This window comes from Terrapene carolina, unplaced genomic scaffold, assembly GCF_002925995.2.
Source record: "Terrapene carolina triunguis isolate 2854851 unplaced genomic scaffold, T_m_triunguis-2.0 Scaffold58, whole genome shotgun sequence".
Classification (NCBI taxonomy): domain Eukaryota; kingdom Metazoa; phylum Chordata; order Testudines; family Emydidae; genus Terrapene; species Terrapene triunguis.
Window position 1 is genome coordinate 33,844,153 of NW_020664409.1, and position 72,089 is coordinate 33,916,241.

At 42.2% G+C, this 72,089-nt stretch overlaps 2 protein-coding genes across 2 annotated transcripts in view; one reads left to right on the forward strand and one right to left on the reverse strand.

The window, feature by feature from the left end:
• The first annotated feature begins 7,945 nt into the window (after window positions 1–7,945).
• Window positions 7,946–40,516, forward strand: THOC1 (THO complex 1). Its single transcript, XM_026661501.1, has 21 exons — window positions 7,946–8,038; window positions 8,920–8,993; window positions 9,093–9,153; window positions 10,499–10,565; window positions 12,283–12,401; window positions 13,949–13,997; window positions 14,592–14,687; window positions 14,999–15,081; window positions 16,284–16,357; window positions 22,093–22,201; window positions 24,007–24,138; window positions 25,185–25,285; window positions 26,923–26,989; window positions 27,489–27,539; window positions 28,044–28,114; window positions 31,006–31,101; window positions 32,148–32,213; window positions 35,942–36,025; window positions 36,623–36,770; window positions 37,777–37,855; window positions 40,105–40,516. Exons 1-21 carry the CDS (start codon window positions 7,991–7,993, stop codon window positions 40,398–40,400), a joined length of 1,971 nt encoding a protein of 656 aa, XP_026517286.1. The 5' UTR covers window positions 7,946–7,990; the 3' UTR covers window positions 40,401–40,516.
• Window positions 40,517–62,855: 22,339 nt separating this feature from the next.
• The window catches only part of USP14 (ubiquitin specific peptidase 14), a 30,561-nt gene continuing 21,327 nt past the window's right edge, over window positions 62,856–72,089 (reverse strand). Inside the window, exons 11-16 of the mRNA XM_024210762.3 lie at window positions 71,833–71,898; window positions 71,397–71,489; window positions 66,944–67,072; window positions 65,469–65,529; window positions 63,428–63,535; window positions 62,856–63,246 (exon numbers count right to left, since the gene is read on the reverse strand). Coding sequence (XP_024066530.1) covers window positions 63,095–63,246; window positions 63,428–63,535; window positions 65,469–65,529; window positions 66,944–67,072; window positions 71,397–71,489; window positions 71,833–71,898 — 609 coding nt within the window. The 3' untranslated portion in view covers window positions 62,856–63,094. The remainder of the gene's footprint in view (window positions 63,247–63,427; window positions 63,536–65,468; window positions 65,530–66,943; window positions 67,073–71,396; window positions 71,490–71,832; window positions 71,899–72,089) is intronic.

Sequence of the window (72,089 nt, forward strand, 5' to 3'; positions counted from 1 at the left end):
AATTTTCAGTAACTAGGTTTCTTAGCCTGTCATAAAATATGTCTGGTAGTTAGGGAAACCACATCAGGGCTAAACCACTGGGTTTGTTTAGGCCCTTTGAGCTAAAACACAAGGCAAGTCCATATGACTGTTTATTACCATATACAAGCAAGAAAAGGAAAACACATCAAGGGTAGAATTCATCCCAAATGACCAGTATGACCACCAGAAAGTAATGCCAGAAGGCTCTTCCTGACTCAGACTCTTTATTCAAAGAAACTGTCTTGGCTGCTGAGCTCTTCTACTGTTGGAAATACAAGAGTGGTGTGGTGAGTATTCAGCAGCATTACAAGGACCCAGTCCTGCAATGTGCTGAGCACCCTCGTTTCTTGAATTCTGTCTAGACTAGGTTAAAAGATGTTTTGTTTTGTTTTTTAAACTTACCAACAAATACATTTTAACTAACATGTTTTAAAACTCTGATGTAGACAGGGCCAGTTGTATTTTAACACATCACATTAACTCTAGGCTTCCCACTGAGGCCTTTTCCGTGCTGGCGGCAGCATGTAGGGTACGTGTAGCTATATGCCGTGGTGAAAAGTAGGCTGCATCCACATTGCAGTGTGTAGCTACATGTGGCAGTGAAAGGCTCCAGCAGGGGGAAGGCAGCAGGGAAAGTCTCGGGCAACAGGGAGCTGCCGGAGCCTTTCCCTGCTGCCTCCCCTTGACAGAGCCTTTCCCCAAAGCCAGAGTCTTCCTCTGAGGCAGAGGAAGGCTTCAACAACTCCCTGTGGCAGAGAAAGTGTCTGGCAGCGGAGAGAAAACAGGACTCTACAGTACTTTGCTAAAAATAGCAGTCTAGCTAGGGGAGACACTGCTTGCATGTGTGGAGAGCCATGTAGGGTACATACTCTAAGGTTCTGGCATGTCTCTACTCACCTAAACAGTGCCTTACCATCCACACATTATTTATACCTAAGGTTGCCAACCCTCCCAGATTGGCTGGGAGTCTCCTGGAATCAGCCTCAATCTCCCAGTTGCTACTGAAAGCAATCAGGGAGATTTTAATAGGCCAAAAGTCCAGTTGGTGGTACAGCAGGGCTAAGGCAGGCTCCCTATCTTCCCTGGCTCTGTGCAGCTCCCGGAAGCAACCAGCATGTCCCCGCAGCCCCTAAGCGCAGGGGCAATCAGGGAGGCTCCACATGCTGCCCCCGCCCTGAGCACCAGCTCCGCAGCTCCCATTGGTTGGGAACTGTGGCCAATGGGAGCTGCAGGGGCAGTGCCTGCAGGCAGGGGCAGTGTGCAGAGCCGCCTGGCCGCCCCAAGCCTAGGAGCCGCAGGGACATGCCAGTCGCTTCTGGGAACCGCCTGAGTTAAGCACCGCCCAGCCGGAGCCCTCACCCCCTTCCGCACCCCAACTGCCAACCCCAGCCTGAGTCCCCTCCCACACCCAAACTCCCTCCCATAGCCCACACTCCCTCCTGCCACAACTCCCTGCCCCAGGCTCAGCCCGGAGCCCCCTCCCACACTCCAAATCCCTCAGTCCCATCCCCCAGCCTAGAGCCCACACCCCCTCCCGCACCCCAACCCCCTGCCAGTGAGTGAGAGTGGGGGAGAGCAAGCAATGGAGGGAGGGAGGATGGAGTGAGAAGGGGTGGGGCGGGGAAGGGGCGAGGACTTGGGGAAGGGGCTGGGCAGGGGGCATGGCAAGGGTGTTTGGGTTTGTGCAATAAGACAGTTGGCAACCCTATTATACCTGTGCTGGCCAAAATAATATTACTAGCTCTTAGTGGCATTATTGGGTTTAAAACCACTGGAAAACCTTCCATTTAGGATTCAAAGATTTAGACTGTGGCTGATGCAATTTTCTTTCAACATTGAACACGTAGCAGAGAAAGCACACACCGCAGCAGACACTGTATCAAGAGCTCCAATTAAATAGCCACCTATGGAAGAAGAAAAGGCTTTAGAGAAAGATGTTAAAGTCTACAATGACCTTGTTCTTACAGCAATTCCAGCCAATTTCAGAAAATTAGTATTAAAACCTGCATGGCTGGAACCTGGGAGGTTCTGGGCTGCTGATGCCTCCACGATGCCACAGATGGCTTAGGCTGGGCTCCCACGGGAGGACCCTGTGAGACTGGTCTTGGCAGGAAGTACCATCCAGAGGACCTGAGTGGCAGTCCTACACAGTCCCCTGATTGGCCAATACCAGTACTTAAACCGGGAAGCCATGAAGGGGAGCTGTTTGAGGAACAATACAGACTGCTTGCCTGTCTCTGCTCCAGACCTTTTTAAACAACTGTCCCTGTCTAAACTAAGGTCATGTTTAAATGTTAGTTAAAATGTGTTAGTTAATTCAGTAGCCTCAGGTAATGCTACATGGTTGTGTGTCAGGTCACTAGACTGAGAGACAGAAGCCCAGAGTTCTATTTTGAGTATTTTTAACTGAAATACAGATGTAGTTTGGTTCAGCCCTCCTAAAATAAGAGTGATCATAGAAAACTGGGGCTTGTGTAGAGACCATAGGAGGCTACATTAGAGGAATGTTTATCCCAGATCCCCTGCTTCTTAGACTTCTGATTTAATGATCTGACCAGATTGCTCCGTAGGGGGAAATTCCAATCACAAGAATAGGAAGGGTTGTACTAAATGGGGATACACCAAGACTGCCTCAGTTATGTAAGGTTGGGAAGATCTAGCACTGGAGGAGGGTAAAACAAATGCTCTAAAATACACAACGCTTCACTGCCAAACTGAAATTAACCAAGTTTACTATCAACTTATTTAACAAGATATATATATATTTACTAAAAGAGAATGAATGCTAAAAGGAGACAAAGAAAATCAATTCACCCCACTGCACAGATTGATTCAGATACTTTAAAAAGTTCATGAACAGCCAAAGACTGAATCTCTCTCCCAAGGAAAAGCAATCATTTGTAATTCAGCCAAAAAATTTTCCCATTCCACAGAGAATTGGTGTGCTTCTTCGTTAATGTCAAGCTAACATACTGTTACTGGTTTCAGAGTTGTAGGAGATGTGGAGAAAATACGCTTGTTATGGAACTGAGGCCTTTGCCATCCTCAACAGTGCATGAACAAATTACAATGTCAATAGAAATAAGAAACATTTCATCCAGCCTTCTCAGTAGACCGTAAAAGCAATCAGGAAGAAATAGCTCTTTTAGTTAACAACTGGGCTTAGCATGGGACTTATCCAGTAAAACTATGGAAGTGGACTTACTTGTAGCTGAATCAGTGCTGTCTCAGACTCAATTGGCAGTATGAGCAGAGGAGGGAGCTAAGGAAATAAAAACATCTACAGGACTAGTCAGTGGTTCCTGCAAGAAAACCATTTATTATCTATCTTTTCTTAGGTATTTTGTGTAGCACTGAACACTGTAGCATCTATGCAATGTGACAGCTCACAGCAAGAAAAGCATTTGTCATCTCGTTTCTGTATGTCTCAGATGTTCTGCATTGCATTGTAATTAAACATATAGCTTAGAGTGTAAGCTAGAGGAGGTCTTTAATATTGCTTTTGATGAAAAGTGGATGACTGAATGGAACAGAAATCGTCACAGAAAATTTTCATTTCATTTACACCAGCTAAACCAGCATCTTCCACAATGATGTCCTAGCCCATGACTGGAGCTCCTACGTGCTAGGGGTTATGATGATAATAATAAATAAAAATGTTCCTTTCATTTTGAATCTGAAAATTTTATTTAATTTTTAAGGGAAGAGAAATAAAAGGGAGACAAAGTGGGAAAAATATTAAAATATAGACACCCCCAAAAGCTGAACCAAAACAAAATTTTCCAATTTGAAACGAACCAAAATTTTTCTTTGTTTCATTTTGACAAAAAAAAAGTGAAATATTTCAAACACAATTAAATCTGATTTTTGATTTTACAAAAAATACAATTTTTTTCACCAGTCCTATTGTAAGCCCCTCACATTTGGAAGGTGTGTTTGTGCAGTGCCCAGTGCAATGGGGTGGATTGGGGCCTTTGGACACTACCGCAATAGAAATATTTAGGTCCATATTCTAATACCATAGGACTTGTCTGCATTGGGATATGGCATTGTGTTATAACAAGTGTTATCTAACACAATGTCAAAATTGTGGTAACAGTCTGTGCAGACAAGGTTTCTCATCTTTAAATTATATCAGCTGGTTGTGATTAACCCTAGGATCTAAGAACAATTTTCTATCCATCTGTCATGCTGTTTGGAGTGGTGCACAATAGCGAATGCCTGCCTCGGGGAAGACAGTCAAAAACAGGGCAGACACCCCCAGCTGATGATATGTTCTATAATTTAGATTTTGCCATGCCAGAAACAAATGTGAACTCCTGGATCACTGTAACAGTCTCACCATGGAGTCACTGACAGTCCCCTTGGTCATTCCAGTCTATCTTGCCACTTAGGCAAGCTGGACTTAGTGATAAATGGTCACTCACACCAAAAATCACAAAATATTCAGGTTGCTCCCAGTCCCAAGAGACCAGTCACTTACCCCAGATCAATTTGTATCTTAGATTCCACACCAAAGACAACGCCTGTAGCCAATCCTATAGTAAACTAACTTAAAAGTTAATTAACTAGGAAAAAGAAATGAGAGTTATTTACAGGTTAAAACAAGCAAACATATACACAAATGAGTTGTGATCTAATTCCTAAAACTGATAAAGTTGTAGTGATCTGTCAATTCAATGTATCTCTCATGGCACCTGTGGGAATCTCTGGCTTCAGTTTGGTATTTCTGGCCCTGTGAGAGTTCAAACAGCAAGAGATGGAAAGTTTTCCTGTGTCTTTGTTTTATTTCCTTCATTCAGCCTCCAAGTCCCTAGGATGAGCTTCATTGCATGTAGCATTTCCAAGGTGCGATAGGGCCATTAAACAATTCTTTGTATTGCGATGTTCCTTGATTGCACATATGATTGTGATAGTTGTTCTGGACAGGGAAGGAGGGGGAAACAGTCTTCCCATCTGAATTCACAAGTTTAGAGCAAATCTTTTCAAAATTGTAAAGCAAAACTTACATATTTCCTTACAGCATGGAATATAGACATCACAAATAAGATGAATGCATTCATCAACTTACAAACATTCTATAGAATCTAAACACAAAATATATTCTCATAAGACTAATGCCTATTTTAAGCAACACTAACACATAAGTGAACTGATCTGGTCTCCAGCTATGAGTCTGTCAGTTCTTAGCTAATGCCTGCAGCCTTGGCAAGAGCTGGCACTTGGCCTGCCAGCATCACACAATCTACCTTAACTCATCTACCTGACTCCAATGGAGCAACACCAATTTACATTACCTGAGGATTTGGCTCTGAATGTTTAACATCCTGTTAATTAATACATTGGTTAACAACTGTTATAACATGATGACATCTCTCAGGGTAGGCAAGCTTTCAATGGGACTATTTGTGCTGTAAATTACCACTTAATGGGAGTAAGGATATTAGAGTCTAATCCTTAATAATAATATAGCTAACCAAGACTGAAAAAATATGTTAACAAAAAGTAGTTTACACATATTCTTTATGACAAAACCTATTCTCTCCTCAATGGATAATTCCATCCTTGGTCTTCAGATCACTCTTTGTTCTCTGTGCTTCAAGCAATTTCTTATCCACTCTATGGCATTTTTATCTACTTATATTTATCTATATTTATTCAATACCTTGTATATATATTATGTTACACTATACTAAATGCCTTACTAAAATCCTAATATACTACCTCTATTGCATTCCTTTTAGCTACTAAATCATTATGTCAAAGAAAGCTATTAGATTTGTTTGGCATGATCTAGTTTTCAATAAGCCCATGTCATTTCTCATGAGTTGTTACTAGACTTCTTTCTCCCAAATGTTACATGTTGTAACTGGAAGATCCTACCCAACATATGCTGGCAGAATGAGTCATTTCCTTTTAATTTACTTTATGAAATTCCAGAAAACATAACCCAAAAGCTTTGCAGCAGGTTTATAATCCAACAATGAAAACATCTTCGAGAACCTGCCACTGTTTATGTGTCTGAACTGAATCACATATTTAGTCCTTTCCTATTTCCCTACTAATGTAACAGAAACATATGGAGAGAGATTTTTTAAATAATATTTTTAAAATTCACTGTAAGTTCAAGCAAACTCTATTCACCGGTAGATCAAGGATTGACAAATTGGCTAAAGTAAGAATTGGCAAGTCTCAGAATGCAGTGGAGCCACTCAAACATGAAGCAATAAATGCAGGTGCACAATTTTCATGTACTGCACCTCTGTATTAAAGATGAGGGCAGCCACAGCCCACATTGTAGAACTATAGCCAGTGTCTATGTTATCTTGGTTTCACAAAATAATTCCATTAAACTAGCGCTTGTCCTGATTTTACAATGCTGGGATTTCTAGTTATCTGAGCAGCTCCTCCTGCTCTTCAGCGGTACAGCAGAAGTGAAGCATGCTCACTGCTGCTGAAGATGTAGGAGGCCAGAACCTCAAAGACACGTATGGACATAGCTCCAACAATGTGGCTACTCTTTGGTCTACAGGCATGCAGGGGCCTGCTGCAGCTAACCTGACCACAAATAGGGCAAATACAGACAAAACCCATCACCTGACAAAGATGATGACAACTGGATGAGTGGCAAAGCTGGAGACTTGTTTAAGTTTAACAATTTGTTGTTAAATATGAATTATTGTTAAATATTGTTCATACACATAATTGAGGTAGAGGTGTTTTTATGAAGATGTGCATACTCTTTAAATCTGTAGCAGAAAACCAGACAAGAGGGGAGCTGGGGAAGGTTCTAGAGCCTCTACAGCAGTGGTCCCCAAACTTTTTCATTTGCATCCCCCTTTACTTGGGGTCTGCACACACCCTCCTCCCAGGAGCTATGGTTAGGAGCCACAGTCAGAGTCGTGGGGGAGAGAGGGGCAGGGCAAGGAGTAGGGCTGCAGTTGGGACTGGGAACTGGCGGCCACGGTAGAGAGCTGGCCAATGGTTGGAGCCAGGGGATGTGGCCAGAAGCGGAGCTGGGCTGGGGGCAGAGCAGGGCTGTGTGGCATCCCTCCCTGCCCCCCCATGGCAGCTGGCTAAGGCCCCACCATGCCCTCCCTCAAAGTTCCTCCATGCCCCCATGGGGGGGCGCACCCCCCAGTTTGGGGACCACTGCTCTACAGTGAAGGCAAGACAGAAACGAAAGCTCTCCAGGATGATCAAGGCCCTGTGAGCTCTGCAACAGCTGAATTTAAAATTCTTGGATTGTGGGGCACTCCCACGTGAAACACTGGAAACAGGTTACATCTTCATTTAGTCCATTGAATTGAATACTATGATCAGCACAGCAGCCCCTCTGCTACTTATTTTGATAGTCAATTCAGTCTATTTCACGTTGGCCCCACATTTGAAGTTCTTGATATGCCAAAATTTGTCTCTCGACAGCACATAACTGAATTGTAGGAAGTGTCGGGGGCAGGGGGAGGTTTTGGGGGCTGAGCAGAAGGCAGCCGGCGCTAGGGGGTGCCCTGTGTGGAGCGAGTGTGTTAGTTGGACATTTCTGCTCAAAAGAGCAGCGGCGCTGACGCGCAGCCAGCGCCCCGCGGGCAGGGGGACGCTCAGGGCCATTGCATCAGGCTCTCGGCAGACTCAGGCAGGCGGCACGGCCAGTTCGCAGCGCCGCAGGCGGGCCGGGGGCTGCGGGGGACGCGGCCCGCCTCACCTAGGGCAGCGTTGGGAGGGCGGCGGAACAAGGCGACGTTTTCAAAGTCACGTGACCCCTCCCCCAGGGGTTGCTCTAGCCGGTCTGGTCGCTGGGTGGGGCCCTACATCTCTCTGGCCCTTGGGATGCGACAGGCCGGTGGCTGAGGGCGCTCTAGCCCGGAGAAAGGGGGGAGAAGCGCGCTGTTCTCTATGGTTTCTCCACCGAGGCGCTGAGCGATGGCGTCATAAGCGCGAGCCGCACAGCGCCGGATCTGCAAGAGGGACGATGTCGCCGCCGCTCTTCAGCCTTCCTGAGGCGCGGCTCCGCTTCACGGTGAGCCGCGCGGGCGCGGAGCCGAGGCACGGACTCCCCCGGCGCCTGGCGGTGGTGCCCGGTGTACCCCCCTGTGTGTTCGGCGCGGAGCCCGGCGCAGGCATTTCCTGCTCCCCCGGCCCTGGGGGGTTCGGCCCCCCCGACGCGCGCGTCCCCCAGACCTACCCGCGAGGGGTTCGCCCCCCCCCCCGCTGGCGCGCGCTTTTCCTCTCCCCCGGCCCCGTCCGCGGGGGGTTTGCCCCTCCCCCCCGACCCGCCGCGGGGCAGGTGACCCGGCTGCTGCGGGGGATGGAACAGCCAGCTACGGAGCCAGCAACTCTCCCCACTGGCCTGGAAATAGGGTTCTGCGCCGGTAGGTTTCTGACTGGCACCACCAGCTGGTGCTGGATCTCGGGACTGGCCTGCACGTAGGAGCTGCAGCAGTTTCAGTTTAATCAGTTTAAAAAATCAGTTAAATTAAAACAGTGTAAACTTCTGTGTGGGCAACTTTATGTCGGTTTATCACTGCGAGCTAAACCCATACAAGTGTCCACAGGCAAACTTGAACCAGTTTAGTTAAGTCAGTTTAAAACCGTGCCTCTGGTCAAACTGGTGTCAGTCATGTTAGTGTGTGCCTTAATTCATTTTACATAAGTTTTGGTGCTTTAAAGGGCATTACTTTCTGAGGCATTATGACCCACCAAATTGTGTACATTTGTTATTATTAATTAAAGTAGATCTGTGCTAATCTCCATGTTAATAGAGCAAGTAGATTCATTAGTATTTCACTTTTTCTGTCAGATTAAAAAAAGGGAGACCTCTATCTGGATTGCTTTTGATTTCCTTCTGTTTTTGTACTGGGAGTTACTTGCAACTTATTTTTTCATTTAACTTGTTTTTAGAATTCTACTCGAGATGCTTTGACCAACAAAACTATCAAACCCTTATTGAATGCATTCAACCAGATTCCTGGAAGGTAAGGAGCTATCTTTTCATTTTAAAAAATGTCTTTTCAAATAGTTATTATTGATCCTGAACATTTCATCAGTACTGTCTAAAACTTTTCTGTTTGTAGTGAAAATGAAAAGAAATGCACCCTGGATCAATCTTTCAGAGTTGTTCTAGAAGAGGAAATTGTAAGTATTTTGTTCACAGCACTGTAACTCTATTTGTTGATACAAAATTGAAATTGTACATTTAAATTAATATGAGTGTACTATGTTGACTATTAGTAAAAGCTTGCAGAAACGATTAGGATATCTGTTGGAAACATGAATCACTTTAATAGATAATTTTTAAAATATGGCAATTAAAAGATGCTTTCACAAATGTCTCATAGCATAGTGACTTTTATAAAATCTCTCTTGTAGCATTTATTGTTTATAGTAGTTTTTAAAAACCTGCTGTACTGAAAACTATAAATTTGTGTGCCATAATAGTGAATGGGGGCATGATAATATATAGGATCTAAGAGAGTGCTTTTTCATTGTTTAGCCCTTGAAGGACTATCCTAAAAGTAAAACAAAACTGTTAAGTATTTTTTTTACGCAAGTTATTGTTTTCAGAGTGTAGACTTAAAGGATTTCCTTCTGCCCTTTGAAAGGAAACATTTTTAAAAAAAATTGCACATTTGTAGTATAGGCTCATAAGTGCCTTTTAATCTTAGATTAGATTTAAAATACTATAACTGTTCATTCCAAAGCACTTTACAAAATATATACAGAATCATTTCACCCAGCAGCAAAATGCAGATTCTTTGGGGAGAAGGGGGATAGGGAGCATGTTAAATGTTTAATAGCACCCAGTATGTCTACATTGTGGGGACTATAGCAGCATAGTTGTAGCTATGTTGACATAACTCCATAGTATAGACACAGTCCAAAGTGATGGAAGGGTTTTTATGTCACTGTAGGAGCTCCACGTCCCTGAGCAACAGTAGGTAGGTTGGCAGAAACATTCTGTAAATCTGGCTGCATCTACACTTGAGGTTAGATCTACATAGCTGCAGTGCTCAAAGGTGTGGATTTTTCATACTCTGGAGTGCCATAGCTATATGGACCTAAATTTTAAGCATAGATCATACCTTTCATAAACAGTGGCATCAGATCACTTGAAATTGCAGAGGAAATCTAGAGATATTATAACTACACATGTTGGAATAAGAGTACTCCAAATAGCGCTGGCCAAGCATAATGTGCTATAAAGTCTTTAATGACCCAAAGTAATCAGGAAATGTCGCTCAACTGCATGAGTTTTATATGAAATGCTTGCTACTGAATGTTACTTCCAAGTGTGCTTAAATTAATGGGAAGATGAACGTTGACTTTTCTTTGTGCTCCTAGTGAGTTTTTAAACGTTTGTAATATAAAATATACTTGAGTAAAACAAGACTTTAGCTTTCTCTGGCTTTAGTAAATGCATCTGATCAAAATAGTACAAATTACTTGGACTCTGTAATAAATCTGTCTTACATTTGTTTAGATAAACCAAGCTTCATGTGAAAATGTCTTGGCTATTATTTCTCTTGCTATTAATGGAGTTACAGATGGTGAGTAATTGTATAAAACAGCCTGATATGAGGTATAAGTTTGAGGGCCTTTACTATATCACCCTCTTTTATTAGTATTTACAAATGTTGACTCCGCTAGTGCATGGTCCTTAGCTTAACTGTTTGCATTGGTGCTAAGATATTATGGTGATGAGAATAATACAAATGCTGTTCTAACAGTCGTAGACCTCTTGCATAGGACAGCTGACTAGCTTCTGCTAGCTGAAGTTGTAATTGCTGTACATGTTGGAGTGGATCTTTTTTTTTTTTTTTTTTTTGAAAGCATAGTGGGAGTCGGAGTTCATTTTTGTAGTCTTCTCTTAAGTTTGAATAGCACTTACATAGCACTTTTCATCCATAGATCTCTAAACTCTTTACAAATGTGGGTTTTGTTATCCTGATTTTACTGTTGAGAAGAGAGTCATCGAGGTTAATTGCCCAATGTCATATAACATCATATTGGAATAGAAACCTATCTCCTGGCTATCTATGCTGGCCCCCCAGCAGTAACTGACCTGCTGCAACACAGTTGTGTTGGTAGTGTGAGTCTTTGGCTACGTCTACACTACGGGGTGGGGATCAATTTCAGATACGCAAATTCAGCTACGGCAATAGCGTAGCTGAATTCGACGTATCTGATCCGACTTACCCCACTGTGAGGACAGCGGCAAATCGACCGTCGCGGCTCCCCCGTCGACGGCGCTTACTCCTACCTGGGCTGGTGGAGTACGCGTGTTGATTCGGGGATCGATTATCGCGTCCCGACGAGATGTGATAAATCAATCCCCGAGAGATCGATTTCTGCCCGCCGATCCGGGCGGGTAGTGAAGACAAGCCCTTTGTCTTTACGATGTCTTTTTAGAATTGTGAATGTGAATGGAGACAATGGTGGAACCCCTCTTGCATAGAACCCCTGGTCGTCAATTCCATTTGTTTATGAATGGGAAATACTTAAGTATTCATGTTAAATATTTGTTTTGTTGATTTAAAATTTTATATTAACAGTAGTAATCATCTTTTGTCAAAATGTTTGTATTTCATAAATAAGTGTAAGGTCTGACCATTTAGCTGTGGTTGCCTATGCTATGTACCTCAGTAATTTCTGCATCCATTTATCAGAGCACCATTGTAATAGTCACTTGATTAAATGACAATAATAAACATGATCAAAAGCTTTCTTTGAAGTAGAAGTGGAACCATTAAATTGGAAGTCTGAAAAATGAGGATGGGCCCTGCAGGGAATACGAGGCTTTGCCTCTTCAATTCTGAAGAATTAGTCACTCTGACGTTTCTGAATTGTTTCTTGGTAGGGGGCAGATTCTACTTCAAAAAGCCTTGCATAGCAATAGGCCCCACTATAGTTTCACTTTCTTTCTCTGAAAAAAGCTGCCCAATACCTTTTAATTGTAATAAAATTACATTTAAAGAAAAATTCCAACATCTCTTAATTTGGGGACCTACCGAGTTTTGAATAACTATTACTGTATCTTATTTGTCGTACAGAGGTACCTACAAAGGTACTGTACATGCTTGTGCGCACGCGCACACAGGAAAATAGAAGACTTTACATTTTAGTCCCTACCCTTTGTAACTTTTTGTGGTAACTTCTCTCTCAGATGATACTTTGCAACTTCCTTGTCCCATCTTTGTTAATACAGTTATTAGGTACAAGTCTTTGTGACTAAAATGATCCTTGCACTCCCCCCGCTCTCTAAAGGTATCTGCACAGCATCAACCCCTTTTGTGCTTCTGGGAGATGTTCTGGATTGCCTGCCTTTGGACCAGTGTGACAAAATTTTTACCTTTGTCGAAAAAAATGTCACTACATGGAAATCAGTGAGTATTTTTTCCAAAGTGTGTTTTGTTCATCCCAAAGATGATGATCTGGTTGTATAAATGATTGACCAATTAACAAGATGGATTTTGTCTTTTATTTTTATGTTGAAATAATGGAATAAATATTGTCAGTATTGCCTGCTTATAGGAAACACAAAGGGTAAGCTTGTTAATATAGCAGATCCAGTACTGCTAACTTCGAGTTAAAAAGTCATGATTAATTTAAAAATAAATAAATCATTTTTGTCTGTCGTCTTGTTTTTATTAAATCCCCTCCCTATCCCCAATAGTCTGTGACAATAACTGGTTGGAAATTCAACTCAAAACGCATACAGAATGTGCATACACAAAATGCAGGCCTCAGCTGCCATGTACACCCACCCGTTCTTCCTCCCTCCCTTCCTTCTCCAGCAGCTTCCTCCCCTCTAGTCTGCAGGAGAAGGGGCTTCCTTTGGGCTCCTTCCTTCAGTAACTGTCCCTTCCTAGATTGTGGGGGTGGGGGAAGGGGGTGAATCTGCTGCTGCTGTCGCCAAACCCGGAGGGGTGGGCAGGTTCTAGTGCCCTGCACTGCATGCAGCACACGGGCACTGCAGGCAGCTATTATGGTTGCCTGCAGCACAAGAACAGCAGCCTCCAGAAGTTGAAGGGGAAACTCTGGACATTTCAAACAGTATTCCTGAGTTTCCAGTTTTATTGCATGATCATGAGAACACCTCAAAATCAGCCCAAAATTGCAACATTTACAATATCTGTAGTGTTGGCAGCTCTTCAGATTTATCCATAAAAAGCTTCCGAGTGGCCTCAAATAATTTTTCTCTGTTCCTTGATCTAAGTGTGACCTCCTAACCATTTGGGACAGGCATGCAGACCATTCCACTTCAGAGCAGCCTTGTCTTTGATATCTCAATAGGACTTGCTTCTGTCATCATTCAGAATATCATCCTTGTACTGGCAGATTTCTAATGTCAGCTGATGCTGTTCTAAATCTTGTGTTTACATGCTTCTCTTAACTTTACATTTATGCATAAAACACATACAGGGAAAAATAAAAATGGGATACAAATCAGTATCTCTCACTGTGTTAAGAGCCTTTCAGAAAAAGTATCACGGGGTAGCCATGTTAGTCTGTATCCACAAAAACAACAAGGAGTCCGGTGGCACCTTAAAAACTAATAGATTTGGGCATGCTTATGCCCAAATAAATCTGTTAATCTTTAAGGTGCCACTGGACTCCTTGTGCTTTTTCTGAAAAAAACATGAGTTACTGGCATTTCTTGTATTTGTGTAGAGGTTGGCATTAAGCTTGGGTTGCATTATAAACTAGAAATTTTCTTGGAATTTTTGGGACTTCTTTTGTTTGTATTTTCATTTTGTGGAGTCTTTCTTACATAAATGGAAATTCATAGTTGAGGTTTAAGAACAGGAAGGACTCAGATGGGTTTATTTCTAATATCAATGTGATTTGTATTGTTGAGTTGAAAAGACAAAAGCTATTGAAGATTGCAGCATCCTCCGAACGAGACTGATACATTTGCTTTGTTTTTCAGAATACGTTTTATTCGGCTGGGAAGAATTACCTGCTGAGAATGTGCAATGGTGAGTAGCACTCTTTCAGGGAAGTGCAATGCAGCTCCAAAAACAGCTGAACAAAGCTAGGGTCTTAATATTTGAGTCACATTAGAATATGTTCTGTAATAGTTTTTAAAATGATGAGCTGTTTGTCTTGGTAGGTATTCAAGACCTTGCTGTTCAACATGAGCTCCATTTTGATTCTGGGGAGATTTCTCTTTATCACAGAGAAGGAGCGAGAGAAGCTAGAAGAAAATTTTTTTGAGTAACATTTAAGCCCTCATCATTGCCAGAGGCTGTATTGGAAGGAGTGGTCCAATAGGCTTCTTTCTGCAATTATCTTTAAAGACAATTTTAGGGCTCCTGGTTTGTGGGAATTCAGAGACTTGGTCCACTAGAACACATTAGATAAAACATTTGAGGCCTGAGGGAGGAAGGGTCATTTAAGATAGTAACATTTAAATTTACAGATGTCTCAACTTTATTTTGTTAGTTATGTAGGTCCCACCTATCTGAACTCTTAAAATGAGTGCTAGAGACAAAATGGATGAAAAGTTGGGAGATGATACATGTGATAACATTAATGTTTATCTCTGCTTTCTCATTTTTTACATTACTTAGATCTCCTAAGAAGATTATCTAAATCACAAAACACAGTCTTCTGTGGAAGAATTCAGCTATTCCTGGCTAGATTATTTCCTCTTTCAGAGAAGTCAGGTGAGATTTTGTGTATTTCACATGAAAGAAAAATATCTTCAAAGATTAAATATTCCAGTCTCTAATAATCTTACACCAAACAAAATTGACTTTAACCAGAAGCTGATTTCTAACTTTGACTTTAATATGTGTCTAATGTAGAATTTTAAAAATGATTCACTTTTTATAAATACAAACAAACTGTCACTTCATTTGTTTCCTACAGATTGGCTATTGTATGTTGGGTAATAATCATGAGCTGGCTTTATGAACTTCATCATTTCCCAGACTGACACAATTGCTCTTTTTAAAAGTTGGTATTTTTTCTGCAGGACTTAATTTGCAAAGTCAGTTTAATCTGGAAAATGTCACAGTTTTCAATACCAATGAACAAGAGAGCACTCTGGGACAGAAGGTGAGAATTGATGCATTATGCTCAATGTGTCTGTAGAAAATTTATGTAAAACTATAGGAGAGCTGGCACAAACAAACCACAACCACTTTTAACCAGTATTTAGAATTATATACTTCTAACTCAGATTATAGCACTCCCATAAAACATTATTGTGGTCTGGAACTTAACATATATTTCACCCACTTTGTCAGCAACCATTATAGGTAAGATGGGATGTGGGAATTCTGAACCTTTAACTTGAGGTTTGAGGGTTATCTTGTTAATCAAATAAGCTTTTCCTGACTACTTGTGAAACTGCAGTGCTAGCATGCTCTCTCTCTGACTTGCAGTTTCAGGGCCTGTACAAGCCCTCACAGAGCTCCATGAAATTAGGGAGTCTGCCCTTGCATAGTTGATTACAGAATCAGGGCCATGGATATGTCTCTTACTTTTTTATATGTAGTGAAGTTTGTAAGAGGGACAAAATAGTGTAGGATACAGTAACTTAGAGGGTTTTTTTCAGTGTTGTTCTAAATTTTCTGAACCAAAAATTAAAGCAGTTCTTAAAAAAAGAGGAAGTTAGAAAAATCTGAAATTTATTAAGAGACCAAAATGGTGGTGTATGCTATTGATTTTTTTTTTTCTTCCTCCAATGTCCTTGATGTTATCTTTTGTATCTGCCTGTATTTCTCTGTGTCCCACACGTTACACTAGGTGACTGCTCCTAATTTTTTCAATTCAAGAAAATTGAGCATAACTCCCCAAGCGATGGGGGGAGAGAAGAAAGGAAAAAATAATATAGGCTGAGATTCAGGAAAGCAGTTAAGCACATGCCTAGTTCCACTGCTTTACATGTTTACACATCCTTCCATCATACCGAGATTGTCCTGAATTAGGCCTTTAGAGAGGAAAGAATTAAAGTGAAGGGGATTCCCTTTACAGATCATCACATTTCAAGACCTGTTTTAACTTCCATATTTACTTAAAATGCAAATTGAAGCACTCACTACCTTACCTATAGCAACGCTGCTTCAGTGTTCTAATAGTTGCTATTTGAAGACCTGCCTTAAGAATGAACAAACCAAAAACTGTTCAAAGGATGTTTTGTTTTGGTTCCAATGAATAATGAAGGAAACTGGAATAATGAGAGTGCCATGCAGATTAAAATGTGTATATGTAGTTTCTACACTTAGTGTACCTTTTTTCCCCACCCTTTCTGTCAGCACGTAGAGGAGAGAGATGAAGGAATGGAAGTAGAAGAAGGTGAAATGGGAGATGATGAAGCTCCTACAAGTTGGTGAGCTTAAAGTTTAGTTTAGCTTTTAAAATTGTTATGAAGTGAAAGCATGTGGTGGTTGGTAGAAAACTCTTGGAGTTTTAGCCTGAGAATGTATAGTTTAGGAACTATATACTCTTGTATGCTGTTTTCAGAATTATTCCTTTCTCTAAACAGTTATGATCGAATGTTTAAAAAAAAAAATCATCCAGTCCAATCTAAGCATTCATATTAAATTTAGTACAATATTGTCTTCAAATAATGAAAGAAGCCACATTTTTGACATTTGACATCCCCAAAAATACTGTATCAAGCACGTGATAGTGGTGTTAAACTAAAAACTGAAAACAGTATAAGACAAGCCATGCCTACGCTTACCAGTAGATTAGCACTGCTGTGATCGATGAAGCAGGTGTTGATTTAGCAAGTCTGGTGAAGACCTGCTAAATCAATGGCAGAGTGCTCTTCCCTTGACTCCTGTACTCCAGCTCCCCGAGGGTACTTTAGCTCCCCAAGAAGAGTAAAGTAAATCCGTGGGAGAGCATCTCCCATCAACACAGCACCGTGTAGACACTGCGGTAAGTCGATCTAACTTCGCTTACACTACTCCAGATATGTGAAAAAAGTAACTTAGATCAACTTACTGCAGTAGTATAGACAAGGCCTTGGATAATAAGACTTCTTGATAGGCTGGTATTTGGGATCCATCTCATTTAAACAATATTTATCCAAACTGTTCTTAGGCCAGAATTTTCAAATGTGAGTACACAAAGTTAGACATTTAAATAGATGGCTCTGAAAATCAGGCCACTTATTTGATGCCTAACTTCAGTAACCCACAACTGACATACTATAAACCCATAGGCAATAACTATCTTCAGTTCAGTTAATGTATCTGAAGACTTAAGTTTTTGTTTAAGCCTTTTCTTTAATTAAATTAATTAACTTCTAACTTATTACTAATTTTCAAAATACTAAATGAACACTTAAAAGAAATTCTCTGTTTCCTGGTTTGCAACATGAGGGTGCATGGAGAGAGGATAAACTGCAAGCTACTTGACTTCTAGCTCACATCACCACCTTAATTGTAATTGACAGTGTAATTGGCACTGAGGTTGAAAATCATTCCAGTAAAGTGGCTGAGCAGTTTACCATTGTCCTCGATCAAGAAAATGCTCAATGTAATAGGAAAAAACTTGTTCCGTGAGGCTTTTATGTTTAAGCTTCTTTCCGATTATCCACATTCCATTTAAGTGGCTTCACCTGTCCCAGAAGGAGAGCTGGAGACACTGTGGTGCAAGGCATAATCGCCCAGGTGCTGTGTTTTTTTTTTTTTGTTTTGTTTTGTTTTGTTTTCTTTCTGTGGACTGTGCCAGCATTTATAGAACAAACTTCTGCTCAGATTATTGGTGAAATTCTTAGCGTAATTGGTTTTACAGGTACTAAACAGCATGTTTGTTCATTTTGCCATACTAAGCCACAAATTGGTGTCCTTTGCCATCTTGCTATATTCTTAGAGGAGTGCACCCAGTGAGGCAGAAGCAGTAAATGTAAGCTTGTAATAGTGCTGCATTCACAGTGGTTGAATCATTAGTGTGAGAGAGGATTTTGTTGCTATGGATTCCAGGTCAGATGAGCCAGATGTGAAGTACATGCAAATAATCAGAAAATATTGCACCGAAATAGTAATAGCAGGATTGATATATCAATACCATGATCACTTTTTAAAAAAAATTGTAGTATTGAAGGAATGAGAAATACATAGTTTTATGAATTTGCCGCTGTTTGATGTTTCAAAGTTTAGAAGTGTTACCACTGACATACCCTTCTGAGGAATGAGTTAACATAGACTTAACACCACACTCCCTTAAAGCCAGAAATGTTTATTAATGCACCCACTTCAAGGGACATTACTGATATAAAAATACTGTCATAAACCATGACCTGAGAGAGACTATGCTCCGAATCAGGACAGCAGTTGAGCATATGAAAGCAGAAAGCCTACAAGGAATGGAAGATGGGATGGTCAGCAAGGAAAGCTGTCACTTGGAAGTCCGAAGGCATAGGGGAAAAGTGAGAACTGCCAAAAGCTGAGCAAAGTTGGCCCTTGCAAAGGAAACTAAAACCAATAGTAAAAGGTTCTTAGCCATATAAATAAAAGGAAAACAAGGAAAGAAGAAGTGGGGACGACTAAGCTCTGAGGATGGGGTGGAGGTTAAAGATAATCTAGGCGTGGCCCAACACCTAAACAAATACTTGACTTCAGGTTTTTAATAAGGGTAAGGAGGAGCTTAGGGATAGTGGCAGGGTGGCTAATAGAAACAAGGTTATGGAAGTAGGAATTACCACATCTGAGATGGAAGTCAAACTCAAACAGCTTAATGGGATCACATCGGAATGACTGGATAATTTCCATCCAAGAATATTAAAGGAACTGGCACATGAAATTGCAAGCCCAGCAGCAAGAATCTGTAAACTAGGGGGGCATACCCTATGACAGGAGAAGTGCTAATATAGAACCTGTTTTTAAGAGAGGGGGGAAAAAATCTTGGAAACTATAACCCTGTAAATTTGATCTCAATTGTATGCAAGGTCTTGGAACAAATTTTGAAAGAGAAAGTAGTTAAGGACATAGCAGTAATTGGGATAAAATTCAGTAAAGTTTCACAAAAGGTAGATCGTGTCAGACCAACCTTATCTCTTTGAGAAGATAACTAATATTTTTAGACAAAGGAAATGCAGTAGATCTAATCTACCTGGATTTCAGTAAAGCATTTGATACAATTCCACATGGGAAATTATTAGTTACACTGGAAAAGCTGTAGATAACATGAGAATTGGATAAGACAGTGGTTTCCAAACTTGTTCCGCCGCTTGTGCACGGAAAGCCCCTGGCGGACTGGGCCGGTTTGTTTACCTGCCGCGTCTGCAGTTTTGACTGATCGCGGCTCCCAATGGCCACAGTTCACTGCTCAAGGCCAATGAGAGCTGCTGGAAGTGGAGCGGGCCGAGGGATGTACTGGCCGCTGCTTCCACCAGCTCCCATTGGCCTGGAGCAGCGAACTGCGGCCACTGGGAGCCGCGATCGGCTGAACCTGCGGATGCGGCAGGTAAACAAACTGGCCCGGCCCACCAGGGGCTTTCCCTGCACAAGCGGCGGAACAAGTTTGGGAACCACTGGGATAAGGATAAGGAACTGATTAAAGGAGAGACTACAGCAAGTCATCCTGAAAGGTGAACTGTCAAGCTGGAGTGAGATTACTGGTGGAGTTTCTCAGGGATCAGTCTTGGGACAATCTTATTTAACTTTTTTTTATTTTATTTTATTCATGACCTTGGCACAAAAAGTGAGGGTGAGCTAATAAAATTTGCAGATGACACAAATTTGGGAGGTATTGCCAATACAGAGGAGGATCGGCATATCCTACAAGAAGATTTGGATGACCTTAAAAACTGGAGTAATAGAAATGGGATGAAATTTTAATAGTGCAGAGTTATGTACTTAGAGACTAACAACAAGAAGTTTTGCTATAAGCTGGGGGACACATCAGTTGGAAGTGACCGAAGAGGAGAAAGACCTGGTCGACTATGAGCCATCAGTATGATCCAGCTTTGAAAAAGCCTAATGCAATACTAGAATGCATCAGGCAAGGTATTTCTAGTAGGGATAGGGAAGTGTTACTATCGTTATACAAGGCACTGGTGAGATCTCATCTGGAATACTGTGTGCAGTTCTTGCCTCCCATGTTTAAGAAAGGTGAATTCAAACTAGCACAAGTACAGAGAAGGGCTACTAGGATGATCAAAGGAATGGAGAACCTACTTTACAAGAGGAGACTTAGAGCTTGGCTTATGTAGCTTAACCAAATGAAGGCTGAGGGGAGATATGATTGCTTTCTATAAATACATCCAAGGAATAAACACCAGGGAGGCAGAGGAGTTATTTACAGTAAGGGCCAATGTTGGCACTAGAACAAATAGATATAAACTGGCCATCAACAAGTTTAGGGTTGAAATTGGGCAAAAGTTTCTAACCATCGGAGGAATGAATTCTGGAACAGCCTCCCAAGGAGAGCAGTGGGGGCAAAAAACAACTGGTTTCAAGACTAAGCTTGATACGTTTATGGAGGGGATGGTATGATGAGGTTGCCTACAGTGACCTAGCCCATCCATGGCTGATAGCAAATATCTCCAATGCCTGGAGATGGGACACTAGATGGGGAGGGCTCCGAGTTACTACAGTGAATTCTTTCCCAGGTGTCTGGCTCGTGGGTCTCACCGAAATGTTCAGAGTCTAACTGATCACCATATTTGGGGTCGAGGGGAATTTTCCCCTAGGTCGGATTGTCATAGTACCTGGGGGGTTTTCACCTTCCTCTGTAGCAAGGGGAACAGCTGCTTTGAACTAGAGTAAATAATGGATTCTCTGTAACTTGAAGTCTTTAAATTGTGATTTGAGGACTTCAGTAACTCAGAGATTATGGGTCTGTTACAGGAGTGGGTGGGTGAGGTTCTTTGGCTTCCAATATGCAGGAGGTCCGACTAGATGATCATGATGTTCCAATATGACTTTGTCTATGAGTTGGTACTGTTCTTCCTTTCTGTCCACCTGCTCCCCTGTTCTTCTTTTTTTTTAACTCAATTTTTTTTTTAAAAACCCTTATTGGGTAAATTTCTTTACCCTTTCCTACTCTCATGTTCGTCGGAGGGGTGGAACATAGTATGGTCACCCACGTGGCTAATGTGAATACCACTGGAAAAGAGAAATTAACAAGCTACTATCTCAACCTATTACCATGTTGCTAGCCACAGGAACAACTCTTCCTAGAAGCCACTATGTCAGTGGGAAGAGAAGCCAGACCACTTTCAAATGGCTAACTGTGGCTTTACCAATAGCAGCAGGCTCATATTTAAAATGGATGTTCTTTGGTCATGTCCCTTCCTGCAGTTATGTTCTCCTCTGCCTTGTTCTTCACCTGATCTCAGCCCCAGGCTGAAAGAGAATCTGCATGCATAGTTACCATGATTGAGAGTGTGAATGACCATTACAAATCAAACTGGCTAATTTGCATGTAGAGTTACTATTGGTGCATGTGAAATCACTGTCTCAGATCGTGTATGAGAGCAGTTCTAAAATTTTGTGCCTAGAAGGTGCAGAATCTGAACCTAAACTTGTTTGGTATTTAATTTAAAGGGCCAATTCAGGAGGCCAGATAATTGCATAATAAATTGCTACCTGCAACAGCCATCTCAAATCCAGTCTCTGGACTCATGTTTCTCTAGCCATTACAAGGTAAAGGCACTGCCCCAGTATGTCTTAGTATGTTTTAATGTGGGTTGCCTAAAAGAGGAAAGACAACATACATTGTTTTCAAGCGTCCATATATTGGCTATAGTATAAGTCATTATTGTATGCTTTGAGGAGAGGAGGCTGTACTGCTTCTCAGCCTATGGAAGGGTTGAAGTTGAACTTGGAGAAGGGGTGCAAGAAAAGTGTTCTGATCCTAAAATAACAGCTGAAAATGAACAGGTTGAATAACACCTTCTTTCCCACCCCCCACCCCCCCATTTAGCCTGATATTCTGAGTTACTGACTCTAGGAAGGGCTTACTACTGGCTTTTCGTTTTTCTGATTTACAAGAATAGTGGTAGTTTTGTTTTCAGTGATTCTGTCTGTATTCATGAAAATGGACCTTTTTGTTTAGCATATTTATCCCAAACTGTAGCCAGAGTAAAATAATTATTTGCTTTGTTAGCTCCATTCCAATAGATTACAACCTGTATAGAAAATTCTGGTCGCTTCAGGATTACTTTAGGAATCCTGTGCAGTGCTATGAGAAGATCTCGTGGAAGACATTTCTTAAGGTAATTTGTGTTCCTATATTAAACCTGTTCAGCAATTCACCTTTTGTTCCACAAGTGAAAGTATTGTTTCCAAAGATTAAACTATTCATGATACTGGAAAGTAAGAATGCACGAGTTCATGCATTATACATCTTGTGCAAAGTTAGACATGCAGTTATTTGTTTGTACATACAGTAGGTCAGCTAACAAAGCTACATGTATATATGATTTCCTGACATTTATAGAAATGCTGATGTGTTCCAACAATATCAAAAGCTGTTTTTCTTTTGTTAATAGCAAAACCCAGAACTTGTTTTTTTCCTAGGTAAGAAAAAAACATTTGCTTTAGGCTTAAATCTTGCAAATGAATCCAGGCAGATGTGCCTTTTTGGAGTCCTGTTGATTGCAGTGGGATTGTGTGCAAGATAATGTTCTGCTTAGGCAAGTCCCTTTGTAGAGTCAAGACTTTATGTGGTGACTTGAAGCTGCAATATACACATAGAAGCTCATGGTACCAGTTGGATAGTGAATAACAGTGTTTCAGTTTTGCCAGCTATGTAGATATGAGGATGATTAGTAAATGTAATTACTAAACTGTTTCTGTAATAGACCATGGCTTATAATCACTCGTCTTAAAATTCTATCTTTCCTTATTCAATTGGAGGAAACCTATCTTATTTCAAACCACTTGCTATATGTGTTACTGCTAAAATGCCTGATCTCATGAACAGATGTTATTTTTAAAGTTACATCTTGGTTAAGGTTTTAAAACATTTTTCACTTTTTTTAAAATCTGTTTTTTAAAAAAAAAAAGTATTGCTTTGGGGTACGGAGAATGGCCGGACTTAAACAAGACAAAGTTTTGGAAATTCTCACAAGGGTTCTCCATGAAAATGAATTGTCATTAGCATAATTTTTTAAAGTGTATTTTAAACTAATTCTAAAAGTAGAGACCTAAGTTTAGCTATTAGTACCTACTCAAGCATGTGCAAATGGAAGTGTGATGGTGCCTGAGTCTTTCACTAAAACCATTATGGAGAAAGCACTTACACATTGATTGATTAAACAGGAAAGCACTAGTGTGTGTATCTTAAAAATAGAGCGTTCAAATCACTTTCACTTTATGGATTGAATTCTGTCAAATGTACTCTGTGCATTAGTTCCTATGGAAAACTAAGTGCTTCAGAAGTATTGAAGCTTTGAAACAAGTGCTTTCTGGGAAGTGAGTAGCCCAAAATGGCAAGACAAATTATAGGGTAGTGAAAATTTCATGTGGCTTTTTTCAAGATTTAAGTGTTTGTCAGTTTCCCTGAAATTTTCATGCTCACACACCCTCTCCTTTGGTATAACTGTGAGAGAGACTTTTCAGGCCAAAGTTTTTTGTGTGTGAGAAAATGTTAGAAAATGGGGCAGGGAGACAGGGACAATATAGGGCTTCTAACTGAACTTACCTTGCAACTTTAACTGTAGGGAGCCATAGCTTCAATAATACCAGTCAGCTTCCTTTTTTGCACATTATAAATTATTTAAGTTTTCAGTAATTTCCACTTAACGCTTGAAAGGCAACATATTCATACCTCGTTTTGAATTATTCAAGAAGCTAACAGTTAAATTTTCCTGTGCAAAATTCATTCTTCGTCAGACTTTTAAGTGGATAATGTTTGTGTTTTGGCTAACACTCCACGCAGATGTTCCTACTGATGGTGAATAGCAAACTTTTATAAATTATATTTACTAGCTCAGAACCTTCTAGGATTGGTCCTGTTTTTCTAATAAAAAAATAAATAGCTGGTATTTTCACATAAGAAGTATCATTTGCTTTACAGTACTCAGAAGAAGTTTTGGCTGTTTTTAAAAGCTACAAGTTGGATGACACGCAGGCCTCCAGAAAAAAGTTGGAAGAGCTAAAAACAGGGGGAGAACACGTCTACTTTGCAAAGTTCTTAACTAGTGAAAAGGTATTGTACCTGACTTCTGTTTTTGTATAAAGAAGGAAAAGCTTGGATCACGATAAAAGTTGGTACAATTGCAATTGTACCATCTGACCTATATTGTTCCATAATGTTACAATTTAGAAGGAAAAAGAGCAAAAGTAAATATTTACAATCTGCTTTTTTTCTTATCACATACAACTGAACTTTCAACACTTAAAATGAGCATACAGTTGTGTTTTACCTGCACTTTCTGCTTTATTGTATTGGAATTTTTGAGGAAATTATTGCAAATCTTTTTTAGTGTTGTAGTAATGTGCATAGAATGCAAAGAATTATGTACTTTATGGCAATTGCATGATTTTAAGTTGATAAATATCTACCCTGTGAAATAATATACATAATTTTGACGTTGAAATAATTCATATGGTACCAAAGTTACCTTTTATTTTGTTTTGAGCTGCTGCTGCTTTTTTTTTTTCCTTGTGTTTCCCTAGCCATCTTGTATAAGGAGCATGAAACTGTTTCGTTGCTGTTACTTTAGACAATGAAAAGTGTGGTGCAGAGAATAGTGTTGCCAATACCCTTTCACAGAGCCCAAGTATAGTTAGTGTAACACATCATAGCCCCTTTTGCACAGTAAAGGGAACTGTCAAAGTTTATTCTTTTCCTTAACTTGTCATGTAGCGGTAATACCATTTGGGAGCCAAGCACTAGGCCACCTCTATAGGAAGTTAACAGATGTCACATTAATATATCACCCAAGACAGCAAAGTTGGTGTCTTAGTAGAGAAGGCATTCTAATAAAAGTGGGGCAGAATGATACATAATATATTTGAAGATCATTAACATGAATTGCCACATATGGACAATCTCCACTACAGATTTTACTGTATTTGAATAACTTCAGATTTATGTAGGCTAAGTTGAGACTGCTCCTATCAAAAAATACATGCAGGCTTTCCATTTGAAAGCTTGAAGATCTGAGAATATATTGGATCAGAGGAATCCTGTATAGTTGGTGTGGGGTGTTTTTTTTTTTTTTTTAACCCAACTTTTTTTTTTTTTTTTAGCTAATGGATTTACAGCTGAGTGACAGTAACTTCCGCCGTCACATCTTGCTGCAGTATCTAATACTATTTCAGTATCTAAAGGGACAGGTCAAATTTAAAAGGTAAGTTGGGAATGTTTGTCTTATTGGGGGAGATTGGATTTATAAGCAGACTAAAGCACTTTTAAAAGAGAGACCAAATTTGCTGTTGTGTGTTTTTGTGTTTTTTTTTTTTTTTTTTAATGGAAAATCTTCTGTAAAACTTAGGAAGAGATCTGACGGTGGAATTTGAGCTGGCTGAGAGATCTGACAGTGAGGAACATGTGGTTGAAGGATCTAGCCCTTTGTTTGCTAAAGGTTTTTTTCTGTGTCCAAAATACCAGCAGCAGTGATTAGGATTATAAAAAACAATAACAACCATAAAGTGACATAACAGTTTTCTTATGTTGCCAAACACTCTAATTTTGCTGTCTTAGAGAACAACTTTGTAAATTTAAATTTTTTTTTTTTTGCAATTTCCAGACTTACCCCACTTAATACATTTAGATCGTTCATTTCTTGTGCTGTGTACATATGATTTGCTTACTGCCTTTATTATAATTAAGGTTAAGATTTTGGCATGAGGCTTTTTATTAAAATTCACTGGCAGGACATGGGCAATAAACCATAAATCATGGAAGTCGGAGCCCCGCCGGTTGCGGGGGGCTGAAACGGAATTCAGACTCCATGACCTCTGTGACCAAATTGTATCCTTAATTATAATTAATCATACTTATTTCTTATTACGGTGCTTCTAGTTAGCACATCTCCAAGCACTTTATAAAGGAGGTCAGTATTGTCTCCATTTGATAGAGAGGAGGAAGTGACTTGCCCAAGCTCTCCCAGCAGGGTAGTGACATAGGCAGGAATAGAATTCAGGTCTCCTAAGTCCCACCCCAGTGTCCTATCCACTGCGCAAAACTGCCCTACAATCCAATTCAGACACAAATACTGACTTTATTGTCCTGTCTACATAAGTATTAATTTATTAGGCTAGTGTAGACCAACCTGGAATAAAATAGGAATGGGACAGCATAAAATTTCATATAGATATTGCAAGATAATACTGATTTTTCTAAAAAAGTTAACAAATTTCACATTCTTCTAACTAGAGGGCTCCTTGCAGAAGTCTTTCTGCCATAAATTGACTACCAATAACCATGTTTATATTTACTGTTGAACATAGCTGGTGCCTCACAAAAAAGATAAAATTTTACATATTGTGTTGCTACTGAATGGTTTGATTCAGGCTTTATATTCCCAGGGATCCTCTTTACAAATGGACCTTTTTTCTTTCACCAGTGAAAACTCAAAAATAGAATTTAAAGTTAATTTTCAGTTTGTAAAAATTAGTCATCTTTTGTAAATCTCAAGTCACAGATCTTGTTAATATTTCACTTCTCCTTCTCTCCCTCCCCTTCCCCTCTTACCTGCCACTCTTGTTGAGATTCCAGATGCATAAAGAAAGCAATGTCCTTTGTTTCATGAAAGCTACAAAATAGTCTGAAGTTATTGTTTGAGATGAACGTGGGTTTTTACTGTAGTTCATTGCTTACTGTTTCTAGATTAATTGGTTCCTTTCAAACACTGCTGGCTTACTACATAACCTCTTCCTCACCTATAGAAAATTTTAATATTCAAATTACAAATTTGAATGTACAGCATTTCATGTGCCAGCCTGTTCTTACTCAGTGCTTTTTTTTTCCCTCCTCCCCCCCCAGTTCAAACTACGTTCTAACTGATGAACAGTCCCTCTGGATTGAAGATACTACAAAATTGGTTTACCAGGTCAGTACAGTAGAGAACAAACAATGCAAGCTCTAAATCTCTTCTTGTAACTCATAAAAGGAACTCTGAATTTGCTGTTTTGTATTCAGGGCTGCCCGTGGGGGGGGGTGGGGAGTGGGGCAATTTGCCCCACTGGCCCCAGGCCCCACAGGGGACCCCACGAGAATATAGTATTCTATGGTATTGCAACTTTTTTTTATGGAAGGGGCCCCCAAAATTGCTTTGCCCCAGGCCCCCTGAATCCTCTGGGCGGCCCTGTTTGTATGATCAGTTTTTAATAATTCAACACAGCTGTACTATGAAAATTTAGGTATGTTGTCTTCCTAAGTGTGAAAGAACACTAGAAATCTTGGGAAAATACCAGAAAGGCAGATAAATGGTGTTTCTTATCCATGAAGTGGTTACCACAGTTTTTGGTTGTTTACCTTCTTTCAAAAGTTCTGCTACATATTCTGTTACCAAAAGTTAATACTAGTCATATGACTTCTTCCAATTGCAGCTTCTTTCAGAAAACCCCCCAGATGGGGAAAGATTCTCAAAAATGGTAGAGGTAAGTATATAAAAAAATATATACTAAATTGTAATTTTTATTTTTATTTATCTGTCTAAACAGAATCAAAGTAGGCTCTAAAAAGAATGCCATTGACTTGATCTCTATCTAGTCAGTTTTTAAGGCATGAGGTAAAAGTTTCAGGTGCCATAAGCAACTCCAATTCTCCCGTCAATATTTTTTTATGCAGTCACATTTTCATATTTCTTTAAAATGCTTTTCTCTCTCCTGTTGCTGTGGGGGAAAATCCATGCACGAACATACACGTATATAAAATAAATAAAGGGAGATTGGTTATACAAGAGAAATGGTGTAACTGATTCCTTAGTGCATTTTACAGCACTTTGTGGGCAAACATACTGAAAAACTGACTTTTTCCCCTCTAATCTTTTGCTTGGCATTCTCAGGGGTTTCTAATAGTAGTGAGTTAAAAAATGCAGGCACTGTTTTGGAAGGTGACTGTGCCCTTTAATGATGTTAGGTGTCTATTTACTTATTTTTCAGCATATATTAAACACTGAAGAAAACTGGAACACCTGGAAAAATGAAGGCTGCCCAAGTTTTGTGAAAGAAAGGTAAATGTACTAGTAAAATAGTAAATTCCCTTTTATAATTATCTTGAAATGACCATTCCACTCAAGTATGTGTACCTACGTTTATGCATTTAATAACTTTGCTAAACAGAATAGTTGGGTATCACGCCCGAGAGTATGTCTATGCTGCAGTTGGAGTTGTGATTTGCAGCTGGAGTAGGCATTCCTATGCTAGTTTTACTGTAGCTAGCGTGGCTAAAAGTAGCAGTGAACATGGGGCAGCACAGACCATGGCATGGGCTAGTGGTACGAGTACATACCCAAGGTTCTGTGTGGGCTTGTGCAGCCCATGCTGAAGCTCGTGTCTTCTCTGCTATGTTTAGTCATGTTAGCTAAATTAAAGCTGGTGCGGGTGTGCCCTCTTCAACTGAAAGTGTGATTGCAGTTCGAGTGTAGACATACTGTGTGTGTGTGTTGTTAGCATTTAGGTCTTGGGGACCCATCGTGCCCCTGTGCTCCCAAGTACATAGGGGATTCTGCACATGTGGATTTTCCTCTCCTGTGCAGAAGGAGGAGGCTCAACTGCCTCCATGGCAGCGTGGTTTTCCCCGGACACTACTAAGGACTCTGTGATGGGAGACTCATGGAGTGTCATGTTCTTCCCCATCTCCTGCACTTAGCAGAGCTCAGAATGAAAAAGTAAGAAAGCTCAAGCTGAAATACTTTCCCATATGCCCACATCTTGTGGTGTGGATTCCCAGTAATAGGGTCTCTGGCAGTTTGGCTGTAGTGAACATAAAACCTGAGGATCTCTTTGCTGGAGTGAGGCCTAGGACTTTTATCCATTCAAGCATGATTACATAATGTCCTCAGGCAGCTGCTCAGTGATGATCAGTGAGTGACCTGAAAGAAAACGTCGTTTGTTGCTGCGGAGATATAGGAAGAAGGGGACACACATCAGGGCCCAAATGGGGCTCTGAGTGATCACTATGTCCCACCACCCAACACAGATGTAATGAGGTTAAGTGGTGTCCATATAAAGAAATTAAAACTGATTATTCCTCAAGATAGGCTTTTAATGACTTATGGCTATAAATGCAGCACAGACAGAATAGGAAAAGAAAAATTTAAATACCAGCATTGAATAAGGACAAATTGTATTGCAAACCAGCACAAGTACAGGTAATGTTATACATTGGCTACTTATTACTATAAAAGCATGTTTTTAACAGTGCCAGTTTTTACTGATGACAGGCACTAGTACATGCAAAGCTATTATTACTTATTAACTATTAACCTTACAAGTTTTATTCCTGCCCTTAATAATCATAAGTATAAACAAAGATACTATAAATTAACAACTTTCTCTTATTTCTAAACAACTTAACACTAGTATTAAACTTTTACTACTATTTTTAATACTGCAGCACTAATATAATCTGAGATCAAATTATCCTGACACTATCATTTTTTAATACTATAGTGTCAGTACAACTTGAGATCAAAACAGCTCGAGCAACCCAGACTTCTTTACTCATTACCTTATTCTGCATGCAACCAGACTTTTTCTTTTTAAAGCCTTACCCTACCGAGAATGTTACCTTCTAGTCGACCGCTCTTTGCATTGGCCAGGTGCAGATAGTTGGTGCAGTTCAGGTTTCCTCAGTTCAGGGGGTGCGGGTCAGACCAATCAAAGAGAATAACTTCTTAGACCAAGACACACACACACCCCTGAGGTTCTACACATTTAATCTCATCTGCCCGCCGTGTTTTGAAGCAGGTCAACCAATCAGGTTAGGCCAAATTTAGTGTTGTCGCTTTTGGCTGTATAATTCATGCTTACTTATTTTTTTTTGTAGCCAATTATTGTTTTAATTTTATAAGCTAGCTTATTTTTATATAGCCGACTGTCTTTCTAGGTAACTTACTCTAAATGAGCTATTGGCTTGATTGTGGGTAAGGTTATCTTGATGACCTATGCCTAAAGGCCTAGCCCATCAAACCCACATAGGAATCAGTTCTTTGGCTGCAGTCTCTTAACCACAAATTTCAAAGGTGGTTTCAATAAGCCATACCCGGGGGCATGACCTATTATACCATATAGGAGTCAGCATAAAATGTTGTCTGGCTGTAGGTGTCTTTTGACCACAAGTTGCAGCTTAATTTTGCAAAGCTCACTCTATAAAGCTTCCAGAAGTTTTAGGCCTAACACTGGCAATACTGTTGTTCATCTTAAGCTTGACAACACTCTTGCTCAAATTAATCACAGTTGCATACAGCCAGTAAAGGTCTCCATGCAGTTAGATATAGGCCATGTTAAAAAGTGACTAACTGGCATCTTCAGTGGTGAGAACAGCTGGGTCACCATCTGATATGCTGAGGAGGGAATTTGATAGAGCCTTCTCTTTGATTCCACCCATTTGCAGAGATGGTAGAAGAGGTGAGGGAAGGGAGGAATTTCTAACAAACCACAAAGCTACAAATAATTATAACAAGTCAAATTTTATAACTCCTGAATGTCCTACCTACTTCTCCAGATCCCTGCCAGAGTTTTTGAGTTTGGGTAAATCTCACCCTGGCTGTCTCAATGGTCTGGGAGTTCCATTCCTTTCTTCCATGGCTTCAGGGGCATTGTGGAGAGGGAACCTGCATCCCCTAGAGGTTGTATGCAGATGACACATACAGTAGGGTAGATCACACATAATATGGACTGCTGGAATAAATGGGAATTATTTCTTTTTGGCAAATTCTGAGATGTCAGCTCTCATGAATTTGAGGTGTAATATGGTATCTGACAGGTCCCGAAAAATCCTAATTGCTAATCTTTCCTGTGGAAAGTTTGCATTGAGATTCAGTTAGAAGCTATTGTCCTCATTTTGGATCTCCAAATACTGTAATTTTGACTTTGAAAAACATTTTTTTTTTTTACTTAGACCATCAGATTCCAAGCCAACAAGACTTGTGAGAAAGAGGCCAGCTCCAGAGGATTTCCTAGGGAAAGGACCAAACAAAAAAATTCTCATGGGGAAGTACGTTAATTTTTCTTTGCCCCAGTTCATTGTTTGTATTGATGACTTAGTGGTGATAAGAAAAGTATGAAATTTTGAGAATGAGCTAAACTACTGAAATATCTCTTCAGAGTACAGCAGTGTCTTCTAATTCCTTGTTTCATGCCTCCTTTCAATCACACCCCCCCGCCCCTTTGAAGCTGCTCATGTTCACCATTTCTTTCTCTCTCTCTCCCTCCCTCCCATATCTTTGACCCTTTTTCTAGGCTACTTGTTGAATCACCTTTCCCTCTTCTGCCTTGCATCTTTTCTTAAGATACGCTTTTGTAGAAAAGCCTATGCACACTGATCTTTGCAACACTCCAAGAATCCTTTCCCCCCCCCCCCTTGTGTATCTGTCATGTACCAGTGCGTTGTCTATGTTTGTTGTTTTTTCCGTGACTGAATTAAATTATAAACATTTTGGGGCACTGGCTCTTTGTCAGTGCATCCCCAAACATTGTGATGTCACATAATAAGTAAAGGCAACAAGCAGAACATCACAACCATATGATGTACTGATTACATTTAACTGTTCTTGGGTGGAGGAGCAAGAAATTCTCTTTTTCTTCTCCTTTCCATTGTAGCTGTTCACCTAACCTCCAAGCTGGGAGAGGCAAGGTTCAATCTTCTGTTGAACTCCAAACCCCTCCTGTTGGTTGATTGTCAGAAAGTCCTCTCTGAGCTAGAAAGTGTTACTTTGCTCCATCACAAACACAACAGGGCCAAGCTTTTCTAACTTGGGAAGTAAAAATCTTTATTCTCTTTCTGATCCCAAATCCCCAGGGCAGCATGTTGCACATATATTAGGAATGTAACTATCCTAATGGCCAGCGAAGACCACAAAGTCCATCAGTCATTGACATTATTAACCCAGAACATCAATTCTATGTACATCTCATAACTGACATGATTTGTTATAAGGGTCTTTTAGATGAGCAATATGGTAGGAATATTTCTTGTACCTTTTCTTTTAGTGAATGACTAATGTGCAGTTTTAACACACAATTTTGTATTCCTCTTTGCAGTGAGGAGCTAACGCGGCTTTGGAATTTATGTCCGGACAACATGGAAGCTTGTAAATCTGAGACTAGGTAAGTAGGAAAAGTACTTCATTACCTACAAGCTAACTTCCTGCACTGTGACTCTACAAGATTTAAAATAATCAAAGAAACTAACAGTTTAATAAAATTATTTATACTGTCAACAATTCTGTTCACCTTTTTTAAAGTCAAATTCTGACTAAAGGCCACAGTATGCAGCCCTCACTCTCATTGAATAGTGCATGCTCATGCAAGTAATCCCATTGCTTTTAGTAATTCTGGGAACAGTGGTTGCCACTCATAGCAGGCTAGGGTTGCAGAATCTGGTTCGAAATGTTTAAGCTGTATTAAAAGTGTAATGCTTGAGGGAAATAAAATGAGATGGTGGGGATTTGCTAGCATGTATGTTTGTAGTATTACTTTAGGTGATGCTGGCTACTATTTCTGGTGCTAGGAATAGATCTGTTGCCAGTGATTTCTCTGTGATTTAACACTCCCGCTGTGCTAAGGCAATGACCGTAAAATGCACTCTTCAGTTACTCCTTACAATTGTGCCACTGTCAAGGCCCCGCGTACTGTGCAATTATAAGGCTCTACACTTGACCACATAATTGTCTTTGTTAACATTGCTACATTAATCTATTTTTGTGCAGCATCAATGGTTGGCCAGGGAGCATGGAGATTGGATGGGGCAGTAGAGTGGTAGGCAGTGGCTGAGGGGGCCAAAACAAACACAGGGAAAGATGTTTGTGCTGCTCCACTGGAACTTTGCAGAGTCTTTGCTTTCACAGATTGTAGTAGTTCTGCACAAGAGGTGCTTTCCTCAGCTGTGAGGCTTCTAACATGTGCTGGAGGGAGCCTCAGAATCTCTTCCAGGGTGGAGCCCCGATAGCTTGGCTGGGGAGGCTGAAGTGGATTAGACTTCTATGTACCAGAAAAGTGCTGCAGATAGAGGGGTGCTTAAAAAACCCAACCTCTTACACCATGTGCATCAGCACATTGACGCCCCCCCCCCCCCGGAAACCTGAAACAATAAGCCATTTAGCATTTATTTTATCATGATGGGAGTGGTTGAGAAGGATGATTGAATGGTTAAGGCACTGGATTGAGACTCTGGGCATGTCACTTCATCTCTGTGCCTTAGATGCCCATCTGTACAATGGAATAATATTTCTTTTCTCACACCAGTATTCTGTCTATATTGGTAAACTCTGTTGGGTGGAGACTAGCTTTGACTTTGTTTGTACAGTGCCTGGCACAATGGGGCCCAATCTCAATTGGGACAAAACCCACTTTTTGAAACAAAATCAAAATCAGTTTATCTAGATGTCTTCATGACCCAGTACTACAGTGTGTCCTCCCTGCTTCCTTGTTGCTCCATGATATCCACCTCTTCAGGCAAACGTGATATCTCTCTTGAATGGACCTTGGATCAGGTGCATGTAGATGAGGACTTGATGCCTGATGAATCTCTCTTCTGCTGTATTTGTGATGCAAGATAATGCACATATCACAATACCCTGTAGTTGTAAAGAACATAGTTTACTTCCTGTTTCAGAGACTAACTTGATGGTTGTGCATATTCTTAAATACATCAGATACTTAAGTTACTCCTGGGGGGATTCTGCGCCAACAGATTCAAAATTCTGTGCCAAAAAATTCATAATTTTGCAAAATTCTGCGTATTTTATTTGTCAAAATAATGCAGTATAATCACACCAGTTTCAGTTATTTTGGTAATTTATTCAAACTACAATACAGAAAAAAGTCACAATAACTATTCAGTGTTTCCTAAACACATGTAAGTTAAGTTACAAACACTTGGTAATTAATACCTTGCATTCCGGTTATTATCCTGGATTTTCATTTAAATTACATTATAGAACACCAAACAGCGCCAATCTTCCCCCCCCTCCCCCCCAAAAAATAGAATGTCATTCTAAATTGCTCAGACTTTCACACATGAAAGTCCTACAGTTTTACTAATCATTATCCTGGACCTGGCTGGGTACTTCGGGAAGTGCTTGGTTCTGATTATCCTGACATTTTATTGACTGCTTAGTAAATGTTTTATTTGCCCTCAAAGTGTTTTACTTACCCATAAATAAATAAATAAATAAATAAAATCCTGAGATGTAATCTAACCCCATTGTGACACTGGCACAGGAAAAAAGTGAGAAAACACATAGATCTTCCTAACTGAGAATTCCCTTACTGTCATTTATAATAAGGCTCATTTACGTCACTCTAGCAATGTAGGGGCCTTACAACTTTCACAGGTTTTATGCTCCTGCGGGAATTGATTGAAAATGGGAACAGTTAACTAACAATTGGAATATTAACAATGTTACTACACAGTCAGGCTGCTACATTTCTGCCTCTAGCCTGCTTCTTGTATAAGAAAAAGCCCTACCCTTCCACGCCAGGGAGCTGCAGTCTCAAGAGAGAGGGACAGAGTCTGTTTTTCTCTCTCTCCCTCTCCCCCCCTGACAGTTATCAACCACGCAGGCATGCACGCCCAGCCTCCATCTCTGAGGCTGCTGCAAGCACGCTGGAACAGATGTGCTGCTGGGGAAGAGGCATGTCCCCCAGCAGACTTTTTGCGGGGGAGGAAGTTCTGCACGGGGGACACAGAAAAATGTGCGTCATACTCTGTCAGGAGGATTAAATGCAGATTTGAATATCCAGTAGAAGCAGCTGCTGACTATTGCAAGAACAGTAACAGCGCAGCTAACAAAAGGGTGTATAACTACAAATAGTGACTTACAAATAAAGCTAAGTAATTTTGCGATCCCCTAAGTGTTCAGGAGTATGTTGATTTCTTTTTAATTTAAATGTACAGTAATTATCTCATGTGCCACATTGCAAGTGGAGGAAAAACGAGCAAAACCACACTTACTGAAATGTTCAACCAGGAGTGTGATCCATTTTTCCTCTAAAATCTGTGGCCAGAAATAAACTGAACGGAAGGGAAATATGCAGCCCGTATCAAACACTGTGTTGTTCTGTGATTAGCAGATGAGGTGGTAAGGACCTGTGCTTTCCCTACTCAGTTTCAGCCAGGTTGCACAAAACTAACAACCTTTGTTGACTCCTACATCTGCCTGGCCCTTCCTGAGATGATCAGCCATGCCTCCACTCTCTCTCTTCTTCAAAACTCTCTTTAAAACCCACTTCTCCCATGCAATCTGTGCATCCTAATCTGCCCCTCATAATACTCGTAATTTAAATAATAATCAGTATTTTTACAAAATCTTGAAGACTCATGCATATTAGTAATCAGAGCGACCATGTAATCTTATTACTGTATCTCTTGCCCTCCCACCCAATATGTACTATATCTCCTTATGTCATATGTTAATTTAGAGTTTGGTTCAGCAGAACACTTAACCACATGAGTATTCCCATCCCTGTATAGTAATGCATTGAAGCATGTGCTTAAGTCCTATTTGAAGTCAGTGCGTTGCTGAATCAGGGCCTACACTGTAAGCTCTTCAGGGCAGGGATTCTGTCATTATTGTTTTGTATGGTGCTGAACTGATGATAGATCATGTTACACCTCTGTTGGATTTTAGTGATGGAGCAGTAGTTCATGTCTTAGCAACATTAGCAATGCATAGATAAACTTGAGATCTGTCACTTCAGTGCAGTGTCCAAATCAGGACATCTATCGCTGTCTCATAAGGAAGACTGAAGCGTGCATGAATTAATTGGAGGGATAAATAGAGATTAGTCAGAATGAAAACGTGAAGAGTATCAAACTCTGATGTATTTCATAGGGAATATATGCCGACACTGGAGGAGTTCTTCGAAGAGGCTATTGAGCAGGCAGATCCTGAAAACATGGTTGAAAATGAGTATAAGTGAGTAAATTTTATTTTATTCTTAATTTGTGTCCCTCTTTTTAATGTTTGCTTGGGTCATTGAAGTAAAGAATCTGTTCTCTGGACTATTGATGTCTCCACAAGTCTGAACTTCTGTCCTGAAGGCTAGTAAGCTTGGACAGCATGACATTAGTTGAGAAATGTGACCCTTTTTTTTTTCCTGTCTTGAACAGATAGACTTGGTAGAATTCACTTTTTTTTTATAGTTTCGATAGAAATATCAATGTTTATTTTTAAAGCATTTGTAAAATTCTTGTCAATTTACATTTTCAAACTTATGGGTTTTAATTTTTTTTTAAATGCTTATTTAAACTTTCACAATTGTGGGAAATTGAGGGGGGGTCAGACAGTTGGGGGATTAGACAATTGCATAATGACAATAGATGTTGGGCTTCAAAAAGTTAAAGCTTTGCAATCATTAAAACACAAATTGTCAACATACATATCAAAATATACAAAGTAAATCTCCTTAAATCAAACGCTAATAAGTTCTCTAGCGGCATTTTTCTTTCTTTGCCTTCCAAACCTTTATGTATAGATGATGAACATGTAACTAACACTACTTGTCTTTTATAGGGCTGTGAACAATTCTAATTATGGCTGGAGAGCATTAAGATTACTAGCACGCAGAAGTCCCCACTTCTTCCAGCCAACCAATCAACAATTTAAGAGTTTACCAGAATACTTAGAAAACATGGTAATCAAATTAGCCAAGGAGTTGCCTGTAAGTAATATTTCCTGGTACTTAAATCAAATTATGCTAACTGACCTACTGATGGTCTCTTATTCTGCAGAATTGTAAATTATGATCATATATATGTTTGGTTCGTGGCAAAAGAATTATATTCATGCGTATGGTTGTGTGCTAAAATAAAAACTGCAAATAAAACTGGTATTATACATTAAGACCCTGCTGATGGTAGACTTTGGAACAGATTTTATTTGCTATCATGTGCTTAAAATTTTGGCTTGTTAGAGCAACTAATTGTGACACTCTCTCTTAAAATATTTGCAGAAACATTCAGCTTTCATGCGTTGTAGGGTCAGTTTGTCTTAAGCGTGTTGTTAAAGGTGACCTTAAAAGGAACAAGAGAAATGTTGGGTTTGTGCCCTTTTTATTTTCATTGATATATGAAGAAGGCCTGAAAGGTTAGGTGGGATTTTTTGTTTTTTAAATCTGCTTTTTTATCCCTTAGAAATATCAGGATTGTCTTTCTCTTCTGATTGTGGTGTTAGTCATCCGTCTTGGAGGATCCATACTTGTGTTTGGGAGGTTTCTTATTCCTAACCTGAAGACGAATTCTCTCAGGCTTTTTATCCATCAAAAAAGGCCATAAGCTCAATATTTTTTCCATTGGATGCCACCATTGGCTAATGAACGGGAAAATGGGCAAGGGAGTGGGGAACAGGGTTTGGAAAAAATAAGCAGCACTGAATATCCCATAGTATCATCATAGTGGAATGATTAGTTTCTCCTGCAGTGAGCAAGTTCCAGGCAAGCTTTTGTTTTCTTGAAAAGAGCAGGAGATTCTCCTGTGACCAGGTCAGTAGTATTTTGTTGCTGCTGCTGTTAGGGTTTTGGGTACAGAAAGATCTTGTGGGGTTTTTTGTACACAAATGTCTTGTCAGATTGTCTATTCTTGCAGGCATGTCAGGGACCATCACGCAGCTATAAACGTTGCTTTTTAAACACAAAAGCCATCAAGTGATATTTAATTCTCTCATTATAGCCTCCTTCTGAAGAAATAAAAACAGGAGAGGATGAAGATGAGGAAGATAATGATGCTTTATTAAAGGAAAACAATGAAAGTAAGATTTACTTGTTTTTTGTTTTTTCAGTTTCACTCTTCATATTTAGAAGGTGTGTTTTTTTTTTTTTTTTTTTTTTTTTTTTTTTTTTTTTTTTTTTTTTTTAAATCATGCCTTCTCCCCAAGGTCATCTGTCCTGTTTCACCTTCTGCTTCTGACCTGTCAACATTTAGCACCAATACTCATATTGAAAGTGACAAACAGCACCATATCAGGTCCCACAAAGCTAGCAGTTACTTGGATATCCCTGACCCCTGCATCACTGAAAGTGTTCTGCTCCTCAGAGTTGGGTGCAACTTGAACTGTGAACACATAATTAGCAATCTCTCCCAATGTTCCTCTTGGGTAGCGTGTGTTTACTATGTAACTACTCCCCTGCCTTTTTTTCTTCTAGCACTTGTAGAAGGGAAGAGAGGACAATCTTGTTACTCCGGGTGCAAGAGCCTTCTCCTCCTCTTCAATTTAACAATACCTGGAACAGCCTTCACAGTTCCATTTTGTTGATTTTTCCATCTCCTTTTAAAGTAAAGACGAGATGGCTGTGGTCTGATGCAGTATATGCATGCTCTGCCTCTGAGCAATAATGGAAATGTTTTGTTTGCTTTTGTCCCATGCTGTTCATGGACTTCAATTCCTAACCCTTGATGTAATGGTTTTAGTTTTTTGTGAAATGTCCTATAAATGAGTGGGACTGATAAGCAGTGGAGAGAGTTAGAAACATTCAGAACATGCCAATTGGCTCTCGAAACTGGGTGAGGAGAGACACATTGATGCAGAACCTTATCCAACTCCTTGTATAGGTAACTTCATCCATTGCTATGGTTTTTGGAAATGTTATAAACCTGGTCAGCAGAGCACATAGATGACAAGCAGTAATATGCTACAAGTTTGTAAACTCACTTGTATAATTACCTCAGCATGTGTCTTCTCGGCAAGACACAAAGGTCAGTGTTTTTATCTTGATGCCAAACATTTAAGTAAGAAAAAAGATAATTTATACAATTAAAAAACAAACTTCTGTATAATCCAGTGCAGGCTGCACTGTAAGCAGGAAGACCAGAGTTTTCATTCCCTCTCTGTGCTTTTAGTTATACAATTAGAGGGAAGCAAATCTTGTTTTTCACAAATTCAAACAAGTTAAACTGGGCTAGCTCTGCTTGATTTAACTAACCTAAACCTTTCCATATGTAGTGAAATTCCAGTTACAATTTTAGATTTTAAGGCTCCTATTGACCTAGGTATTGCAAGCTACTGCAATTTTCAAGAATAGACTTCTTACACTCAGCAATGGAAACAGTTGCTTCTGATGAACCTAAGAATATAGTAGCTGTACCAGATTGGACTAGTGGTTTAGAAACCCTCATAGTGGACAGTCTTTCAATAATACACCTATGGGGGGAGTTTCTCTTATATAATCCAATCAATGCCTGAGTCTAAAATTGGCAGCTGACAGTTTTTGAGTAGGGTTTAAAGGACTGTTTCAGAGCATAAATACAAAATAAGATGCTTAGCTGAAATGGGTAAAACAGCCAGAGTCTGTTTATAAATACAGTAGAACCTCAAAGGTATGAACTCCAGAGTTACAGACTTACCGGTCAACCGGACCCCAATCAGGCAGCAGCGCAGACTTTTTAAAAAAAAAAAAAAAAAAAAGGGGGGGGGGGGGCAAATTCGGTACTGCCTCGGGGCTTTAGCCACGGGGTTGGGGCTGCGGTCGTGGTGGGGGGGCTCGAGGCTTTTGACCCTTGGGAGCACTGGGACTCAGGGCTTTAGACTGGGAAGGGGAGGGGGGTGGGGTGGTGCTGGGGCTCGGGGCTTCAGCCCCACAGCTCTGTTCCCAGTGCCAAGGCTTGGGGCTTTAGCTACGAGGGGACCACTGGTTTCAGTGCTTCCCCTGTAGCTGAGGCCCCCACCTGCTGAAGCCAAAACCATCCCCAGCACCCTCCGTGAGGCTGAACCCGGGAACCTGAGCACTCCCCCTGAATCTAAAGCACTGAGCCCCAGTCCTCTCACGGGGTAGAGGCCTGAGCTCCCTGCGGAGCTCTGGCACCCTGAGGATCAGAAGCCCTTGCCTCCCCCCACACACTGGCCCGAGCCCTGTCCCCCCTGCAGCTCCAACCCCCGTGTGGCTGAAATCCGTAACTCTGAGGTTCTGCTGTAATAGGTTTAAAACTTAGCAGATCACAAGGAATGTGGAGTGCTGTATCATCCTGAGGATATAACCTTACTCTTCCTGTGTGTTTGTTCAGGTCCAGATGTACAACGAGACAAACCCGTGACTGGGGGGCAAATTGAATCATTTGCTAACAAGCTTGGAGAACAGTGGAAGACTCTGGCCCCCTACTTGGAAATGAAGGACTCTGATATAAGACAGATTGAGTCCGATAGTGAGGATGTGAAGATGAGAGCTAAACAGCTGCTGGTTGCCTGGCAGGATCAAGAGGGGATACATGCAACACCTGAGAATCTGATTACTGCAATGAACAAAGCTGGATTAAGTGATCTTGCAGAAAGCCTAACTAATGACACTGAAAACAGTAGTTAATTTATTTCAGATTGCAACTTTTTTATTAAAACAATGGATTATTGTTGCTAGGTAACAGATCTAACGTTTTGATAGGGCAGCTTTATGTTTAGTAAACAAATAAAACCTTTCTATAACATTTAGTTTTCTAGAGTTCCCGAGAAGGATTAGTAACAGTGATCTAGAAATAGCAACCCAGGCATCATCCTTAAATTATGAAAATGTAGAAGGGGAGAGCCAAGGTTCAGTGGAGTTTTCTGTGACACACACTGTAATAGTTTAATGGCTTGCTGTTTTTAGAGCCATAGTGTAAAGTGCACTATCTTTGTACTTGCTTACATGTAACTCAGGTTAAATATGGGTAAGATGACATGACTCCTAATTTAGTTATTTGGTTGCACATGCAAATATTGGGGTGGAATTGTACGCAGGCCTCTGGCTTCCCTTCCTGAAAACTTGACTGTCAATGTTGACTCAAGTCAAGTTGGCGGGGGGGGAGTGTTGCTAATAATACAGTGGGTAGTATTCTCCCTGCTGAGGGAAGTTGGTTTAACTGCTGTCAGCAGTGAAGCAGTGTCCGGAGGAGACGTGTCCTGTTCTTTTCCAATGCTCTTTGGATTAGTCATATATTTGAGATAGTGACTCTAATCCAGTAAAAAATCCCAAGTGATTTTTTTAAAATTTATTTTTAGGAATAGGGTTGTTAGGTCACTTGACTACCTAAAATTCACTTATAATGTAATGTGGATGAGGTATTAGTCTATCCTAGTCTGTTGTAGAGTGTTGCTGAGTGCTAGTTTAAGCTTCCTTGTTCAAATTTAGGGAGGGCTGCAACCTTTCTGTATACAGTTTATTTAAAAAAAAAATATTTCAGGAGCTTTTGATGGTGTTGTAAAGTAGGTTCTAGCCAGGTACTACAGTAAAATCAGGGAGTTGCTCCATGTAGAGTTGGCTTTATTAATTGAAGTGCATCAATTGTTGAATACTCGAAGCTTTAGGCATCATTGGATTTTTATTTTTGCAAAAGTCTCTAGTCTCTAAATTTCTACAGATGCTCGCCAATGACTGCGCAGCCTACTACAGAAACATTTAAAATGTTTCTGTAAGCGTTTCTGTCAGAGGTATTGGATTAATTCATTCCACTGCTGAAAACTAACAGTTCAGCCATATATCCTGGCCTGGCATGGCCATTAGGACCCTTGAAGCAGGACTAGCAACCATAAGGAGGAAAGAGACCTTTAAAAAGCTGGGAAGATGTCAAGCTACTGTGGCCCTAAACCTGTCGTCATTGGCACCAGATTGGGGGGGGGGGGGGTTTTTTTTTTTTTTTTTTTATAAAAAGAAAACTCCATCCTTCCTTCCCCAGCACAGCAGTACTCTTGGACTGGGACACAGACTGTTTCTTTGTGGGTGGAGCAAGATAGTGGAAAGTTCTACTAGGTAGTTCTCGCCTGCAGAGCCAGTCATTCTGCGCTTCCTCATGGTGTGATCAGGAGCCCCATTTAAAGGACTGTTTCTGTCTTATGTGTAGATTGCTGAAGTAGGTGGTTTTATGGAGAAGATTGATCTTGTATTCTGTGATAGAGGAAATACCTGAACAGGGTATGGGAAATGGACTTTTGGAGGAAAGGAGTCAGACACCAGGACATACTTTCTCTACACAGTGTGACTGGACTGCAGAACTCTGTGCCACAGGATATCAATTGAGGCCGAGAACGTAACCAGATTCAAAGAGGGACTGGGAAGCAAGACTATCCAGCTATAGTACATGCTAAATACTTTTATATCCCTTCAAAAAAAAAAAAAAACCCACCTTCTGCAGAACATAAACCCTGACCATTAAGGGGATGAGACTTCACATCTGCATACTGCAGCATTAGTTACTTTCAGGGAGGTGCATCTGATGCTTGCTGCTGTCAGAGACAGGATATTAGATTTGATGGACCACAGGCCTGATCCAGTGTGGTTGTCTTACTGGTTATGGGACTGTGATTTGGGTAAAATATTCAGGGATTATTTGCTTTAGGGGTAATAATTTGAATGTGTGACATGGTGTTGGGAACATATTTCAAGGCAGATGTTAGATGCTGTTAGAAGATGTTGTGGAGGGGCAAGGAGCTTATCTCATTTGTCAGGTAAGTAAGAGCTGTGAAATAGGAGCATTGTCCTGCAGCCCAGCATCTCCCACAATTCTGAACATCAGATTGCTCTCCTCTCATGGAAGCAGATGAGCTTTTTGGCACTGGATGGTTTGGCCATGATCCCCCTGTGGCAGTTTCCTTTCCTCCCCCTTTGTAGTGGGGAGCAGCATTCTTCCTCCTCAGCATTTCTCCTCTTCCCTTTGGGGGTTTAACCCTCCCTGCAGTGCCTCCCTGCTGGCTCCTCTGCACTTTATCCAGGCAGTGGAGTGTGAGGTAACCATCCTAGGCATGGCAGACAGTGAATTATATCCTATCTGCACCCAGCCTTCCATCCCTAACTCTGTTAGGTCCCTGGGCTGTGAGTCAGACAGGCAGCTGGGGTCTCCTACCCACCAAAGCAATCACAACTCCAATGGGGGAAAGATGGACCAGGAGCCTCAGTGCAGAGCAGACACTCCAAAATTAAGCAGGACAGTGACCACTCGACTCAGGGCAGGGGTGGATAAGTTCCAGGGGACCCTCACAGAACAAAGAGAGGAGGCTTGCAGGGTCACCAGTCCTGTTCTCCCTCCCCTCCAAGTCTTAAGGTGTGGCTTGAGTTCCCTGGGAAAAGGAGCAAGGCTTCTGATCAGCCACTCCCCCTCCTAAGCCAGCCAGGAGGGCTCTGACAAGTTGTCCTATTCCCACCCCTCCAGGGAGAATGGGACTGAGTAGGGGAGGATTCTGAGACGGCACCAGGCTCTAATGAAGGCAAGGCACAAAAAGCCGCAGCAGAGCATCTACACTCCCAAAGCACACACAAATGGTTTAAAAAAAATCAAAAGAGGCTATCAAGGGAAGGTGAAAGAAAAAGCACAAAATTTTAGAACCTGTGAGTCCTCTGATTCCTCCACTGAGGAAAGTGAGCTGTCTGGTGCTGAATCTGAGCAGGATGGAGGAAAATACACCAATTTTTTTGCTTGCTTGCATGCTTGCTTCTTTCCCCTGACAAATTTCAAGCTAAAAATCCTCTCCCAAGGCTGCAATACCTCTTAATTCCTCCAAGGAAATGATTAGGGATGAATGGAACACGCCTGATAAGGGCAAGTATATTAATAAAAGCAACCTCAGGCTCTGTAACATTCAAGAATCCAAAGAGCTCTATTGTTGAGATACTAAATGTGGAAACGTCCTTTGCCCAGGGGTACAGTTATTCCTTCAGAGGGTGAGCTCTACCCCAAGAACCCTGTGGATAGAAAGCCACTTTCAACACTAACTTTGAAGTCTCCTTTGCTATCCTCTGAGCATCCTTGGCAGCTACCTGCTTTATTAGAGCATCTCTTTCTTTCCTGGCTGGAAGATCTCAAAACCTTTAAACACAGAGAATTACCCTGACTTCAGCTCCACTTTAAAGAAAGTGTCTCCCTAGCCAAAAGCATTTGTTGCTGATGCCTCAGTAGATGCAATGAGCCAGGGCTTCCAGTTAAGCAGCCAGGCACCACCTATGGCTCTGACTCTGGAAGGTGGACACTCTAAGCAGGTCCTAGGCTCAGTCAAGGTTATCCATTCCCTGCTTTTTGGAGAAAAGCTGGATAAGGTGGTGGCTGACAGTGCAGCAAAATCCAAGTCTCTCCCTTCTCCATTAAGTGCTGTCAGGAGAGACTATAGACCAGCCTTCAGACAGAGGTGCTGCTTTTGCTCCTCTTCCTCGTAGAGAACTATTAGAGACAATAGATTTCCCCAAAGGAAACCGTGAAATCGAGGTCAGGGGGAAAGTCCTGAGGGACCTCAGTCTGCCCCCAGCTCCCAAAATCCACTTTATTACAAAGATCACATAGACATCCATCCAGAACTGAAGTTAAGGGCAGGATTTCCCATTTCCTAGATGAATGGTTTTCATCTACCACAAACACGTGAGCCAGGGATCCTCTCCCTTAAAGTGTGGGCTCCATCCCATCCATTCTTCATCTAGTCACTCAGCTCCAATGATCCCATAAAACAATCTGCTCCAGAATGAAATATCTCCTCTTCTCTATATGGGAGTAACAGAGAGTGTTCCTTTAGAAGAAAGGTTCTGCTCATCTTCACTGTACATGGGGTAGGGGGATGTATCAGAGCCATTCTTGACCTCACAAGGTTTGACAAGTGAATGAAGAAGAAGACCTTTCAGCTTCAGAGGCCCCTGACCTCTACGGTGTCATCCCTGTCCCAAGAGGTCGTCTTGACTTCGGTAGATCTAGCAGATGCACATCAGACCATGTCACCGCAGATTTCCAAGGTTTGCCTATGGCAGTGCTGTTCAGCCTGTTCTCAGCCCCAAAGGTTTCTACAGCAATGGTGGTGATAATAGTCAGACTCGGATCACAGGGAACTCACTTGTACCCCTTCCTGGATGACATACATCTTGATCATAACTGCAGCACACAGGGCTATGTCTTGGATGCTGAATCTTATCCAGGCACATGGCTTCATCAATGCCAAGAAAAGTTCTATGGTTCCGTTCACCAGAATAACCCCCCTTGAAGTTGAAAATAGACACCTAAGTAGCAAAGATCTACCAAAATTAGAAAGGTTTCAGAAAATCCAGGAATTTATTTTTTTGCTCCTGAGCCACAGGAGGCCTACCATAGCACTGTGCCTCCAACTTCTAGGACTCCTCAAGGACTCCTCATGCATGGAGATCACCCCATGGGCACAATTGTGCATCCAATGTCTTCAAGCCTTCATACTAAATATGTGGGACCACTCCCTGGAACACAGGAAGGATCAATTATAGGTTCTAGCACAGGTGTTCAACTCCTTACAGTGGTGATCAGCCCACAACAATGTCCATAAAGGTATGCCCATCTGCCTCCTACAACTAATGCCAGCCTGGATGACTGGGGAGCACACTTGGAGACCTAAATAGCCCACCTAAACAGTGAGGAGGAAAAGGCTCACAACATAAATTTCCTAGAGCTGAAAGCGGTCGATCTAGCTCTGTGAAGGTTCCAGTCCACCCTAAGAGTGAACCAGGATGTGGTTCTATCAGACAATATGACTGTAGTTGCATATTTAAACATCAAGGGGGAATGGGGAAGATGAGTCAAGCACTAGATGCAGAAGCAGTGGAAATAATGAGGTGGACAAACAATCCCTTATTTTCTGCAGTGATTGGCTGAGCAGGCACAGGGTCAACAATTCCAAGTGGTGCCTAAATTAGGAGGTTTTCAATCTCATTGTTCAGACGTTTGGCCTCCCTTCAACTGACGTGTTTGCAAACTGTATGAACACAGAGGCCAAAATACTTCACAAGGGAGGCAAACCCCAGATGCCTTATCCCACAGTTGGCCACAGGGTCTATTTTAAATACTTCCACCCCTTCCTTTGCTGGGGAAGGTGGTCCAGAAAATAAAATGAGAACAGATGTTAATACTTATCCCCATTGGTCAAAGAGACCTTGGTTCTCAGACCTGCTGGAGATGAAACTGGACCCTCCATTCCTGCTTCAGTGGAGACCAGACATCCTCTCACAATGTCCTCTTCTTCATCTGGACCTGAAACAGGTTCAACTAACAGCCTGACTAGTGAGAACAAAGTGTTAGAATGTCCCGATCTGTCCTTCAGTCATTAAGACATTGCTTTCATCTGCGAGAGTATTGACACTAAAATTGTACTTCTCTATCTGGTCCAGATTCAAAAACTGGTGACAAGCACACAGTGCAAGTCCCAGAAATGCAAGAATTCCAACCGTTCTGGATTTTCTCCAAGAAGGCAGAGGCCTTCAGCCCAGTACCATTCATGTCAAGTGTCTGCTCTTAGTAGTGTACTGTTTGTGCGATTCCTTGGCTCCCTGGTAGACAGCCCACAGGTAGCCAAATTCCTTTGAGCAGTCCAATTAGCCAGACTGGCAGCCAGGTCACTTTTTTCAAAATGGGACTTTGCTAGTTTTGAAGGCCCTGATAAGCCATCCCTTTTTGAGCCTCTGACTTCAGAGTGGGCCTTGTATTATCCATTGACATGTTTCTTAATAGCTATCATGTCTGCCAGGCAAGTGTCTGAGCTGGCAGCCTTATCTATACAGAAAGCTTACTGCATGTTTCACAAGAATAAGATAGGATTCTGGTGTCATTCTTCCCTCCTTCTACGTTTCTCAAGAGAGGTTGTGCTTTGTTCATTCTGTCCAATACATGCCATCCAGCTGAAAAGGTGTGGCCACCTTAGATGTCGGAAGAGCATTGACTTCAAAAGGCTCAAGTGGATTAAAAAAAAGTTTCTGATGGAGCCCCTGCCCTTAATGGTGTCATCCCTGTCCCGGAAAGGACTTCTCGACTTCAATAGATCTAGCAGACCTGTATCTCCATATCCCCAACAGACCATGCACCACAGACTTCTGTGGTTTACCTATGGCAGGAAACGTCACAAGCATACAGAATCTATGAGACTATTTTAGGCTCTGTGTCCTTCCATCCAAAATGCCAGGAACTCAGTTTCCAGGTCCTCCATTGATAGGTAGATTAGACTCTGGATGTATTCTGGAAGCCTACAAATCAGAGCCTGTCCCAGAAGGGGTCCAGGTGCACTCCACAAGATGCTTAGCCACCTCCATGGGCAGAATGAGCGAGCATGTACACCTTGGAAATTTGCAAAGCGACCACCTTGTCTACAGCTAACTTCATTAAGCTCTGCAAGTTGGACTTGTCTTCTAGAGGCCTCCTTTGGCAGGAAGGTGCTGCTGGTGGTGGCTCAGAAATAATACAGACGTTTGAGTGAACTCCTAAAAAGGTGACTGGTACTTGCCTAGCAAACTTTTTTCATAACCTTCCCTACATACGTTCGCTGCTCACTACTTCCCAGGCATCCAGAATTGTAGGAGATGCTGAGCTGCAGAATGGAAAACTTCTTACTGATTTCCTTTCTGCTAGCAGGATTTCACAGTTCTACCAGCCTAGGGCTAGGGAGAGATACTAAATGGAATTGTTACCATACATCTTCCTTGATCTAAAGTATAGTTGGAATAGTGGTTTATAATGATGCTTGGGAATAACTCATGTGGCAGCAAGCAGGAGCAGAGGGGGTATTGCCAGACTGCAGGGTGCCAAAACGCTGATCCACTGTGTGAGCTGCAGAGAGGAGAGCAGCCCAGAATTGTGGGAGATGCTGCTAGCAGAAAGGAACTTATTGGTAAGAAATTTTCTATTCTATGAGTGGGAATTGAATTCCACAGCACTGTGGAGATAGGAGTTATGCAGAAAGGGATTCTGATTGGTTATGGGACTTGAGGAAATATCCTTACTTTGAAGGGAAAAGAGATTTCTTTGTGCATGGGGCTGAATTCCTTCACTTTGGGATCGGCACTTTGCGATGGATGTGGCTCCTTGTGTAGGAGGCTATATCCCCCCCCTTTTTTTTTTATTTGGAGAAGGTGAGAGCCCCATTGGATGAGGATTCCTACTGATTAGTCTTATGTTTGTTACTTTCTTGCTCGTTGTCCCTTGGTTTTGAGACTTTAGAGGAATAGGAGAGCAATAGTATTATAAGATGGGTAGAATTAGTTGAATACTAGGTGTTCTGGGACTAGATTTTGTTTTGATTCCTGAGTCTTAACCATTAATGGTGGCGTTCTGATGTTTTTGACGATTGTACATATTGTCAGGGAAAAGATTATTAGCAAATGACTAATCCTGGCACATCCGTATCACGTTTTATGTCATGAGAAGGAAAAACAAACACACACATTTGTGCCTATTGTTTGAATTGGTTCACTAAGTAATAGAGTAAACTCCCATTAATGATTTTATAGTAGTGAGTCACTGCTCTGACCCAGCACTTCCCTCTCCTGAAGTGTTTTGGAGGATTGTCATGGTATCCGCCTTTTCTATTTGGTTTTTCTTAGCACTATAAAATATCAGGCGAATTATTTTCTCAAGAAGGCAATTAATAGCGCTATGATTTTTGTAAATTTTAGGGATGTAATGAAGTCCAGATAGAACAAAGGCCACTGTCCAGAGAGATCTCAAAGTGCTGTAGTTCCTTTTCTAATCTCCAAAACAATCCTCATGCTGTAGAGTATTTCCGTATCTATCTCTCGAGAGACAAAGTAGTGTTTATAACTACCAGGCTATGATCAGTGTAAGGGCCAGGATGCAACTTCCTAAAAACACTTACTCATGAGTGCTGGATCTACCTTCTGCTGTCAGCATACATGGTTTCTGTAGAAAACATGTTTTTCTTCTGAGCAATAGGAAGCTGAGCAAAATTAAGTGTGGCAACCAGACTTACTGATGTGCTCCCAGGTGAGACTGCGCCATTAATTCTGGAGAAGGAAATGGTGGCAGCCAGCCACCTGTCCTGCAAGAAGCAGAATGGAAATGGGGAGCTTTTGCCCCCTCCCTTACAGCAAAGATACTAGAGTAGCCAAGGGCCATCGTATCCTTATGGAAGCTTTTGCTCTCTCCCTCATATCCCCAAAGAATTGGGGACAAAGTGCAGAGCACCTGAGACTCCTTTCCACAATGATTTCTGTTGCTGAACTTTTCCCTCTATAACAAGAACCCCAATCTAACGACCATGCTATGGAGGATGTAAGAAATAATGTAGCTGATACAGTCTCCAACTACTACAGTAGCATTCCCTCTAGCTAAGGAACTTTTTTGGATAGTACAGTCACAGTAGTAAGTGCTTGCTGCTGCTTGCTACAGGAAATTGCAGAAAAGATGGTTCCATATCATAGAATTTCTCAGTTGGCTTTCTAGAAAGCCTAGGGGAAAAAAGGGTTACCTACCTCTTGTAACTTGTTCTTTGAGATGTGTTGCTCATGTCCATTCCAAGTAGGTGTGCGTGCACAGTTGCCGGAAGGTTTTTCCCCTAGCGGTACCCATTGGGTTGGCTCAGGCGCCTACGTGGCGCCGCATGTAGGCCAACCCACCGCCTCTCCAGTTTCTTCTTGCTGGATTATTCCAGCAGAGGGGACGGCGGGTGGGTCTTGAAATGGACATGAGCAACACATCTCAAAGAACAAGAGTTGAGAGGTAGATAATCGGTTTTTCTTTGAGTGCTTGCTCATGTCTATTCCAAGTAGGTGACTCCCAACCCTTACCTAGGAGGTGGGGTCGGAGTTCATGGAATCGCTGATTGAAGCACTGTTCTGCTGAATGTTGCATCATCCATGGCATGCTGGGTAATGGCATAATACGACGTGAAGGTGTGGACTGAGGACCATGTTGCTGCTCTACCAATCTAATGGATTGGGACCTGGGCTAGGAAAGCTGCCGCGGAGGCCTGTGCTCTAGTAGAATGTATCATCAGCGTGGGGACAGGTATCTTTGTCAAATCGTAGCATGCTCGGATACAGGACGTGATCCACAATGAGATCCTTTGAGAGGACACTGAGACCCTTCATCCTGTCTGCGACTGCGACAAACAGCTGGTTCGATTTACGAAATGGGTTTGTTCGCTCTATATAAAAAGCTAATACCCACCAAACATCCAGGGAGTGGAGCCTGTGCTTCCGGCTGTTAGTGTGAGGCTTCGGGGAAAAAAGCTGGGAGAAAAATGTCTTGGTTGGCATGAAATCATGAGAAGACCTTAGGGAGAAAGGCCGGGTGCGACCAAAGCTGTACCTTATCCTTGTAAAAGATGGTATAAGGAGGGTCAGATGTGAGGACTTTCATCTCAGACACTCTTCCCGCTGAAGTTAAGCGACCAGGAAAGCCACCTTCCATGACTGATAGAGTAGTGAGCATGTTGCTAAGGTCTCAAATGGAGGCCCTGTGAGCCTCGAAAGCACCAGATTAAGGTCCCAAGCCGGGGTCAGTTGCCGAACTTGCGGGTATAACCGGTCTAGTCCTCTAAAAAAACGACAACTATCGGGTTAGCGAAGACCAAGCGGCCTGCCTCTCCTGAGTGGAACGCTGAAAGGGTGGCCAGGTGAACCTTTATTGACAAGAGCAAGAAGCCCATATCCTTTAAATCAGGGGTTGGTAACCTTTCAGAAGTGATGTGCCAAGTCTTCATTTATTCACTCTAATTTAAGGTTTCGCGTGCCAGTAATACATTCTAACGTTTTTAGAAGGTCTCTCTCTCTCTCTCTCTCTCTCTCTCTCTAACAGGGGCAGGCAAACTTTTTGGCCTGAGGGCCACATCGGGTTTCAGAAATTGTATGGAGGACCGGTTAGGGGAGGCTGTGCCTCCCCAAACAGCCAGGCATGGTCCAGCCCCTGCCTCCTATCCGACCCCCCTGCTGTCTGTCCTGACCGCCCCCAGACCTTCTGCCCCAACTGCCCCCCACTGCCCCCATCCAACCCCTCCTCTCCTTCCTGACTACCCCCCCCGTGGAACCCCTACCCCCATTCAACCCCCATTCCCCGCCCTCTGACCGCCCTGACCCCTATCCACACCCTGGCCCCTGCCCACCCCCTGAACTCCCCTGCCCTCTACCCAACCCCCCGCTCCCTGCCCCCTTACTGCGCTGCCTGGAGCACCGGTGGCTGGCAGCGCGGCTGCACCAGGACAGGCAGCTGTGCTGCCCAGCTGGAGCCAGCCACGCACCGCGGGTCAGGCCGGGCTCTGCAGCTGCGTTATCCCAGGAGCTTGCAGCCCCGCTACCCAGAGCATTGCACTGGCGGCGCAGTGAGCTGAGGCTGCGGGGGAGGAGGGACAGCAGGGGAGGGGCCGAGGGCGAGTCTCCTGGGTGAGGAGCTATGGGGCCGGGCAGAACAGTCCCTCGGGCTGTAGTTTGCCCACCTCTGCTTTATAATGTATAACTAAACTATACTTTACATACAACAAAATAAGGTTTTTAAAATGTTTAAGAAGCTTCATTTAAAATTAAATTAAAATGCAGATCGTATCAGTTTAGTGTGATCCTTGCCCTTGCTTTTCCTTGCTGAGTTTTCCAATCTCTGGCACATATCTGGATACTTTAAGCTGCACACAGGCTTCTGAGTGATCAGTTGTTAATCGGCTCTGAGAGAGACAGAGGACAGATTTCATGTGTGAAAATACCTGTTCACACAGGTATGTGGATCCAAATGCTGAAAGCATTGCAAATGCAATTTTCTTCAAACAGTTAAATTTCACTGGCAGGGACGTCCAGCAGGTCAGAATAGAGGCCCCATGATCTCTCTCGGTAGCTTTAAGTGCACTCTGCAGATCTCCAAACTTTGATGCCCACAATTCTGAGCTTTTTAACTAAATTAGCTGCATTTCGAAATCTTCAATCCCCATCCACTGAAATACAGACAAATCCAAGTTGCTTTCGTTGAAATTTTCAGGTTTAATTAGAAAAGAAAGCATTGGGCCAAATCACTGGAAATCTTGAAATCTGTCAGAAAATTCTGATTCCAGTTCTTGCATGTACATTCCAATCTCATCGACACTGACAGTGCAACGTGTCGATAGCTTTTTTGTGTGTTGGAAGTAGTGGAAAGTCAAAGTTCGAATATCCCGAGAAAAAACTGCTAATTTTACAACAAATGCCTTCCAGGTTTCATAAAGATCCAGAACAGTTTGCCCTGCACCCTGGAGACGGGGGTTGAGTTAGTTTAGGTGAGTGGTGATATCAGTTAGAAACATGAGCTTACACAGCCATTTATCATCCAGTTCAGGGTAGTTTTGTCCTTTTTCCGACAAAAAGGCCTTGATTGCATCAAAAGAGTTTACAAAGCGCACCAAAACCTTGCCACAACTTAGCCACTGAATGTTGCTGTGAAGTGGAATGTCGTTATAAGCACTGTCCATCTGTTCTAGCAGTACTTGAAACTGTGAGTCAAAGCAGATCGAGCAACAAGGAAATTCACAATTCGCACCACTGTATTCATCACATTATTAAGCTTTAATTAGATATTTTAGCACACAGGTTTTCTAGATGGATGATGCAGTGAAATTTGACTGTCAGGCAGCCAATTTGTTCTTCAAGTAACTTTACAAATCCCTTCTGTTTTCCGACCCTGGCAGAAGCACCATCTGTTGTCAACTCCTCGTTCTTCGAAATGGCTTACAAAATTTCCGCTATATCTTCCCCCTTTGTTGTGCCATGCAGGGGTTTTAGGCAACAAAGTTCCTCTTGGATTTCATCAGAAACAATATCTTGCAACAACTGCCAAACGTGGAACGTCGTTTATATCCACGCTCTCATCAACTGCAACGCTAAACACTGCTGTGTCTGTTAATGCAGTCGTCTGCTTTTCGTTAATGTTTTCTGCCATTTTGCGTACGCGTCTCTCAACTGTTCTGGCAGAGACAGGCAGTTCTTTTATTCTAGATACAATCACATCTTTGTTTGGCAAATCATTGAACAAAACCTCTGAGAAAAACTTTATGTATTTCCCATCTGTAAACGGCTTTCCGTTTTTTGCAGTGCACTGTGCAATCTTGTAACTTCCTTCTGTGACTTGATTTTTACTTACACTAAGCATTTAAAAACACTGCTTTGCTTCTCATATCCTGCTACTGGCTTTTTGATCAATGCAGTCTTGTCTGCTTCATCAAAGGTTTTCCCGTGCTTCGTTTGAAAAATTTGATCTGCGACAAACACCACTTTCACAACAGAAAGCACAAACAGCACGGTCCTTTTTTTGAATAAATCTAAATGTGTCTGTCCAAGAAGGCTGAAATGAATGGACATCTAACTTTCCTTTCTTAGGAGCTGACATTTTGTCAAATGTACCCCTCAACTTAGTGGGGGGAAAATCACGAGAGACCGCATGCACAGTGTCAAACACAGTGCGCTGTTTCACGTGACAGTGATGTAAGCAGCAAATCAGGACTTAAAAATATCCCAGTACAGTGGCTCTGGAACAATTTTTAAGGTGGGGATGCTGAGCTGCACCCCCTCAGTGCCCCAGGCTGGGGCCAGTGGACCCAGCTGGGGGCGGCTGCAGAGCCCCGGGCCGAGGCCAGGAGCAGAGCCCCAGGCCAGTGCCCAGGAGCCCAGGATGGCAGCAGAGCCCCTGGGACCAGTGGCCGGGACATGGGGCTGGTCGCAGGGCCGGCAGACGGGACCCCAGGTGGCAGGGGCTGGCAGTAGGACCCCAGGCTGTAGCAGAGCCCCCAGGACCCATGGTTGGGACCCGGGGCCGGCGGCTGGGACCCCGGTTGGCAGGGGGCTGGCGGTAGGACCCTAGGCCAGCAGCAGAGCTCCAAGGCCGGTGGCCAGGACCCGGGCAGTGTGAGTGCCATTCAAAATTACCTTGTGTGCCGCCTTTGGCACACGTGCCATAGGTTGCTGACCCCTGCTTTAAATGTAGCAGGTAGTCCAAGATGAAGGGTATTGATGATTGTGTCGGAGAGGTATGACTCTGCGAACACCAGATTGAGAATCTCTTCCACTTGGCCACATAGGTGGCCCTGGTGGATGGTTTCCTACTGCCAAGGAGAACTTCCCTAACAGTTCTGAACATGTGAGTTCTAACTGGTTTAACCATGCAGCTTCCAAGCAGTCAGGTGGAGAGAGTGGGATGCTGAAGCCGGCTGTGATGCTGGGTGATCAGGTCCGGAACTAAAGGTAGAGTGATTGGGATATCCACTGACAGTTCCAGCAGCATGGTGTATCAGTGGTGGCGGGGCCAGGCTGGTGCTACCAGTATCACTGGGCTCTGTCCCTCCGGAACTTGAGGAGGCCTTTGTGAACGAGGGGGATAGGTGGGAATGCTTAGAACAGGTGGTCCTTTCAGGGAAGGAAGAACGTGTCTACCATTGAGCCCGGACCGTGATTCAGGAAGGAGCAGAACTGAAGGCACTTCCTATTGCTCTTTGTGGCAAACAAGTCAATCTGGGGAACTTCCCACCATTGGAAAATGTTGTTCACCACGTCTGGGCAAATGGAGCACTTGTGATTGTGAAAGGATCTGCTGAGATGGTCTGCCAGCTCATTTTGAGATCCGGGGAGATAGGAAGCTTTCAGGAGCATTGAATGGGCTCTGCAGAAATCCCAGAGCTTGAGAGACTCCTGACAAAAGGGAGAGGAGCGTGCTCTACCCTGTCTGTTTATATAAAATATCGCTGTTGTATTGTCCGTCAGGACTAATATGCATCTTCCTTCCAGATATAGTTGAACAGCTCTCAGCTCCCTGTCATTGATGTGAAGCAATAGCTCCACTGGGGACCACAGGCCCTGAGTTCTGTGCTCTCCCAGGTGTGCTCCCCACCCCATTGCCGATGTGTCTGTGACCAGACACAGCGAGGGATGTGATTTGTAGAAGGGGACCCCTGCACACACAACTCGAGGATTGAGCCACCACGGAAGTCTTGAGCACCCTCAGTGAGAGTGTGATTGGCTACTTTGTCCAGACTGTCTGGTCGATACAATGATGCTAGCCAGGTGTGGAGAGGTCTGACCTTCAGCCTTGCATGTTGTACTATGTACATGCAAGATGCCATGTGCCCCGAGGAGCTTTAAAGCAATTCCTTCCAGTAATCGTGGGGTACTGACTGAAGCTTTGTATAATGTCATGTATAGCTTGAAAACGAGACTGTGGTAGGAAAGCTCTGGTTTGCTTCAAGTCTACTACCCCCTCTAGGAACTCTATTCTCTGAGTAGGGGAAAGAGTCAACTTTTGTACATTCAGTGTCGAATGTGGACCTTATCAAGTTGACATCATGTTCCACTTGTGTCTTGGAATGGCCCTTGTCCAACCAGTTGTCAAGGAACAGAAATACTGTACCTGCCTTTTCCTCAAGAAGGCAGCTATGACTGGCATGCATTTGGTGAATATCCAAGGGGCCGATGACAGGCCGAAAGGGAAGACTGTAAAAGGGTAGTGAGTGCGGCCCACTACGAATCTTAAAAACCTCCTTTGGGTTTGGGACTATGGAAATGTGGAAGTACGTGTCCTTCAAGTTGAGGGCCGCATACCAATTCCCTGGATCTAGGGACTGGATGATGGCAGCCAGAGACGATTCTTGCAACCATGAGGTGTGCCTCATGGCGATACCAGAGGACAAGGTGCCTGCCGCCAAGTCCATAGCATCCAGTGAGGCCTGTAAAGAGGTCCGTGCCACTGCCTTGCCCTCCTCCACTATAGCTCCAAATTCCTCCCTGGACTCAGCTGGCACAAGCTCCTTGAACTTGAGCAGCAAGTTCCAGGAGTTGAAGTTATACCAGCTCAGAATTGCCTGCTGGTTGGCAGTACCCCGTGGAGTACACCTTACGTCCAAACAAGTCCAGGTATTTGGCCTCCATGAACTTAGGCACTGGGGCTTGTTGCCCCGCCTCTCCTTTTCATTTACCATCGCAACCACCAATGAACAAGGCTGCGGGTACATAAAGAAGTGATCATATCCCTTTGATGGCATGAAGTACTTCCTCTCAACACCCTTGGCAGTGGGAGGGATGGAGGCTGGGGTCTGCCAGATGGTGTTGGCAGTGGCCTGTATAGTTTTGATGAGGGGCAGAGCTACCCTCAAAGGACCCTCTGGGGCTAAACTGTCGACCACCGGATCCTCTGACTCCACCACCTCCTCAGCCTGCAGGCCCATGTTGCGTGCCACCATGCAAAGGAGGTCCTGGTGAGTGCAGCTGTCTATGGGAGGCAGGGCCGGCTCCAGCTTTTTTGCCACCCCAAGTGGCGAAAAAAAAGAAAAACCCGATTGAGCTGCCGCCAAAGTGCCGCCGAGAAGGAAGACAGGGAGTGAAGGACCCGCCGCCCCTTTCTATTGGCTGCCCCAGGCACCTGCTTCCTTCGCTGGTGCCTGGAGCCGGCCCTGATGGGAGGCAGTCTGGAGACGGAAGTGCCTGTAGTGGCCTCGTCGGAGGAGGACGATGAGGAGGCTAATGGGGGAACGGGGTCCTCCTGTCCCTCCTGCTCATTGGGAACCTCTGGTCCAGCCAGCAAGGCAGGTCGAGGCTTAAGAACTGGAGTTGAAGTCTGTTCTGAGGAGGGTGGGGGCACCGCACCTTCTTGGCACTCCTAGGGGTGGGGCAACTGGCAGAGGCCTCTGGCACTCTTGGTTCAGAGGTGGCCAATCGGGAGCCTTTAGACTGGGTGCCTTGGGCCTGATGTTATGCCCAAGGGGTCCAGAATGGCCACTGCGCTAGTCCCGGCCACTGTACAGGCCCTGCTCCCAGCTCAGAGCATCCATGGCCTGACTGGTGTTGGCCCCACTCTGAGTACCTAGAGTCCGCCTCTGAGTCCGAAGACTGGGATTGGAACCGTGAAGGCCAGGGCGGTGCTGAGCAGAGCTGATCCGGGGAGTGGTGCCGTGATCTGGAGCTACGCGGGGTCACTGAGCGGTGTCGGGACTGGTGCCAGGTCCGGGACCTGCTGCGTAATGGGGACCAACGTGTGGATCAGCGTTGTGATCGGGAGCGCTGGCACGACCTGGACCAGTGCCACGATTGCGAGCGACGCAGGACTCCGAGTGGTGCCAGGATTATATTGGCAGCGCTGAGGACAGAGCATCACTGGGTTGCCTCGAGATGGTGCCATGCGATGTGGTACCAGAGATTTGGTGCAAATCATGGGTGACCTTGGCGCTGTCATGGCGATGATGTCCCTTGTGGACGCAAAGATGTCTGGGGTGGATGGCAGCTCCATCTCCTCGAAGATGTGGACTGGGGAGTCCAACGGCATCAGTCTCGACAGTCCCTTTTGCGGGGCTGAAGTCAATGGTGCCGTCTTCGCAGACTTCAGCAGTGGGTGCTCCTCACGAGGACGCACCCCGTTGGCCGGTTCCAGAGGAGTGATCCTCTGGGACAGAGAGCTGCTCCTCCCTTGCGTCCAGTACCACTTCTGTGCCAGGGAGTGGGAGCAGTGCCGAGTCAATCCTGCAGGTTTCGGCGCTTGGGAGCAAGGGTGCTGTGGGTCTCTACCAGAGTCCATCCACAGTACCGCTTCCACCACTTTTCACCGGGGTGCTACGCGCTGAAGAACTCAGGGCCGGGTCCTGCCGTACCAGCTGAGGTCTAAGTGCTGCCTCCATATGGAGCTGCTTAAGGTGAAAGTCTCGCTCCTTTTTGGTTCTGGGGTGAAACCCCTTGCAAATCCTGCATCTATCGGCTTGGTGAGCCTCCCCCAGCCACTTTAGATAAGCGTCGTGGGGGTTGGCATGGGGTTGGAGCAGGACTTGGGCATGAAAGCCCTCCCAAGAAAAAGCGGTCGGGATAGAGGGTAGACACCCCCCCCCCCCAGCCCAACTGCTAAGTACTAATACTAACTAAAACATATAAAGAACAAAAACAAATGAAGCTAGAGAAACATGGTAGAACTTGCTGAGCAAGACACCAGTTCCAATGGCCGTTACTGGCGGTAAGAAAATTGAGAAGATGTCGGTCTGGCCGATCTGACAGGTGCGGCTAGGGGGAAAACTTTCAGCCTGTGGTCCCTTTCCTTCTTAGTGTGGGGGTGGCATCCTCTGCAGATTTTGCACCTATCCTGATGGAATTCCTCTAGGCACTTTAAGCAGGATTGGTGCAAGTCGCCCATTGGCATTGACTTTTGGCAGACCCTACACAGCTTAAACCCCTGAGACCAAGGCAAGCCCCGGGCAGGGGAAGGGAACCCCGACTAAAAAGGGGGTTCAAGTACTACCCTAAACTACAAACTAATAACTATTGAAAGCTACTTACAGGTAGGCTATGAGTACAGTAGGGGATCATTTGAAAAGGGGAGAAGAGAACGCTCCGAGGACCATCACTGGCGGTAAGAAGGAACGAGAGGCGGCAGATGAGCAGGGCCCTATATGTAGCACCATGAAGGTGCGACTTGAGGGGTGCCTGAGCCGACCCGACGGGTACTGCTAGGGGAAAAACCTTCCAGCAACTGTGCATGTGGCATGCACACATCTACTTGGAATTGACAGGAGCAAGCACTCGAACTTAAATTTAACACTCCCCCACACAATAAAAGAACATTAAGGGAGTGCTAAGTCATGCATTCAGAAGTTAAGAAATACCAGAATTAAGGTTGCCTGTCCCTGGTGTAAATGCCTTATAATAATTCTTAAATACATCACTGCTTTTTTTTGGTTCATGCAACAGCGCTCAAGGAACAGTTCAGGCTTGTGTAGTGAATGTATCTGGCTGGAGGACCCTGGCTCATTTACTTTAGAAATTTGAAAGTATGTAAAAAATGAGGTAGGAGGGTAGGACAGTGCAGGAAGAGCAAGGCTGGTTTTGCAGTTAGGTAGTTGAAAGCCAGTGGAGCACTTGATTCTGTGTATGCCTGAAGATAGAAAAAACATTTAAATCAAAACTTTCACATGTGGTCACTTTGTTCTTTCTGGGTGCACAGCTTAAGACAGCAAGGGCCTGACATTTCAAAGCGCGAAGCATTCAGAACTGCAGCTGAAGTTGTGGATACTCAGTGTGGTATGGAGGAATGAGCACAGGTTTGAGTAAGGAAGTCCTGTTCTCTGTGGGCTCAGTCAAATAACTTACGTATGCAACAAAGCAGTCCTCCCACCCCCCTTTTAACAGACTGAACTAAAGCAGAAAAGCCTTAATTCCCCAAAAGTGCCCATTAAGACACACCTACATGTGGTGGTGGGTTTTTTTTTTTAGAATATTTAGCTTTTTTTATACTATTTGTACATTCAAAGCACAATGTAACAATTTATTTAATTAAAGACTATTGTAACCCACATGCACAAAGGGGCAGAATGAAGCTTACCCAGGCAACCTTAATTCTGGTGTTTCCTAGCTTGAGTGCCTGAATTTGTATGAGGGATGCAGTTGTGTTTTCCCTAGGCTTTTAATACATTTTATTTATAATGGACCCATACCTGCCTCTTTTCCTTCCCCACATTTAAGTGTTCTTGCAGACTGAGTACATTAACCAGGAAGCGATAGCAGGAAAGAGTCCTTACCCAGGAGTTCAAGACAGCTCTACAACAAGGTCTGAGGTAAGATGACTGACAAAGGAAATCATGTTGCAGGGCGCCTATAGTAAATTTTGTGGAGAAAAGATGGCAGAATCTCTTTTTAGGAAACTAGTCATAGACTTTAAGGTCAGAAGGGACCATTATGATCATCTAGTCTTGTCTCCTGCACAATGCAGGCACCAGAATCTCACCCATGCAACAAACCCCTGTCCTAAGTCTGAGCCATTGAAGTCTTCAAATCATGGTTTAAAGACCAAGGTGCAGAGAATCCTCCAGCAAGTGACCTGTGCCCTGTACTACCAAGGAAGGTTAAAAAACCCCAGGCCTCTGCCAATCTGCCCTGGAGGAAAATTCCTTCCTGATCCCAAATATGGCAATCAGCTACCCCCTGAGCATGTGGACAAGACTCATCAGCCAGACACCCAGGAGAGAATTCTCTGTAGTAACTCAGATCCCAACCTCTCTAACATCCCATCACAGGTCATTGACTATTAGCAGTAAATATGCCCAAAGATCAATTGCCAAAATTAGGCTATCCTATCATACCATCCCCTCCATAAACTTATCTAGCTTAGTCTTGAAGCCAGATGTGTCTTTTGCCCCACTGTTCCCCTTGGAAGGCTGTTCCAGAACTTCACTCCCCTGATGGTTAGAAACCTTCATCTAATTTCAAGTTTAAACTTCCTGATGGCCAATTTATATTCATTTGTTTTTGTGTCCACATTGGTACTGAGCTTAAATAATTCTTCTCCCTCTGTGGTATTTATCCCACTGATATATTTTATAAAGAGCAATCATATCTCCCCTCAGCCTTCTTTTGGTTAGGCTAAACAAGCCAAGCTCTTTGAAAAACCTGTCTTACGAAAGGAGACTCATTCCTTGGATCATCCTAGTAACCCTTCTCTGTACCTGGTCCAGTTTGAATTAATCCTTTTTAAATGCTGGAGACCAGAACTGCACACAGTATTCCAGATGAAGTCTCACTAGTGCCTCATATAACAGTACTAACACCTCCTTATCTCTACTGGAAATACCTTGCGTGATGCATCCGAAGACCGCATTAGCTTTTTTCACAGCCATATCACATTGGTGGCTCATAGTCATCCTATGATCAACTAAGACTCAGAGGTCCTTCTCCTCCTCTGTTACTTCCAACTAATGAAGCCCCAGCTTATAACAAAAATTCTTATTAATCCCTAAATGCATGACCTTGCACTTTTCACTATTAAATTTCATCCTATTACTATTACTCTAGTTTACAAGGTCATCCAAATCTTTCTATATGGGCAATACCTTCCAACTTTGTGTCAGCCGCAAACTTTATTAGCACACTCCCACTTTTTGTGCCAAAGTCAGATTCATGCTTTTATGTAAAAGTAGGACTCATAGATCAGAGGGTGGCCAACAACTCTATTTTTAAGTAACATGAGTAACTAAAAGGAAAAAAAAAAGTCTCGTTAAATAAAATCCCCTCAGTCTAAAGCTGTTTCACAATTGCTGTTCGTTAGATGCAAGAACTTATGCCTGGTACAGAATTTGTTTTTTCTTGCAGAAAATACAGTCTGCCAAAGACCTACTGCAGTTCTGCCTTTCAGCCACCAGAGACTGCTGTGGCAGCAGATCAGCTAGCTGACCATAGTAACAACCAGCAGGCTGCTGGTAGAGCCAGCTTAGGAGGCAGGGGGCATTTCAAACGGGGGTTTAGAAGGGCTAGTGGGGCAACAGCATTGATTTGGGGCCGGATGGGGTGTAGGGACAGGGGCAGATGTACTTGCCTGAATAGGAGAGGCATAGGGTCAGCTTTGCCTACTGCTCTTCCTTCTGCCCCTCCCAAAAAAAGCTGTTCCATACTTCACTCACCCATACCCAACCACCAACCAGGTTCACTCCCAGGCTCCTTCCCTCTCCCTCAGCTCCTCTGAGACTTATTTCTGCACCCCTCAGAAGCAGCACAAAGTTTCTGTATTGTAGTTTAAATGAATTACTCAAAGTTCTATTTTTTTTGTCTGTAGTGTTAGATACACTTGCTGACTGGTATTTTGAAATAAAATAAACATGCCAGTTTCAATTATTTTGGTAATTTAACAAAATATGTAAATTTAAAATATTGGGTGCAGAGTAGTTCTTGACTCAAGCTAGGCCATGTCCTAAATGTTGCCAGCAGAAGCTAGCTTACACAGACCACAGACCTACTGATTGGACCCAGAAGGCAAGTTAAGTGAAGTAATGCATAGTTTGAGACTCCCACATGGTTGTGCACATGTTGAGCTGTTGAAATTTAAACATCCTGGGGCCTAGCAGCAGAAACAGTTTAAACTGTTTAAGGCTTTGTGTTCTGTATCAGTAGAGTTAAAGGGGTACAACCTACCTCTTGTGGACAATTATCAGTGGTTTTAGACCTGGCCTAAGTAAATATAGCTAATATTAAGAAATAGCTAACAAATGGTGCTACCACCCATACAGGCACAAATGCTCTTTTGTTCCAAGAGCAAGGCAAGGTAGACACTTTCTCCTTTTAACCTGCTTTAAAGGGACAACAACTTACCAGAAAAACCCACTTCCACCTTAAAATTTCTTGTTTTGAGCATTCAGTAGGGGTTACTTCTGTTTTACTTTCTCCATTTGACAGCACTTCAGGTATAATCACCTTTCCCACTGAGCTCCTCATGAGGTACTTTTCCATAGGACAACATAAGAGACATGGCACTAGAACAGGGGTTAGCAACCTTTCACAAGTGGTGTGCCGAGTCTTCATTTATTCACTCAAATTAATGTTTTGCATGCCAGTAACATTGTTTTTAGAAAGTCTCTTTCTATAAAAGTCTGTAATATATAACTAAACAATTGTATGTAAAGTAAATAAGGTTTTTAAAATGTTTAAGAGGCTTCATTTAAAATTAAATTAATATACAGAGCCCCCCAGACTGATGGCCAGGACCCAGGCAGTGCGAGTGCCACTGAAAATCAGCTCGCCTGCCACAGGTTGCCTACCCCTGCACTAGAACCTATGAAGTAACTAAGCCCAACAGTTACTTTTGGGATACTGCTCAACTAGTTACAGATCCAGCTTTTAAAACCTAAATTGTTAAAGAACCAATAGCATTTACCTGTATGTGCTAACAGTACTGCTAGTGGACAGTGACATGATTCACTTGTAGTTTAGTTCTGGTTTAAGAGGCAGTGTAAGTGCCTGCTCTAAGCACAGATGGCATATCACATTTCAAGACCAAGAAAGGATAATTTTAAACAGTGTCAGTGTTGTTGATCACCATTTATTTTAAAGACATGAAATGCCAGCAACAGAACATACTGAGTCAGCAGGTCAGACTGGACAAATACTTGATTGTAGCCATGTTTCTGTGGGTTACGGGCAGCAGCACTGAGTTACACAAGGAAATAATTTCCCTTCCATGTCAGACAAGGCAAAGGATGGAGAGCTATTGAACAAGTGGTATAAACCATGCAAGAATAACAAATGATGTAAGAATAGGTGTGTAATAAATATTTGGTTGAAGTTGGAGGAGAAAGAGGGAGGCTCATTTTAGTTAACTTTTTTAAATCTATCCTTAGGTAAATAAGTGTCCTACTACCACTGAGTGAGCAGCAGTACAGTCCAGCAATGATTTTTTGTAAGTGTTTGGTACATGGATCAGTTTCAAATAGATTAATTTCCCACTTCATATGAGGAGGAAGGGCTTGAACAAATTGTCTCCAATGCTACAGCTCCAGGGATAAAGAAATGATCAGTGATCAACATTTATTTCACACCTAGGCAGGAACCACTAAAACTGTAGACTAGTGTTCAGCTTCATCTTCAATTACTTCAACTCTGCGAGGTCCATAGAGTAGAACATAAGCTATATGCCAGTCTCCACCCCCAGATAACCTCAAAATATCTTCAGGTGTAACAATGCTGACTTTGTCATCATCAAACTTAATCCATTCATCTACAAAAAACAAAAAGATACTTGAATTATAAACATGTAAATAATATAAGAATTATTTCTAGTATCCCTTAGGAGGAAAGGGCAATACTGAGGCCCTGTTTAAAAACACTTTGTTTAAATGAAAAACTTAACTGCACTGGTTAACTTGTACGTTAGTTAATAGCATTGAAAAGGATATTACCTTGTTTCCTTTTTACCCAAGATACATAATGACCAGAGGAACTAGATCTTCCCTGATGTGTTAGCACTGCCTGCAGCTCGTAAAAACCACAGTTGTTGGAGCCAATATCTGGAGAAAAAATTTCACCATATTGATTACACATAGTAAATGGACTTTACATGCAAGACACAGAGCCTAATGAGTAACACAAATCTGCACGCAGTTTAAGCTTGCCTTGCCAGAATCACCTTTAGACTACAATACTTATGGCTAAGGATACGACTGTCACGGAGTTCATGGATTCTGTGACTTTCCAGGACCTTTGACTTCTGGGGCAGGGCTGCCAGAGCAGCTGCAAGCCCTGCCAGCACTCTGTCCCCCTCAGGGTATTTTTAGTAAACATCAGGAACAGGTTGTGGGCTTCTGTGAATTTTTGTTTATTGCCTTCCACCTGTCCCTGACATTTACTAAAAATTTTAACCTGGCTTAGTGCAGATAATACATTTTTCCATTTAAATAGAACTGTTTGAAGCAACCAAGGTCAGCTTTTTCCTTGTACCAAGAGTTAGATTTTGCTGGCTTGACACGTTGTCAAATGCATCAAAACCCAAATGCAGAGTAATGTTCAGTTCTCTACTGCAGGTTACAGCATAGTTCTACAGTCAATATGAAATAGAACATTTCAGGTAAATAAAGATCAACAGCTGTTTTTGCAGATTTAATAACTATCATTCATGCTTTTCAACTTGAAAGGAACCCGTGACGTCACTACCATTCACATGTAGTAATTTATCACCACACTAAATGCATCATTTAAGTCAACTTTTACCAGGGGAAATGATTTTGTAATCTGAATTAGGATAGAAGAAATCCTGCTGAGTCCAGTGAGCTACCTTTGAGTATGCTGAACTTAAAAGCAGATCTCATTTTCCTGCCCACATTAGTTTTGGAAACAATTCTCTTTTTTCATGGTAACTTAATATGCTATGGGAAACTTATTTTGAAGTTCCTACACCTATTCTTATTGTGAACTCGGACGGAAACATGGACAAATTTTCTTATTGCATGGTTATTTACTGAAAGTATGTAGATGACATGTGCCATCGCTCATTGTGTGTGAAGACTGCTTTAAAATCAGCAGCTCAGTCCTGGCAGTATCTCCCTAGGTGGTGATTTCTTAGAATCAAATGAAAGGGTACAAGGCTTAGGTGTTTCTTTTTTTTTTAAATGGAGCTTAAATTACACTCATTGAGGTTTTACTTTTCAATCTGCATCTTAAATACATCTGAAAAGGGGAGCGGTTTTCCTTTGCAGTCTATCATTGTAAACACAGAAGTATGGAAAAACCTGGATGAACACAGATGGATAGCAGCATCTGAAACGGGAGAATACAAGCAACTGAACTGGATGAGAGCTCACACTACCCCATGTCTTTTGTCCTTCAGAAGTTCTGCACTATGGTCCCTTTGGAAGCAATCTGTGCTCATCTGTTCAATGGAACATCATTTGGATGCTCTACCACCAATATACCCACTCCCTGGCTGCCCCTGTCCATTCAGTGTCAAACCACCACAATAGAGTGGGAGTTGAACTTGCATTGCTACACCTGCTGCCTAAGTGGACTTTTCATTACTTGCATCCGAAGCCTGGATTCTACAAGAGAAATGAGTTGAGTGTACTAATTACAAAACCCAAAACATGGTAATTACAAAATAAGTATTTCTATTTAAATTAAGTTCTGACTTTGGACTTCAACTTTTAACTCCCAGCCAGGAGACATGGAAAGCAACTGTATATCAATGCAAGTGCCTCTCAGTGCACAGCATGTAATCTGCTTGTCCCATGAATGAGTATAGGGCTTCTGTGATGAAGTGTCTTAAATAGATAGCAAACATGCCTCAACTTGCCATTAATCTTTCCATTCTATTACACTGCACCAGGGTTTCTGATAATTCATTTTCAAAGTCATGAAAAATAAAGTTCTCTGCTGGGGAGATTTTCCCCCTTGCTTAATTAGGATACAAGTTTTAAATTGACATTAAACCTCTCAAAATTCACTTACCATCAGGAAAGGAAAATGGTTCATATTTAACTTCTTTCTGTGCACCATCACCTTTACTAGACTGGAAAACAATTTTTGATTATTAATTTTAAAATGCTTTACTATACCTGTATCAAATGTATGGCCTACATCTTTCAAGAGAGATTGTTTGCCTTGATTTTTTTGGTTGCTTAACATGAAACACCTTAATGGAACCTGATTTCCAAAATATGCTCAACAGCCACATTCTGAAAATTACCCCACCAAGATCTCAAGGTTGGCACCCAAAATCACCCAACAGGGACAATATAAGCCGCAGAAAATGTGAAAATGGACTGGAGTGCCAACAAGATTCTGCAATAGAAAGTTTTCAGCTCTTGCTAGGGTCACTCTGAAAGCAGGGGAGAGGCTAGAAAGGAAAATAAAAAGATGGGCGACAAACTAAATGGTTATCAATTCTGTTCACAATAAATACCTCTTCTCCCCCATCTAAAGGGAAAAAAATCCTCCTCCAAAGACTGAAATGAAAGCTGATGGGGCCTGGGATATGAACAGTCCAACTTTAGCAATAGCTATACAATGGTATAGCTTAACGTACAACTTAACATCTTTTTTAAAGAAGAACCTAGATCAGTGTAGTATACAGGATACAACAAAATTGCTTATAGAAATATCCTGTGCTGTAACAAAAATCAAAGCACGTAAATAAATAACTAGCAGTTTTAAAAACATACTATTGAGCTAATAAGACCACATCTACTCCTGCTCTTCGATTCAATATCAATCACAGCCACTTGGCACCCCTTTAGGATATAGAGCTGAGAGAGCAGCTTCATTCTATTGAGATTTAAATGATCTGCCAGTAAGCAGCAGTATTTAGGCATGTCACAGTTTACGTATTTATAGAAAATACTTATGCATAGCAAAAAATACTTTGTTCTATATGACTGGTCTCCAGCTGCCAAAAAAGGATCAACTGCACCATATTTTCCCTACTAAAATTAAAGCACAAACAACATATTTGTCTGGTAAGAGTGATTTAACTTATATTTCTTAGAAGTTGATTTTTCAGGAAATAGCAACAAACAAGTTGCTCCCACGTAAGAACTAGCATACAGCACTTTTTTCCATTCAAACAACTATGCTGACCGCTTTGTTACACTTAGACAATATTGTACATGTGTGTATGTGAGACATTTCGCTCAGTTTTTCAATAGGTAATGAAAAATAATGTGCAATATTTAAGGGAATTGTTTTTCTGGCCTATCCTTGGATGAGACTTTTACGTCATGTGAGGTAAATTTTTAAAATGACATTAGGTAAGTCATGAAAAAAATTCAAACTGTGGCCCATTATGTCAGCATGCAGGTTTGTAAATTACGACTTGATACATATTAGCTTTAAGACATGCTATCCCACTTTCGTTGATTATATGAAACCAAAAATTTAGGATACTACATAAATCAAAATGGCTAAGAAATAGTCATGTAACCTACATTCTTTGGCTGCTCATTTATTTTTTTGTCTTCTAGATCCTTGAATTTTGACCGAAATGGGACCATCTTTTCTTGAAGTTCTGATGTACATAACTCGTATACATCCAACATAAGAGGAAATTTGACATCCTAGGAACAAGTTACAAAAAAAGTCAGGCTATTAGCTCAATTTATAATTCCATATTGAAGAAGTGTTTTTCCATAGAAAACCAATCCCCTCTGATAATTTAAATGCACTTAGCCATATTTCTGACAGCCTTTTCTTGATTTATTCAAAAGTATAAAATAATTTAAGATGTCCACATAATAGATGTTATAGAAATGCACACAACTGTCCGATTACCTTTCTGCTGAAAAACTGACTAGAGTAACTCCTCGCTTAATGTAATTACGTTCCTGAAAAATGTGACTAAGTGAAACAATTTCCCCATAAGAATTAATGTAAATGGGGGAGGGGGGATGTTAGATTCCAGGGAAATTTTTTTCACCAGAAAGAAGACATATATACACATACATACGTACACACACACACACACACACACACACGTACAGTATAAGTTTTAAACAGTTTTATACTGTACACAGCAATGATGATTCTGAAGCTTGGTTGAGGTGGTGGAGTCAGAGGGTGGGATATTTCCCAGGGAATGCCTTACTGCGCTAAATGATGAACTAGCACTCGGCTGAGCCCTCAAGGGTTAACATATTGTTGTTAATGTAGCCTCACACTCTACAAGGCAGCACAAATGGAGGGAAGGGAGACAGCATGGCAGACACACACACAATGCGGGTGGAAAAGAGAGAGAGATGCGCACTGACCCTTTAAGAATGCTGACCGCAGTCTAAGTACATTGCCTTTTTAAGTAGATCAGGAAGTTGAGACAGCAGCTGCTACCAGCAAGCTCCCTCCATCCTGAGCCCTGTTGTGTCCTCCCCCTCTCCCCCGCTCTATGGGGATGGATAAGTGGGGGGCAGGAGCAGGGGGACACCCTGACATTAGCCCCCCTCTTTCCCCTCCCGCACAGCAAGCGGGAGGCTCCCGAGAGCAGCTCCAAGGCAGCAGGCAGGAGCAGCACATGGTAGTGAGGGGAGGGAAAGCTGAACTGCCGGCAACTGATAGCCTGCTGGGTGGCTGCCGCACAGGGAACTTAGGGGAGTGGGGAGCTGATAGGGGGGCTGCCGGTCCACCCTGGTTCCAAGCCCCCACCAGCTAGCTGCAACGGGCTGCTCTTCCTGCAAGCAGTAGACAAAGCAGGCGGCTGCCAAACGACTTAGAAGGGATCATTACACAACTTTAAACGAGCATGTTCCCTAATTGATGAGCAATGTAACAACGAAACAATGTTAACTGGGATGATTAAGTGAGGAGTTTCTGTACAAATATTTATGTATGTCTCCATATGGGGTAGTGTTGGTGTGTGTTTCTGTAACAGGCCAATGTGGTGTAAGCTGCAACAAACTAAAACACAGTCAATACAAACATTTACATGTTAACAGTCCTTTCTCTATAGATACACTGAATAACTGACATCTCAGTGGGATTGAGTTATTTATATCTGAGCATAGAGTTTAGATTGCCTATCCACTTACTGTTATGAATTTATAATTTCATTTTAAATACAACTAGTGAATGCTTTCTCAAAGTGTTCATACCTAGCAGAGTTCTTTATTTTACTCTTTTACAGTACTATTTGCTGTCATAAGAACGGCCATACTAGGTCAGACCAAAGGTCCATCTAGTCCAGTATCCTGTTTTCCGACAGTGGCCAATGCCAGGTGCCCCAAAGGGAATGAACAGAACAGGTAATTATCAAGTGATCCATCGCCTGTCGCCCATTCCCAGCTTCTGGCAAACAGAGGATAGGGACACCATCCCTGCCCATCCTGGCTAATAGCCATTGACGGACCTATCCTCCATGAACTTATCTAGTTCTTTTTTGAACCCTGTTATAGTCTTGGTCTTCACAACATCTTCTGTCAAAGAGTTCCAGAGGTTGACTGTGTGTTGTGTGAAAAAATACTTGCTTTTGTTTTAAACCTGCTGCCTATTAATTTCATTTCTGACCCCTAGTTCTTGTGTCATTTCACCTTTGTAGGAATAGATATTTATCTGCCAAGATCAATCCATTTTTAAGTGTGAAGAGTATGAAAACCATACTCTTCAAGCTACACCTCTACCTCGATATAACGCTGTCCTCGGGAGCCAAAAAATCTTACCGTGTTATAGGTGAAACCATGTTAAATTGAACTTGCTTTGATCCACCGGAGCACTGCTTTCCCGCGTTATATCAGGTCGCGTTACACCACGCTCCCTGAGCTGCATGATGCTAGTCAGCTAATAAGCTCGCTCGGCTAAAAGGGAGAGCTTTCATTGAGTATTCCTGGAAGCCTGTTGCAGGCATCTGATTTGCTGGCAGGGACACAAGGCAGTGAAGAGCCAGCCCAGGCAGAAAAGGGCCCCTTTTATTCCATCCACTACCACATAATTGGCCACTGTCATTCTCAATGCTGTCAAGTTTGAAACTCAGTTTCTATCATAATTCCATTTTCACTAAATCTTAGCTTTCCTTTGGGGCTGAAACTTTCCATACTTTGTCTCATATCCAGATATTTTTATTTTCCTTTTTTTGATTTGGCAAATGCTGAATCTCCCACATGAACCTTCAAGAAGGGAGACTGAGTTATTTGTGCTGAATTACAGAATTAAACACTACACGTGACTTGATGTTCATCAGAAATTGTCACTTCATTGGTTTTAAATACAGGCAAGTAAAATTAAAGCTATGAGGAGTTAAGAACTGGCTTTTGGCATGCTAACTACATTACTTTTACTATGTTTTCAGTTGCATAGTCGCTAATGGCATCTAATTGTATTAGGCACCAAATGCATGGCTATTTTTCAGTTGCTGAGCATAAAAATGTGTATTTGCAGTCGAAACTAAAAAAAGATAGAAACTTAAAACGGGGCATAGAACTTGTCCTGAATTCTTGGGAAAATGATTTTGTAAATTTGTGTATGCTAAATTTCTCCTAATTGAAATCTAATTGATTTATGCCCACTATAACATTTCTACTTTTTAACTGTGTATTCAAAGTGGCCCAATGTAGCAGCATTAATCACTATTGTGCAATTTTGTAGTGGCACAGCTAGAGGACAAAAACATGCATAACCACCACAAGTAAACACACCTATATCCTAGCTACATATGCTGTGCAAACAAATACACCTCCACCCCAATATAACACGACCCGATAACACGAATTCGGATATAACACGGTAAAGCAGTGCTGCGGGGGGGGGGGGCTGTGCACTCCAGCAGATCAAAGCAAGTTCAATATAACGTGGTTTCACCTATAACGCAGTAAGATTTTCTGGCTCCCGAGGAAAGCGCTATATCGGGGTAGAGGTGTAACCCCATGTACACACCCCACTAACAAGCTACATATAAACTGGCACATCTGTGCTTTATAGCTATGCACACCTTCACATCTTCCCTCATTGTAATCTCTCTACTCACCTCTAAACCGTCTCACTATGCAAAACAGAGTACTATATATAGGATCTGTTACATGCAAGCATTCAGATCTTTTCCCACCTCTCTCAAAACCAGTCTTTACTTTGTGCTAGAAGGAAGCGAGACTTTTTTGTTGTGCTGCTTTTCAGTGGGTTTCAGAAAAAGGAGAGTGGGCTGGCTTAGGACTTGTCAAAGCAGTACAGGATTATAGGTCTCTCCAAATAAGTAAAGCCCCAAGAGGCTTCTTATACCTAAAGCTGCCTCTGCCCTCCTGCTCTCATTTCACACACATCCTTCTTCCATTCTACGTGCACACATTTTCTTGGAGGTCCTGTCATATCATAAATGGGCCACACAAGCCTTTATTTTATATACTTTCCATTTTCTTTTTCATTCCTTTTCCTAAAAGGAGATGGAGAGGCAGGTTCTTCCCTCTCTGACAGCCAGGAAGTAATCTAAGCAGCCCTGCTGCCTGAACACTACAAAATGAAGCAGTCAGTCAAAGATAACAGGCCCACTAAGTTTGGAAGTTCTCCCCTCAGAGTGTTGATTGGGGAGTAAGCTGAAAGCAAGACCCCTCACCCAAGACAGGATAGTCACAAAGTAGCAAATGTGACCTCCTCCTCTGAACTAATGGTGAAAGACAGGGTAAAAAATGCTTAATAGCATCAGGGCAATTTAACTTCAGTCCCATGCAGAAAAACAACATTTAATTTGACATTGTAGTTTTTGTGACAGTTTCAATATATTTCTTTATTCAAAGATACTGTATGCTTTTGGAATGAAGATGTTCTGTCTATATAAGGAGTAATTTGAGAGCAAAAAATACTTGCAGATAGTATTCTGTCTGAAGTGTTAATGAACTAGAACAAATTCTGATCTCCAAGTTTATAAAATCTCTAAATGTCAATATAATGTTGATGAAGGTTGCTACTGACCTTAAGAACTTTGGCATTCACTGATTCCTTCTCTTTGTAAAAAAATCGAACCATCTGAATAGTCAGGTAGGCAGGCAAACGACTAATCTTGGACTAAATAAGAAAATATTTAGACGGATCCATTATACTTCAGATTTTCACAGAGAATTTAGACATTTAGCATTTTTGTCTTAGATTGTAGGCTCTTCTTGCAGGGACTGGGTCTTCCTATGTGTTTGTGCAACACCTAGCACAAAAGTGCCAAATCTTGATTGGAGCCTCTGGATTAAATAAAGTAATAAATTGCTCAGATTTTTACACTTCTTGGTTCTGGAAATCTGCAAAGGTTCAACACATTCTGTTCCAGTAACAACTTAGTGTTTTGAGCCAGAAAGTTCTTGTCAATATGATGAAGTTAATAAGATTACAAGAATAGTGATGACTGATTACTACTCACAGATTTGATGTACAGAGCGTTTCTTTGCAATGTTGGAGAAAGTTTTGTGATTTCGTCTTGAAGACGCTGTAAAAGAAATTAGCAATAGTATTAACACTGAACTAATGCACACCTATACAACATAAAACCAAAGCAGCTGCATGGAACATATACAATCTTAACCCTAGTCCTTATTCCACCCATCAAAGTCTTCTACCTGGTTGCTACAGCTTGATATGTCATAAGAGTTTAGAATATGAGAGCTCTCTGCACAAGGA

Coding starts and splice junctions, on each gene's coding strand:
- THOC1 (XM_026661501.1), top strand. CDS start 7,991: ATGTCGCCGCCGCTCTTCAGCCTTCCTGAGGCGCGGCTCCGCTTCACG. Junction 31,102..32,147: donor AAAAAAATTCTCATGGGGAA/GTACGTTAATTT, acceptor TCCTCTTTGCAG/TGAGGAGCTAACGCGGCTTT. Junction 36,026..36,622: donor ATGGTTGAAAATGAGTATAA/GTGAGTAAATTT, acceptor TGTCTTTTATAG/GGCTGTGAACAATTCTAATT.